The sequence below is a fragment of the Tachypleus tridentatus genome, chromosome 9 (assembly GCF_004210375.1).
Source record: "Tachypleus tridentatus isolate NWPU-2018 chromosome 9, ASM421037v1, whole genome shotgun sequence".
In the NCBI taxonomy this organism is placed as follows: Eukaryota; Metazoa; Arthropoda; class Merostomata; order Xiphosura; family Limulidae; genus Tachypleus; species Tachypleus tridentatus.
In genome coordinates, this window is record NC_134833.1 from 137,628,703 (window position 1) to 137,700,791 (window position 72,089).

Sequence of the window (72,089 nt, forward strand, 5' to 3'; positions counted from 1 at the left end):
ATTATAACGCCCCCACGGCTGAAAGGACGAGCATATTTGGCGCGACCGGGATGCGAACCCGCGACCCCCAGATTACGAGTCGCACGCCTTAACACGCTTGGCCATGCCGGGCCGCGCGATGTAGTTAAAATTATTAACTGAATAAATATTGATCTCGAGTTTCTAAAATTCAGGTGACTTTCTATAATATTTTTAAATGATGGTATTGTTATTGACGAATGTCTCTTGCAGAAATGGACCAGCATGGCCAGGCAGGTTAAGGCGTTTGACTCATAATCTGAAGGTCGCGGGTTCGAATGCTGGTCGCACCAACCATGCACGCCCTTTCAGCCGTGGGGGCGTTATAATGTGACGGTCAATCTCATTATTCGTTGGTAAAAGAGTAGCCCAAGAGTTGGCGGTGGGTGGTGATGACTAACTGCCTTCCCTCTAGTCTTACACTGCCAAATTAGGGACGGCTAGCGCAGATAGCCCTCGAGTAGCTTTGCGCGAAATTAAAAAAAACAACAACAACCCATTATTCGTTGGTAAAAGAGTAGCCCAAGAGTTGGCGGTGGGTGGTAATGACTAGTTGCTTTCCCTCTAGTTTTACACTGCAAAATTAGGGACGGCTAGCGCAGATAGCTCTCGAGTGGCTTTGCGCGAAATTCAAAACAAACAAACTCTTGCAGAAATACAAGTATAGAGGACAGCGTTTCGAAAGTCTTCGTTAGAATGTTTTTGTTTTCCGTGTACTATATATTTATTGAATGGATACTAAACTAGAGTCTTTTATCACAACGACACAATTAGCCAATGAATTTAAAATGCGATAAACACCAATTTTTTTTTTCTTGTGAAATTAGCAAAGATGTAGCAATATAATAAATGAATGGCTAGTTTTGTAAGATAAACAAGCTTTTACATTAAAATATAATAACGAAGTTTAGGAAGGTTTACGTAAAAGAAAGGGTTGATTTAAACTCGGTATTTATTCCAGTTACTTTTAGTAACTGTGTTATTGTTGTTTCTTCGTGCTCGGACTAATTGAAGTTTCTCCAACGTTGACCCAAAATACGTTACTGTTTTGAATAATAAACGTAGTTTAGAAAAAAACGGTCATTTTACGAGAATGTAGTAAAAAACACAGTTATGTATATGTGCAAATATATACACGTCAGTGCTTACATGAATTATAAATATTTTCTAGTCTTTCTCTTCGACACACACACAAAATAGGGAAAATGATGGCCTTGATGTAATAAGTAGGTTGAACTTTAGGAAGAAAACAAAATACAATTTTTCGATCCAGTTATCCTTGGCCTAGTTATGCTAGCTGCTATGAAACAGGAACGGTGGTAACGTGCATGTTTTATTCAGTTAAAGCTCCACAAAAATAAATACAAGTAGGTATTGTCAAGTGAGAGATGTAATATTCCGCCATGTACTAGAAGTTGAACATGAAAGTTACTGAGATGATTTAGTAGTCGTTGAACTTGAATCCACATTTCAGTTACTACGACGTTTCAGACTAGGATAGAAATCTAAAAAAAAAAAGTATTTGTTCGTAATGTTGACATATATGCCCATATATATATATGTAGTTACACAGATTTACAGCTCTATTTAAGATAACAAGATAATAATTCACGGTAAACTGCGGGTGAAAAATTAATGATGTGTGATTTGAGAGGTTTTTGTGATCACAAGCCTCATATTACTTTTCCAATGCGTGATGGCCCGGCATGGCCAGGTGGTTAAGGCACTCGACTCGTAATCTGAGGGTCGCGGATTCGAATCCATGTCGCACCCAACATGCTCGCCCTTTCAGCTGTGGGAGCATTATAAAGTTACAGTCAATCCCATTATCCATTCGTTTGTAAAAGAGTAGCCTGAGAGTTATCGGTGTGTGGTGATGACTAGCTGCCTTCCCTCTGGTCTTACACTGCTAAATTAGGACGGCTAGCGCAGATAGCCCTTGTGTAGCTTTGCGCGAAATTCAAAACAAAACCAATGCGTGATTTCCAACTAACCTTTTCAGTTCACAGTACTCATGTTCATCGCTTCAGTAACATTACCTATTAATTGAAGTTCAAACTAACAACACATGGCTCCTACCGTTCAGTCCGCAAGGTCCACATCTTGTTTCAGGCAACAAGTACTGGTAACAAATTTACGTCCCCGGAATGGCCAGGTGAGTTAAAGCGTTCGACTCGTTATCTGATGGTCGCAGATTCAAATCCCTGTCGCACCAAACATGCACGCCCTTTCAGCCTTTGTGGCATTATAATGTAACGGTCAATCCCACTATTAACTGGTAAAAGAGCAGCCCAAAAGTTGTCGGTTGGTGGTGATGACAAGCTGCCTTCCCTCTAGTTTTACACTGCTAAATTAGGGATGGCTAGCGTAGATAGCCCTTGTGTAGCTTTGCGTGAAATTCCAAAAACAAATTATCATTACGGATTGTGGATACACTGTTAGCTCAGTCTCCTTAAACGTAATTAACGTGTATCCTATGTGGCTAATATGGCTGTAATTATTTTATTGTTATTTTCTTAAATATTTAGTACCATAAACATTATATAACATCTTAAAAGACAATACAGATGATGAAATCGAACAAAACAAAAATACTTTATTTTACTACTTTTCCAGTTTATAGAAAATTGAATTATTACTTTAATTTTCAAATTAACTTGTTTTTCTACCGTTAATTACCGGTGGGGTTATATATTGCATCACATTGAGTAATTCTATGTTTTTGTCCCTTTACATCACAATTGACAAAAAATTGGCCAAACAAATTTGATTTAAATCTCTCATATTCTGTGCAGAAGACACTGATAACCCCAAGAGTAATTATTGGTGTTAATAGCAATGTGATGATATTTTGTTTACGTTTAAGTGACTCATCTGTAATCAGAAACCATGTTACCACCAATGTCATTCACTCGGGAGCAGTTTGATCTGCAAATAGTAAAGAAGAAAAAAATGTTTAACAAATATGGACTCTATTGATCAATCTAGGCTTAAAAGAGGTAATTTGTAACCTCAGGAATTCTATCACTGTTAGAACGTGCGAGTAGATATTTTAGTAATTTGACATACTTTCAACAGTACCGGTTCCTGTGGTTTGGAGTTCAAACAGCAGTTTGCAAATTCCAAATAAACAAACCAAGCCTTAGGGTAACTCTCGATTAAATGTATGAACACCTGCCTTTTACTATAAACAGTAATCATGCAAGACAAATTGTGTGGTACCTTGTATTTGTACAGACATTTAATCAACTATTTTCAAAGGCTACGCCCTCCCTCAAAGATAAATCACCCCTCCCAACTTTCTTTCAATCGTTTTGGAAACGCGTTATTGACAGTAATCTCTGTATTAGTTATGACGTAGCTAAAACGTGCTCCAGACATTCATTCAGATTGTTTAGAAAAGAAGCGACGAGTTTCGTTTAAGGTGTCTCGGTTTTCTCTTTCTTCCGTCTATGTGTGTTGACTGTTTTAGTGATATTACACAACTAAGCAAAAGAAAATTCAGAATAAGCACTGTAAAAAGGTTAGAGACATTTGTGGCAATGCGAGCAACAATTTTATTTCTCGTTATCACTTTATGTGGTATCTCTGGCGCCCAGAGACTACCTTTCCCGTTCGGTCCAAGAAGGCGCGTGTTACCAGGACAACGAGGAGGTGGTTGTGTGGATTGCGTGACTGAACTAAGGCAATGTGTTGAACAATGTCTCCAACAGCATGATTGTTCAGCTTCCAACAGCAAAGGTTTGTTGGTCATCCTAATATTCTGAAACTGTATCTCATTAAAACAGAGTTTAGTAAAATCTTTTATCAGTGATAAGTAACGACAGCCCTGCTTCCGAAAGTGAAATTTTTTGTTGTTTTTAAACTATGATTTAAGCCGTTTAGAGTAATTACCGAAGCAGGAAATCAGAGTAAGTCTTTTTTTAATACATATTTCTTAACAGTATTCTTTTACAGTTTAGAGAACTCTAGAGAGCAGTTAGCTAACAATATTTTAACTAGTCACAAACCTTTCCTCTACAAATTTAATAAAGAACATGAAATAAATAACCTAATATATTTACATACAAAATATATTAAAAAATCAATTGTCTTTTATAAATAGCACGAAAACAATTACTTTCAATTTGTGAATTTCGTTTTTTTCTTGAACTCAAAAGGTTCGGATAACTAAGTGTAAGCTGTTTTAAATTTAGAATACATATTAATTATTACATTATACTCAAACTGACACGAGAAGAACTCGAGTTTTTGGCACAACTCGAGAGTGAATATTGCCGTTTTTAAAATTAGAGTACTGTTTGTTTTAGTTAAGCACAAAGTTACATATCTGACCACGGGTATCTTTCGAAAATCGGTTTATAGCGTTGTTTGGTTTTGAATTTCGCGCAAAGCTACACGAGGGCTATCTGTGCTTAGCCGTTCCTAATTTAGCAGTGTAAGACTAGAGGGAAGGCAGCTAGTCATCACTACCCACCGCCAACTATTTGGCTACTTTTTCACCAATGAATAATGGGATTGACCATCACATATAATGCCCTCACGGCTTAAAGGGCAAGCATGTTTGCTGCAACGAGGATTCGAACATGCAACCCTCAGATTACGAGCAGAGTGCCTTAACCACCTGGCCATGCCGGGCCTAAACCTTGCAGTGATGAAGTTTAAAATAGTGGCAAATAAAAGTTTTTAAATATATATTTCGGTCTGATAACTTTCCATTTCTGTAATTGTTTATGGCTCACATATGTTTACATTCTTTTATTTTACCTAAATCAACATAAAGTGGTCATACTTCAAATGCTACTTTAAATGTACAGTTCAATTCTAGTTATATAACTGATCCGACGTATGTTTCAGGCTTTGTTACACAGGCCTGCGATGATTTTATTGTCTGGAAGTTTTTACCTGGTCGAATGTAATTTCTGTACACTGAATCCAAAAATGATGTATATTTTATCTATCGTGTACAGATTTTTCGCAAAATATCATAAGTGCTTTTACACAAATGAATCATTTTCATTGAAATCGGACCACATTTTGTTATGCTTAAAAGGCTGACAACCACTGGCTATAAATTTCTCAAGATAATTCGCGACGTAAGAGTCTTGTCGATCGTTCTACAACCCACGAGAAACATACCGCTAGTATATAAACTGTTATCAAACCGCATAACGTGTCGTTTCTAGATAGTAGTTGTTTGTACGTGCATTTTGACATCGTTTTTTCTTTTCGATATTATTTATTTGTCGCTATGGCAACAAGGGGTTGCGTAAATAAACCAAACATACTCTGTTATATTTTTGATAAATTTGTTGTAAATTTGATATAAGCAAGTTTCTTTTTCTTCCCAATTATGTGATAGAAAAATAAACAAACTAATATTATTTTCGAAATCTACGTAGCTGAATTATAGAAAATCCGTTATTAAAATCAAAGCAACTTTTAAGAAATTTAAATTCAAAGGCCTGAATTGTCAAACGGGACTTAACTACCTAACAGTTTGTTTATTTTTATCCTAGTCTATGTTTAATTTTATACCATATGCACACACGAAGTTGCTGGTTCAAATCCACATCCCAACAAATATGCTTGCCTTTCAGCCGTGATGGCGTTATAATTTCAGGGTCAATCCCACTATTCGTTAGAAAAAGAGCAGCCCATGAGTTAGCAGTAGGTGGTGATGTCTAGCTGTCTTCCTCTAGTATTTCACTGATAAAGTAGGGATGGCTAGTGCAGATAGCCCTCGTGCAGCTTTTCACGGAATTCAAACAAATATTTAAAGCCTAGAATTTTAGATAATTTGAAAGTTGTATGATTTTGTTGTCCAGAACTTACTTTGTCTCACTATATTACAATTGTTTCGCATTCGTTCTTGACCATGAAATTTTATTTTCCATTAGCGATTGAAATGAAAACAAATATATTGAACTATATAAACAATAACCGAACGTTGTTGGAGTTGATTCTGATTGTCGTCAGTATTTTTGAAGTTCGAACATGTGCTAACTATCTCGCAAGTTTTATATTAACTAAGAGGTGTATAAATGCTAAATGGATGCATAAATACATTTACGGACACACACACACACAATTCTGAGCTAAGTCTGAGGTAGGTTCGAACCGAGATATGCTGTAGAACATGTCTCATTCTTCAGAATAGTTTAGCTTTATAACTATGTTTCTGACCTAGCCATTTAGTTCATATGTTACATAATGTCTTAGAAAGTGTGACAAATGGAATGTCGAAACAGTCATCTACCAAGTGTGAACATGTAACAATGTGATTCGTAATAGCAATGTACTAAGTGTGAAAGTGCAGAATAGAAAGATTGACAATCGGCATGTCGTAACAGTCGTGTACCAAATGTGAAAATACATTATGGGAAGTGACATCTGGGATGTCGTAACAGACATAAACTGAGTGTGAAAATACATCGTGGAAAGTGTGACGATTGGAATTGCGTAACAAAAAGCATCGCATACAGTTCTCCAAATTTTTTACCCAATATTTTTCATTTTATTTCTTTCCAAGCTTTAATCTATTACTTTTATGTATAACTACATAAAACATGTCTAAAAGTTCAGTTTTAACCGTGATAAGATAAACAGCATTAAGCTCTAATACCCGTTAATGTGTGCTATTTACCTCAGTAACAACACTAGGGTGGTACATGACCTAAGTGCCACCACCTCCTCGGTTGTATATTTACAATTAGGTCAAACACGGTAAAATACGAGTTATCACATTTGTTATGAGCCATGTTCCATTTATGCTAAACGCACTCCTTTCACTTCTTTTTTTCAAGTCAAATACGTATCTACTTTTAAAAAGAAAAAATAGGAAAAAAAAACCTTTCAAATTCTTTCTTTTTGGAATTTTCTAACTCTATAATTTGTTTAAAGCGCAAAGCTACACAATGAACTATCTGTACTATACCCAACGCGAGTATAGAAACCCGTATGTTTACCGCTAAGCCACCCGAGGGCATTTCAATCTTGAAAGACAACATTGGACACATATGTAAGTGCAAAGCTACGCAATGGGATGTGTGCACTGTATCCATCACGGCTATCGAATTCTGAATTATAGGTGCTCAAGTTTACTGTTGAGTCACCGGAGGACGTCTCAAATTTGAAGGACAAGACTGGGTACATGTTTATACCAATTTCATAAGTCACTTCTTTCATTTTTGTAGAATGTTTAGGATAAAACTTCCAAGCATGATCGCTGTTGTCTGATCAACATCACTGCAAAAACATCAACACACAGGTTCTGTTACTTCTTTTATTCTCACATTAAAACCATGAAATGTTTGTTTTTTGTTTCGTAGCAATTGAAGCAATATCCATCGATTACCATTAACAGTCTCTTACTGTGTCAGCAGTAAGTTCAAGGATTTGTAACGGAAAAATCCTGGGTCCCATTTTCTGTGATGGACAGAAACCCTATTGTGTGGCATTGCGCTGAAACAAACAAATATTGAACCTCAAATGTTACTTTGTTTGTTTCGAAACTGTTTTAACAAAATACGAAACCAGTTCAAGGAACAAGCGTGCATTTACGTAAACACGTTTGTGTAAGACTTCTTTGAGAACTAAATAAAATTCCTTGAAAACTGGGTTAATTAAACTAAACTTATGACTGTACGTACATGAGAGCTAATTAATGTAGATGAAAAAAATTGTTTCACTTCAACCGCCTGCGGACAACATCAAAACTATTTTAATATACATTAACTAGTAATTTCATAAGGGCATTGCACCTCATATTATGTAGGTGGCTTCACAACAATAATTATCTGTCCCAATAGTTCTGAAGGTGTTTTGTTCCATCGTACACTTTATTCAAGGAGTACAGTCTGCATTTGGTTTGAATATGTCCATCGAGGATTCTGGTAGCGAATGGAATGTTCAACTAACTTCATCCCAGAGTTATTGGTCTGTCGGATTAAGATGGAAGTGTACTGCCTTCGTACCTGTGGGGATCCTGGCATGGCCAGGTGAAGCCACTTGACTCGTAATGTGAGGGTCGCGGGTTTGAATCCCCGTCGCATCAGTCATGCTCTCCCTTTCAGCTGTGGGAGTTATAAAATGACGGTCATTCCCACTATTCGTTGGTGAAAAAGTAGCCCAAGAGTTGACGGTGGGAGGTGATGACTAGCTGTCTTACCTCTAGTCTTACACTATTAAATTAGGGACAGCCATCACAGATAGCCCTCGTGTAGCTTTGCGCGAAATTTAAACTAAACCAAACAATCATACCTGTGTCTGGGATAAGCAGTTTCAGACTCAGTGGCATTTTTCGTGTGGCAGTTTTCATAATGTCCTTCTTATAGTTTCAATGAAGATAATCAATCCCTGACCATTATTGAAATTATTGGACATAGTTTGATGTTTTTTGCATTTTACAAGTCTCTCTGAATGTTTTATCCCTTGGTACGTTACCAACAGTTTGAAGTCACTCTTCTGCCTAGTAACATATGTACTTCCTTCTGACTACTATTACTGATATATTCTCACAACAAATGCTCTTTGAACAATTAGGAAAAAAAAACAATCTTTGTCAACAACACTGGAGGAGCGCCAAATTTTGCGTCTAGTTTCAAAGTCAGAGAGAGGGTTATCTTTTCCATTTCTTATAAGCTAATCATAATATGTTATGGTTTAAACTCTAGAAGCTGCAGAACATTATAAACTAAGAAACATAAAACTTTATATTTAAAAACTTGTGAAAAAAATACGTATGCAGTTAACTTGATTGTTATCACAAACTTTAGTTTGATTGGTAATCATGATATGATTAGCTATCTGTACTGACTCAATCATATGACCTATTACGTGATAGATCTATTTTTGTATAAACAAATACATGAAGCATTCTAGAAACACATTGAAAAAGATTAGCCTGTGATAAGTTGGCCAGTTTAATGTTTTTCAAAGATTTCACATAAAATATCTCAGTAAAATCGAAACTAAAAATCACATTAAGGCAAAGACGACCCTTAAACTTCTTATGTAAATTCTGGAAAGTTACAAAAATGAAATGGAATAAACATTAAATAAACACATTCTTAACGTGGTGAGTTTACAAATAAGCTGTGAATGTGTTATGCTAAACATATTTACTGACTTTTGAAAGGACTTATTAGATAGTGCTTAAATGTATGATCGTAGAAATGGTTTATTAGATATTGCCTATATGTACTACTATAGAAATGACTCATTAAGTAGACCCTAAATGTGCCGTTGTAGAAACGACTCGTCAGCAGTGATATTTATAGCATTCGTTATTAAGAGGGTGGACAAAAATTAGTTTGGGGTCATAGTGGGATATCATAAGAGAGGTCCAGCGTTATTCAATACAAAAAAGAATGAGTTATTTCTTCTTTTTATATACTAGAAAAAACGATATTATCTCTGAATCTTATTGCAACAGCTGTACGGTGGCTTGATGCTGTTTCAAAATACTATTAAACTCACCCTCTAAACCTCATATAATTAGAGATACGTTTTTGGTTCAAGTTAACTAGGACGATAATGCTGTCCATAAAAAAAAAGCACTCTGAATGTTAAGATCCTAACAAATTAAATTCTAGCACAATGGATAGGAGCAGAACTATCTAATGGAGGTATGCTGCCCTCACGCCACATAAATGCCGTACCTAAATGTACCACTGTAGAAAGTACTCGTCAGGTAGAGCCTAAATGTACCATCATGGGAAAAAACTCATCACGTAGTGCCTAACTGTACCAACCTTCGAAAGAGCTCATTCTACGAAGAATAAACCAAATCCAGCCATCACTGTTCATTCTCATGGCAAGTACGCATGCGCTTAAAACCTATACATAAGTATTATTTTACCAAAATAGCAAATCTGAGTGTCTAGAGCTACACACTCACAGGTCATGCATTCTGTTGTTGTTGTTAACAAACTGTGGTTCTTCTTGACGCCGATGACATTTATGAAGCTCACTGTGAATCGCCATCTTAATATGAAACTCCTTTTATAAGAGGCAGTAACTTAACTCAGTATTAAAATTTTATCACTGGTGAAACTACAGGGTGGCCCGTAAGTCCCTACCCATCCATATATCTTATGTATCCAGTGTATCTGTGTGCTGACCCTCATTCTCGCTGCATGATATTATGCGACGCCATGTTCTGTGAGACATTTTCCTCAACATAGCAGGGGTTATTGTTCCAAATGCCGCGGTAACAGCTGCCTTCAACTCATCATTAGTATTATAACGTTGTTTATAATAACATATGGATTGGTAGTGACTTACGGGCCATCCTGTATATGTTGTTTTATTGACACTCTGCGTGTCCCCTAGCTTTATTATTCTTGTTGAACAATTGCTTTCCTTTACCAAGATAGAATTTCAAAAAGGTTATTTTATACTCCCCTCAATGATTCAACGGTACCTTTGAACACTTATATTGCTAAAATGAGGAGTTCGATTCCTGCAGTGGGCATAGCGCAGTTAGCCTATAGAGCAAGTTTTCCACTTCTAATGGATATATTGTTATACATTTATTTCAATACCTATGTTTGTTTCAGTTAAATATACATTTAGAATACACGTAATGTATATTGTTAAATGTGCATTGCGCATGTTTCACCTGTTCTCTAAATTTGTAGAAGATTCTCGAGTGCAAGAATCAACAATATATGTTTTACGAAGCACTGACGTATTTTCGAATATTGTTGATATGTGAACTTTCGAGAATGTTGCCTTAAAGTTTATAAATCGACACGCTGAAAGACAGTTATATATAACATTATTGGCCTGCTACAGTCAGTATGTAAGGTTAGGGTATACTACAGGGTGGTAGTTGCACTTTCATTTTTAACGGACGATGCGCTAGCAGTGCATAACACATAAGTGTATTCTACACTGTTAAAAACTGCATATAAACTATAGAACTTACATTTTTATCAATTTTTTATTTTTCAAAAAAGTTTTTTGTTGTTAAGCGCAAAGCTACACACTGGTCTATTCGTACCGTTCCTGCGACAAGTATCGAAACCCAATTTGTAGCGTTAGAAGCCTTTTGACTTTCCGCTGAAGCACCGTTGAGGTGAAGGTGAGAAAATACTAGCATTCTGAAAATATCTGTTTGTTTCACGAGATACAAATTTTTCTCGAAGAATCTGTTCCTTCGTCGTAACCCGGCATGGCCAGGTGGGTTGAGGCGTTCGACTCGTATTCTGAGGGTCGCGCTTGTTTCAGCCGTGGAGGCGTTATATAGTGACAATCAACCCCACTGTTCGTTGGTAAAGAATAGCCCAAGAGTTGGCGGTGGGTAGTGATAACTAACTGCCTTCCCTCTAGTCTTACACGCCCGGCATGGCCAGCTGGATAAGGCACTCAACTCTAATTTGAGGGTCGCGGGTTTGAATCTTTGTTGCACCAAACGTACTCGCCCTTTCAGCTGGGGGGTCCTTATAAGGTGACGGTCAATCCCACTATTCGTTGGTAAAAGATATCCCAAGAGTTGGCGGTTGGTGGCGATGACTAGTTGCCTTCCCTCTAGTCTTACACTGCAAAATTAGGGACAGCTAGAATAGTCTTCGTGTAGCTTTGCGCGAAATTAAAAAAAAAAAATTCGTCGTAACACTTCGTAATAATTGGCTTTGATTATTAATTTGAACAACTTCGTTTAAATATGTTCGATATTTTAAATACTTAAACATGCACTCCATTAAAATGCAAAAGTCAACAGATTAACCAAATATGGTAGATGTTAATCCACAACGAAGATATACATCAAAGGTTCAAAAATGTAGAAAGACGAACCGTTTTAACACCTTTAGCTGAGAATCGCCTTAATCTAAACACATAATTGAAGTATTCATATTTATGTTTCAGAAAGGGTTTTATGTTTACAATAGTGCTTATGTTTTATTCATTATTTTCAATGAGACGATAACTTCTTCACTCATACGTCATTTAACTTTCAAATTACAGTAAATGAGACACAAAACAAAGAAGACACCTCTTAGTTGTTTTTAACAGTTATTAATCTGAATATTTGTTCACAAAGACACTCGTTCTCAAGACTTGGGGTGAAAACCATTACGCAAAAACAATATTCCATTTCCACCCAAAGTTTTAAAGTCAACCATCATTTAAGCACAATTTTCCACAAAGTTTATTCCATCAACCCTTATTCAAACACAATGTTCCTCAAAAATACAAAGCTTAAAAATCAATTGTTGTTCAAATATGATATTTATGAGTTTTGTTTGTTTGTTTTGGAATTTCGCACAAAGATACTCGAGGGCTATCTGTGCTAGCCGCCTCTAATTTAGCAGTATAAGACTAGAGGGAAGGCAGCTAGTCATCACCACCCACCACCAACTCTTGGGCTACTCTTTTACCAACGAAAAGTGGGATTGACCGTCACATTATAACGCACCCACGGCTGGGAGGGCGAGAATGTTTGGCGGGACTCGGGCGCGAACCCGCGACCTTTCAAATTACGAAGCGCACGCCTTAACGAGCTAGGCCATGCCAGGTCCGTATTTATAACTACATAAATCTTATGAAATGGATCACTGTTGATTGGTTTTTGAATTTTACACAACGCCACACCAGGACTATCTGCGAGGAAAGGCAGCTAGTCATCACCCCCATTGCCAACTCTTGGGCTGCTCTTTTACCAACGAATAGTAGGATTGATCGTCACATTATAACGCTCTCGCGGCTGAAAGAGCGAGGATGTTTGGTATAACAGGGATTTGAACCCGCGACCATCATATTATTAGTGGAGCGTCCTAACCACCTGACCATGCCTCCGTCGTTGTTGAAACCCAATCCACAACTACATAAACTTTAAAATCAACAATTACTCAAATACGGTGTTCTAGAAGTACTTAAGGCTTGAAAATCAATCTTTATACAAAATGGTGTTCCATATGTCAACAAAGTTTTAAAATGACTGATTTTTATGAATACAATGTTGTTCATATGTATCGAAAGCTGTGAACGTTGTTCAGTAACCATCCAAGCTTTGAGATACTATCATAATTCACGTAACCAATTTATAACTCACGAACTTTAAAAATACATATTATATAAGTTCAACAAATTTATTTTTAAAGGGAAAGTGCCAGAGTTTATAAGTTGTCCAAACTTTAAAAAAAAGTGCATATTGCTTAAAAACACGAGATTCTGGTAAAATAATTAATTGCTCGAAAAATAGGGGATTCCAAAAATAATATCGCTCTAATCTATACAACAAACTAGATAAGGTTTAAACAAATACAAAGACCTAAGCATAAAATAATTTTAATTGTAAAACTGAATTTCTAAGAAACCAAAATCGTGTTGTTTTTTGCGCATTCAGAGCCATAAACAAACATACACATACTCTAAATTACGCTGAAAGAAAATGCGGTCTTGAAATGTGGAGTTTTACAAGTTTTTCAGTTGAGTTAGTTTTATAGGTGCTCTAAAGTCTGCTAATATTTCAGTTTGGTTTATAAAGTACAAGTGGAAAAGAAAAGGCCCTCGGCCACCATAGTTTAACTCGTAGTGGTAAAAAGACATTGAACAAAAATGTAACAATCAATTGTACTGGTAGTAAGGTATCAGTATTAGGCTTACAACTTGGAACATTGAATTCTTTATTTAAACCTTACGGATTTCAAGAATTACTTTATATAATAATAGTATTACAACCACACAACGACTGCCATATCTAACAACGCAAAATGCATATTTTTTTCTTCATGTTCATTGGCCTTAAGATTTTGGCCAGCAGTGTACACTTCAATGCGTTAAATAATGTAATGTTCTAAGGAAGCATATTATTATTTAAATTATTACACATAAGAGCAGACCCGATTTTAAGTCAACTTTGGAGCTATTAACTAGAATTAATGAAACCTGCACTTAGCAATTAAATTAATAATGACGAGATAAGACTTTTTGAACTTTATAATAAAAGAATGAGAGAAGGAACTTAAAAACTAAAAATTTATTACTTTTTTAGAGGGATTTTGTCCTCTGAATGAGGTTCGTCAAGAAAAGTGTTCTTCATCTCCAGTCCTAGATATCTGTGAAGACGACAGTGACTGTCCTCGAAGCAAGAAATGCTGTAAAAGTGGTTGTTCTATGGTTTGTGTCAACGCACTTCCTCGTCCCCCGGTTCCAAGACGCAAGCATCACGGACAAGATAACCCGCCAAAACTTTTTTAAATGGCAACTTTGTGACATCTATTAGGAAGATTTTAGATTTGCAATTTCCCTATATATTTTATACATTAAAAAACACTTAGTTTAGATAACAGTAAAACAAACCAAAGAGAGCAATTTTGTAAAAAAAATATAATTATTTGCAGTATTTTTATACGAAAATTTCGGAAAAAGCAAATAACAGTAAAAAGTTATTGCTCGTTCTTTCTTTTTGAATACTTAATATTGTGAATAGTAAGTTATCTTTTGTGAATCTTTCTAATGTATTTTTTCATATCACGTAAATAATAAGAAAATCATACGTATACTGAAGCTTTCATTGAATATTTTGTTAATAACAACTTAGAAACCTTTAGTCATTTTGTATCATCATTAAATTTAATAAATTGGTTTGAGTTTCTTTGCTTCAAATTATGCTTGTGTCTCATACAAGAACATAAACTATACACGTTAGAACTATCATGTCGCACCAAACATGCTCGCCCTTTCAGCCGTGGGGGCTTTATAATGTGATGGTCAGTCCCACTATTTGTTGATAAAAGAGTAGCTCAAGAGTTGGCAGTGGGTGGTAATGACTAGCTGCCTTCACTATAGTCTTACATTGCTAAATTAGGGACGGCTAACGCAGATAGCCCTTGAGTATTTTTGTGCGAAATTCAAAAAACAACAAACCAAATAAGAACTAGCATTTATTTATTTACATTTATATAATTTTTTAAGTAATCACATATATTTGGAATTTTGCTTCTTAAGTTTTCAATATTATTTGATTAGCGCAATAAAGAAAAAACCGCTAATACTGAAAATACGCAAGTATTTTCATGATATTATTATGGATCGGGCGTAGTATAACTGCCAATAACTAATGTAATTTATATATAACCTTTACCTGAAGCGGTGATTAAAGTGTATTAAGTTTATAACTTCTTACATCCTGTTTGCAAAAATATTGACCGAATGTACAACACCTGCATGAACAATTAACTCTAGATTTACGACTGGATCCATTAAAGTATTATTTTTAAAAATACATTTTTCCAAACTATTTATGTACCAAAATGCTTGTGCATCCATACATGTTTTGGTCGCAGGGCCTCTAATAAACAAATAGTCGCAAAAGATTTAAACACAAATACTACCAGTATTGTATAATCCCATGTATTAATGCAAATCCACTATGTGTTTCTTTCAAAGCTAAGTCCAGGGTTCGATTCCTCGAAGTTTACAGCCTAGATAGCCCATTGTTTAGTTTTGCGCTAAAATATCAATAGCAGTAATAATATATACATATTTCACGCAGTAAACGATGGATTTCACAAAAAGGTTTGTCCAGTTTTTCACATTGAATATCATACAAGAATAAAAATAAAACTGCTCAGTGTCAAGGTAATATGTGAACACCTCTAATAGTGAACACTACAGAAACAAGGTAGTAAATTGAAAATTTTAAAATATTCCTGAATATATTTCAGTAGCGGTAGTTTGTTTTTTTTACTATAGTTGTGGAATGGTAAAATCTGATAGTTCTTAACTGCCACACCCATTTATTTATTTCGGAACATTCTTAGGCCCAGACTTTAAAACTTAACTTTAAATGCCCAAGTGTAACAGTATAGCTAATGTATCCTTGTTTTTCATATACTTCTTTTCAAGACATTTTCTCAAGAAATTTCATTAGAAATCCATTTTGCTTAGGGGATCCAAAAATATCATTCGATATAAAATAATTAGACTAATATGGTTGTTAAGAGTAAATCATTTTGTCCTGTCTATAGAGGAGATTGTTTGTTTTGTTTTTGAATTTCGCGCAAAGTTACTCGAGGGCTATCTGTGCTAGCCGTCCCTAATTTAGCAGTGTAAAACTAGAGGGAAGGCACCTAGTCATCACCACCCACCACCAACTCTTGGGCTACTCTTGTACCAACGAATAGTGGGATTGACAGTAACATTATAACGCCCCTACTGCTAAAAGGACGAGCATGTTTAGCGTGACGGGAATGCGAACCCACGACCCTCAGATTACGAGCCGCACGCCTTAACTCACCTGGCCATGCTGGGCCCTGTAGAGGAGATACCTGAGTAACAAAATAATTAAAAACTGGGCTTATGGACCAAAAACAAGAATTAGATAAGTTAATTAAATAAAATAAAAATTACGCAAAAAAAAACTTTATGGTATCACAATTCCTACGGTACTGATGTGTTTCTGTAAGAAGTTATTTCTGATGAAAAATAACAAACTGGAATTAATGTTATATGGTGCACCTAATGTTATTATTTGTAAATTTTGGAATGCAATTAGAAATAAGAATCATGACAATTGCAATCTTCTGCACAAATTATAACAGAAACACTATAACTGATCACATAAAAATATATAAAGAAAATATACACTTCTCTTGTCAGCAATCCAAGATAAAGTTTTGAATTCTGGAGGAAATGCAAACTAGATATGTGGTAATAAGAAAACAAAAGCGATAGGAGTAGGACCATAGAGGTGCAAGAAGCGAATATCTCTTAGCTCAATTGTCTAGTAATCTGACTGAAATCTGCTTCTTGAATCCCAAAAAATGTTAGAAATACTAGAGTATTGATTTCTTCTTATGAGGAGGCTTCAGGGTCTCATTGCAACCACGCTTTGAGGTTTTGCTGCAGCACTCGACAAGAGACTGAAAATGGTAATGGATTTGGCCACTACAGGCAAGCAATTTTATAGGTGAGGTCGTCCATTGGGTGTTGTTGCTAATGGATGTGTACACAATGTGTGTATGAATACTTACTACAAATATTACTTACAATTTTTGTGGCTGTAATTGTCATGGACCCCGTTATGTGTTTTGATGTCCGATGGTTGTATTATGCACAGGTACACAGTTACTAAGTATAATATTGCTCTGAAACTCGTCAGGAGACACACACACAAGTCATCATGGCATTTGCATGGAAAAAAGTAAGAAAATAAAAAACACACATAAAAACTTCAACAACTAACGTAATCATAAAACATCTGATTAATAACTAAACTATATACAAAATAACTAAATTGGTATAAACAGTAGTTCAAAACTAACTCAGTTAAACATAATAATGAACTCAACAAAATAAACAGATTGCACAGAAACATACATTATTTAAATTAGAAATTAAATTTAATTAATCTGAGTCAAATAATCATACAAAATGTTTTTATACAAAACGTTCATTAACTATGTACATGTCTAAGATGATTTTAGGCAAAAGCAACATTTGCATCGTCTGTGGCGAAAATAGCATGAGTGAGTCAGAGTGACCCTGCCCATGCACTGAAAACCAGTAAGGTTGTGTTATAGAATCAGGATGTGTTTGCTGTTAATTTACCATTAGTGAAGTTTGAACTCATAGTAAGGTATTGACTGGAGTAGGAAGGTCTGTCCGAGGTTTTTAGTTTGTTGTAATATGTTTGAACTCATAACTTTAAACCTTGTCTTCAAGGGAACTGCCTAATTTAGGATGAGTGGATCTCTCACACCCATATGATATCCCATCATATTATTGAGGAGCTCCTCCAAAAATTTATCGATAATAATTTCCTTATGAATCGCAGATTAAGTAGCACAGTGTGCTTTCCCATGTAGCCAGTGCAAATCATCCGTGTAAATGTATCAGTATTCTAAGGAATCCTCTTTACAGCTGTGAGCTCAGCTTGATAGACACCTCTGTCCTCCACACTTTCCAACAACTAGAACTCAGAGTTACTTGACAGCATCAGTGGCAGGTGTCACATTCCTTGTTCCAGAAACAGGAATTCCAGAAAATAATTTGCCTAAAACATTTTAGTAAGGGGTTTTTACCGTCTTTTTCCACACCTTTAAATGTTGTGGGTGATATTTATTAAGTTATTGAGTATCTATTACAGCTATATGTGGTTTTCGTATTAATCTCTAGCTTATACTGGGTTGAAACATACTAAACATTGGGGTGCAATTGAATGAGATTATACAAGGAATCTCATACTCAAATGAGTGTTAGATTAGTATCATGTGTTATAATTTATATCGGAAGAGCCTTCATTTTATTATGTTATGTATTACGCTTTTAAATTGTCTGAAACTAGGTTAAATTTTAATTTAAAAGTTAACTAAATGTTGACGTACCAAATTTATTACGTTTATGAACAGGATAGATACACGCAGTTTTTTTCTTAACACAAATATATTTTAATATACAAAAAATAATACAATTTATAATAACGGTTATTACAAATAATGACTTACACAAACAAGTTTTACAAACAAACAATATTGAGTATTCTACCTAATCTGGAACTGAATATTTTATCGACGGTTCACGACGAGCAAATTAATTTCAGGTTGATATCGGCACAATTCACTTAACAGGTAGATAGCTAGCATTTCACTGAGGTTAAACGGTTATTAATGTTCGTAACCTATAAGCGTTCGTGTTAAATATCTGTAGTTTCCTGATTAATAAGTGTTAATCACAATTATAGCTTCTGAGGTTCATAGTATACCAACTGTAACAAATAAGCAGTACATATTGTCTCTTGTCGTCGATTTGTAAAAGTTAGGTAAGGTTTTTGAAATTTCAGTTAGCAACAATACTGGCAATCACTTACAGTTTACACACATCGTACATATTTGATTCTTACACTCTAGAATCTTCTACAACTTTAGTGAATAGGCGGAAATTTCGCAGTACACATTTAACAGTATAAATTACCTACATTTCTAAAAATATTTTTAAATAAATCAAACATCGATATTGAAATAAATATGTAATTGTAACTCCATAACACATTATTTTACAGAATGGTCCAATAACTTATCGATTGACTTTGCATGATCCCAGACTGCTCTCTGACTTGTATCTCATGATTTGTTGTTTTTATGCCCTTAATGCCCTCTTATTCTTCAGACCCATAAGAAATATTCGAACCAATAACCCCTTAGGTCAAACTAGAGTGTTTGATTCTACTATGCCTCAGTCACTAGACCTAAAACTGTTCCTAATAATTCCTGATGTGAGTAGTTTACTTCATAGTGATATAATAGCTACTTTCTTTGATGTTACTGAAAGTTAAAGCTCTTGAATAATTTTAGTATTGAGCACAGAGATGTCTTAGTCAGGAACCAAGAGTATTTGTAGCAAATCTAACCTCACATCCAACTCTTTTTACACGAAGTCCATTCCTCATATGCACTCTTGCTTGACACCAATTACTCACACATCATGCTATTTAGAAAAATTCTCACAGTGTAGGTGAGATATATCTTCCCTCTTTCTTTATGACCACTTGACATCTGCACAAATCCACCTTCTTTCTTAATTACTGGAACCTATATCCCATCTTTCATTATTATATCATATCAAACAATCGAAGCTTAAGGACCAGTATCATTCAACATGCTGCAAGATTCCCATCAACAGATCAATCGGTTTCTTTAACAAACAAACTTCTTATCTCCGTTGCTCCCTCCAAAGGCACAAAAATAACTGTGTGTGGTTAAACCCAAAATGAGGTTTTGATTCCGGTGGTAGATACAGCGCAAATAGTTCATTGTTTAACTATGTGTTTAACAGCAACTTATTTCATCTGTGACAGATAAAGTATTCTCAGTTGAATTTCAAATTTAGCTAATTCTTGTTTTCTGATATCTTGCTAGGTCTATATTGTTCCTTTGAGCTTCTTATGTGACAGGACTCATTCTAAGGCCATGCTTCCCTACATTTTATATGTTGATACATTATAGTCGCGGCAATAATTCCAATGCTTCTGCATATCCTGGAAGTTTCATGTGCAGTTCCTGACAGTATTTTCTTTTAAATTGCACTTGAGGCACTTACTACTTCCATTCTTAGTAAACAGCTCTCTAGTTAATTAACTCAGTTCTTCTTGATTTCCATCAGAGTGAAGCTGATGTTCCCATACTACTCCATCTGACGAGTCCTCCATAATTTAATAATGGTGGTTTTAGTTTGTTTCTTATCTATAAGTTTAAGTTATTCAAGTTCTATCTTCAACTGGGCAACTTCTTTTAAAGATGCGTACCTACTTTGCTTTAATATGACAACGTAAAGTGTACCTTCCAAAAAAATTAGATTTTTTTTGTTGAAATACAGCAATGTAAATAATTATGAAAAGCACACAAATAATACACATGGTGTAGAAACAAACATCAAAATTGCGAAATTAGTAATGATACAAAACATTATTACTGAAAATACAAAAACAATTAGCTTGTAGTAATGCAGTGGCGTTTGTGTGTGTGTGTGTGAGCATTTTGCTTTACACACAGAATTACAATTGTTTTCTTACTACCACACAGCTTATCAATCTGTTATTGTGGAATATTATTTGTATTTCTTTTCATACTTGGCTCGGCATGGCCAGGTGGTTAAGGCACTCGACTCGTAATCCAAGGGTTGCAAGTTCGAATCCCATTCACACCAAATATGCTTGCCCTTTCAGCCGTGGGGGCGTTATAATGTGACGGTCAATCTCACTATTCGTTGGTAAAAGAGTAGCCTAAGAGTTAACGGTGGTTGGTGATGACTAACTACATTCTCTCTAGTTTTACACTGCTAATTTAGGGAGGGCTAGCTATCTGCGCTATCTGGTGTCAAACAAACTGTAATTGACTATGCATCCAAACAGTTTGATTTGAAGTTCATCTGTAAAGAACACACATCTCTACATTTACTCATTCTATTGCTTTTGGTACAATTTCCATTTCAGTATCTTAGTTTGGTTACTTCTCATCGGTAGCTTTCTAAGAGTTATATACATATACCGAGACCACTTCGTGTAAATCTCAGTTCACACACGTATTTACAACAAGGTTATTGAACGTTACCTGTACTCGACCATCGTCTGTCTCGTAGATACGATGTCATAAGAAACATAAATTCACCTTTTGGGGAGTTTTGTTTTTCTATTTCGGCGATTTCTGTTATTAACAGTACCAGTTCTATACTTCTTTGTTAGTCTCATGTACAATTCCTATTAAAACAGAGAGCTTGCCACAGGTTTTTTGTAATATGATTCTATTTTTTGACTAACTGAAATACAAACAATTACAGTGTAAAGTAAAAATGCATGACCATATTCTGGTACATTTAATATCCACAGTTATTTCCAATATTATTTATTCGACAAGGACACAGTAGAAGACACAATAGTAAGATATGTGAGAATTGGTCACAGCAAATAAAAAAATGGAAAAATATAAGTTTACAAAACTTTTTTTTTTCTTGGCAATAATTTCAAGTTGACATCAATGCATATCTTTAAAACATATGAAGGATATTTTATTCCCAGTAAAACGTAAAGCGATTATTTAGTCCTGGAGGTTTGGTGAATCTCAGACTACAGAGTATAACAATCTCTTTAATCTAGATGTGGGATCATTTAAGAAAAGGACTGGACAATGATAGATTCACAGTTACATAAAAATACACACAATTATAAAAATTCAATTCAGTCACAAAACCAAAATAGAACAAAGGCAAGTGCTCATTGGATTGTAGTACAGGTTGATGCCGTGTATTTGCTAACCCTTTAGTTATTATGAAAATTTTGCCAAATTTATATTTTATTTCAGTTCAGTTTGGCGACAGGAAATTACTCAATTTCCTAACTCAACTTTTCCTTACCGTAGCTGTATGTGGGCCTAAGATTCAATAATTGGTCATTAAGCATGTTTTTATGCCAGAAAGATGTTCATGATTTCACTTGTGATGTTCTGAAATAAATGGCTCTCTTTTTTGTTGGTGAATCGTATAAGTCTCCATCGTCTTTTTGTGCGTATGTACTTACAGATCGTGTACAAGGTGCATGCCATGATCAACCTGGCTTTGTTTACATTTTATTTCAGTATACATAGCTGGGTTCTACACTGTTAGGCAGGGAGTTTGATGTTTCTCTGAGGCATTATTGAAGTAATTTTTCTTAGAAATTTAGTCAGCTTTAATTTACGTATAACTTCTGTTTTGTATTTAAATTCTGATGACTATATAACAATGAGGGGTTGTTTTTGTTTTAGTTTAGCTTTAACTTTCTTTTATTTTTGCCACACGTAGAGAGGATGGGGGTCTCTAAATTAGTTAGAGAAAACTATAAAAGGTTTCTATTTATACTATTTCTCTTGCCTTTTTAACACAACCGCAACAAAACCTTCCCCTATTTTGTGCACTATGTCTGTACAATGGTTGCTAGATAAATATGTATATATTTTGTTTTCTGAATTCTATGTACTTTTCTTTCTTGTTTATTAAATATGTCTGAGTTTGTAGAATAACAATACCCATATGGTGGAATGATATTCGTCAGACCTTCCGGCGAACGCAACATATTACTTTGCGAGAAATCCGTGTAATGGAAAATACCACAAGAGTGGAGTAAACAGTATTGTTGAAATAAACTACCTTTCGTAACCAGAGTCCAGTGAAACTGGTCAAAGTTCATGTTATATTATTGATATCATTGATTATTTAAAATATCGGTGTCATAATATTTTGTTAAACTTTATTAGTTGAAAATGAACACGATAATATTTTTTAACATATTACTCTATTTTACCCATGTAAGACTATCCATTTTTATAATTCTTTGTTTGGATACTTCCCATAGATGTCGTTGTAAAACCAGTTACTTTCATTCGGCATGAGTGCGATGGAAGACACCGTGGCAAAATTTATGAGTATTGGACTCAGTGAAGTAAAAGCAAAAGAGACGTTAAAAAATGAAAGCCTATCGAAAACGTTATTCGAAACAATTGCTGAGGTGAAAATGATCTTGTATATAAGTAAAATTGCTTTTAATGATTCTCCGAGTAGTATATTATTAATCTTATTCATGGATTCGTAATACTGTTACTATTCTGTTCTTGAAATATTGTTAATAAATAATTATGTATGTATTGTAAATATTGGCATGTAAATCATTATATAATTGTACTTTTGTAGTCATATGCCATAATAAAGTTATATTTAGTAGTTTAACCTCAAATTCTTGATTTCTGTAATTGCTTCGTGTTAAATAATTGCTACAACTTAGAAATAAAGTAAACCGTATATTGGTTGTGTAAAATACGAAGTACCAAAGAAGTAATTAGTACAAAGTTGGAGTGTCCAAAAATTGGTTTATTAAAATGTTTACAATTTATCCTAAAACAAATAAATCGACAACATAGAATTTGTTGTACTTCTGGCTTGTATTTAACAGTAATTATCAGTTTCTGTTCTGACTTAGTTAACATATAAGTTAATGATTGCATACCTCTCTGATATGCAAACTAAGCATTCCAGTATCTTGTAGTCTGCAGAATTTGAGGTTATAGTATTTAGAACAAAATGAGGTCTAACCTTACAATGTTAAAAGAGAAAAAAACAACAACAAACTTTCTACAAATGGCAATGCTTATATGAAACTAAGAGGATTTTAATATTTGATAAAATATAAGATATATTTACAATTTTATGTGTAGGCAGAAAAGTATACTAAGAAAGATATACCTAAGCCAATGGGTAACTTGCTTTATCACACTGCCAGTAAAGTGAAAACCCAGATCAAACACCGAATACCATTGCTGATTGAGTACATCACCACTAGCAAACTAGATTCAGAGCTGAAACTCTCAGGTAATTTAAACAGTAAAAATATAAAACCATAGTACAAATAGTTTTTATTTTTGTAGAGGTACTATGTTGAAATTTTTTGTTGTTGCTAGTAAACATTAATAAAGTTTTGTTTAGAATTTATTAATTAAGCCTTACACATCTGTGATCAATTAAAATATATTAATTTTATAAATATTGAAGAAAACTGTGTTACTTAGCCCTTTTGTTAAATGAGCATTTATTAGAACCAATATGTTGTTGTTCATATGCATGTTGTTGTTTTTAGCTGCCTTGGATTACTTGTTGTCTCATCCAGCTGATCCTCTTGATGTAGCAAAATTTGAGGCATCTTCAGGTGTAGGAGTGGTAATAACACCAGAGGAGATAGAGAAGGTGGTGGAAGAAGTGATTGCTAAGAATAAAGAAGAATTGTTACAAAATCGTTATCAGTTTAATATGGGAAAAATGATTGGTTAGTCTTATGTATTTAACAGATCTTTAGCTGAAGATAAATTTCTAATTGTTTTCAGCAGGTATTATGACAGTAAAAACTTGTGCGTATTCTACCCGTTCTAGGCCTAGGAGGGGTGTCTAACATCTTTTGATTCTTTTTCTTCATATTATTATAGTGAAAGTACTAGACTAAATTCCACAAACCTTAGAGAGAAGGTAATCAGTTGTATTTATTTTGCTATAATTTTTGTTGTAAAACTGTCAGTATTTAGTTTGAAAAATACATTAAAAATACTTCCTTTATCTTAGAAGTTCACTGCTTTTTATTGTTTAATCAAGTTCTGATTTACATGTACAGTCATTATTAACTTGATTTATATCCTTATCACCTTTCTTTTGCTAATTGTATTATTCACTGCAAACCATAAAAATTGCAGCAAAAACTGATAGAGATCTATCAGTAATTTATAAATTGGCTTGTCACAATCAGGTCAAACTTGGTAACAGTATTCTTGGTCGAGATCTATTGATATGGAATAAATAGTTTTTATATTTATCTACATTTTTAAACACAATAAATATAATAATATTTAATGAATAAGGATTTGTGTCAGAATATTTTGCTGTCATATACTAAGCTCAGCTATCATGACTAATGTCTATGCTGTTGAATTTTTGATAATGAAACTTTTTAGTGATGGCACAACAAACACAATTTTTAAGATGTAATGAAGGATTATTTATTTTGTAAATGTTTTCTGTATATTTTGTTTAGGTATGTAAAATTAAATAATATACTTATGTCATCAATAATTCATAAGAGATCCCAAAAATGTACTTGAAGAGAATATCCAGCCTTTAAACAAAAGTGCCTAAACAGCACTTGAGCTGGTTTAAATTAGTGATGGTTATCATCTGAAATATTTTTAAAATGTAAATTATTGTGAAATTTTGTCTTCAGTTGTATGTATCATCTGAGTGTTCACTTGTGATGTCAATAAAAATGTTGTGTGACTTTTAAAATTAGTAGATATTTCTGGTTAGTGCTCACATTTTCTAATTATGTAAGTGTATATTGTGTTGTTTAATAACCCAAGAAACTAATGGAGAAAAAATATTCTGTTTTTTTTATCTACCATCTTACAGTATATGTTCTTACATTTGTGTGTGAAAAAAAAAATATATATATATATATATATACTCCAAGTCTGGTGTTCATATAAAAATTATCTTGTGTAACCCACTCTGGTAGTTCAGTAGTAAACTTCAATATTTAAAATGTTAAAGTAGTTTGAACTCCACAGATAGTCCCTTTATGCAGCTTTATATTTAATAGTCAAGCAAATTCTTGTGCAAAATTTTAATTCTATACTTTTTTCCCCCTCAAGTTGTACTGTGTGTCAAGTAAGTAAACTTGTACAATAATCTGTAGTAGTAAGTTTACTGATACAAATTTATAGGAGAAGCAAGGGAGAAACTAAAGTTTGCAGATGGAAAGTCAGTGAAGAATGAAGTAGATGTGCAGGTTTTGGATTTATTGGGACCAAAAACAGCAAAAGACAAGGAGAAACCAAAGGTATTTCCATTTAGGCCTCACCCTTATCACTTTTTAGTTTAACTTCATGTACATAAAAAATAGAGTATTGTAAATATTTTCTTGTGCTAACACACTAATTTGAAAAACTAATCTTCTTGATGATAAGAAACCCACTTGATATAAAAATGTATCTCGGAACAAAGAGTTTGCAACTCTTTGTTAACCTGAAGATGACCTAAGAAGGTCAAAATGTTGTTCTCTGCATATCAATAAGTGTTATTACTCATACCACTTGTTCTAAGATACAAATGAATCTTCTCTTTATTTGGTATTCCATATAATTATTCACATTATTTATATTTTGTGTTAACTTCTGATATTGAAAGCTTAACTTAAAATATTTCACGTAATTAAAAGTTTTCTTCCTCTTTGAAATAACAGTTAACCTAACCAATGATATCTATTATATGGAAAGTTTGTTTATTTTCAGATATATGATCAGGTATAACATACGCATAGCTGATTATAAAGTTTTTATTACAACATAGGAATGAAAGTGAAATGCACATAATGAAGAAAAGATTGAAAAAATCAATTATTTCAGTGGAACCCTAAACTCTTGGCTCTCGCTATGGATTAACCTCCTCACGTGCGATTTATTAAAATACAGAGATACCTATAAAGATGTGTATGTATGTGTCTAGATACACATGTATAAAATCTAATATAGTTGCACAGAAATAAATTCAAATAGCAACAAACAAAATAATGTATCCATCACAGAACAACTGCAAATGGTAATTTTAATTGCATCCCAACAGGCCTGATTTATGTCTGTCAGCAATGGATATGGTGAACATATTATGGTTAAAGTACTAGTAGATGGTTCTTGGCAGTCATAAGGAGCTGAATAAAAAATGTAATCTTTAAAAAGAAATACAATGAGCGTAATACTATTGTATTTTTACATGTATGATTGATCATAATTAAACTTCACCTTCAAAGATATCCACACCATAACAGTTGTTAATGTTAGTTTTGTTGGAGTTTGTATTTCACAACAAAAAAACATTAAAAGACTATGTTTGAAGTCAGTGGTCAAATACAATTTTGTCTTAGAAAGTAGGCTTTGAATGATAAGTAGATGTCAAAGGTCAGTGTTTAAATTTAGTTTAATCAAAAGACATTTAGAATATCTGTTTCTAACCCTAGAAATTTCGAAAGACAGTTAATTTTAGAATAAATTAGAACTTAAGTAAAGAATCGTGTCACTATAGGATAAGAAACCAAAACTGATAAAAACATGTATAAAGATAATAAATTAGAATTTAAGTAAAGAATCATGTCACTAAAGGATAAACCTAAACTGATATAAAAACATGTATAAAGATAATAAATTAGAACTTAAGTAAAGAATAATGTCACTAAAGGATAAGAAACCCAAACTGATACAAAAACATGTATAAAGATGATAAATTAGAACTTAAGTAAAGAATTATGTCACTAAAGGATAAGAAACCCAAACTGATATAAAAACATGTATAAAGATAAAAAATTAGAACTTAAGTAAAGAATCATGTCACTAAAGGATAAGAAACCCAAACTGATATAAAAACATGTATAAAGATAATAAATTAGAACTTAAGTAAAGAATTATGTCACTAGAGGATAAGAAATCCAAACTGATATAAAAACATGTATAAAGATAATAAATTAGAACTTAAGTAAAGAATTATGTCACTAGAGGATAAGAAATCCAAACTGATACAAAAACATGTATAAAGATAATAAATTAGAACTTAAGTAAAGAATTGTCACTAGAGGATAAGAAACCCAAACTGATATAAAAACATGTATAAAGATAATAAATTAGAACTTAAGTAAAGAATCATGTCACTAAAGGATAAGAAACCCAAACTGATACAAAAACATGTATAAAGATAATAAATTAGAACTTAAGTAAAGAATTGTCACTAGAGGATAAGAAACCCAAACTGATATAAAAACATGTATAAAGATAATAAATTAGAACTTAAGTAAAGAATCATGTCACTAAAGGATAAGAAACCCAAACTGATATAAAAACATGTATAAAGATAATTCTTTTAATATCACCCTCATCTTTTTTTTATCATTCAGTATGTCCTGTTTGAAGAACCTTCTAGTTAGTTTTACCTAGTTCTCTGCAATTGTTGTTCAAAAATTGATGTAATCCCATAACTGTAAAAAGTATATTCTTTTAGTATATAATGGTCTTTGCATGCATTTGTTGTAAATTAAGGTGATCTGTTTCTGTTAAGTAGGGAAGCCTTTCATTACTTTCTGTTCAACATAAATAGTTCCTTGTCTCTTGAGGATAAGAATTTAGACAATGGTATCTCAGATCACAGTAGCATTACAGGTTAGCAAATAAAATACATGTTACAATATACAAGTTACTTGCTTCAAGACCAAACACCAATAATTCTCCAGATAGTTTTAGCTGTACAGTTAAATATTCTAGGTTGAAAATGTATCACAGAGATTGAGTGAAGTGTAAAATTTAAAACTTTAATATGAACTTTTAGAACATAAAGTAAACAAATTAGCATGAACTGCAAGTGGATGAAGCACACATTTCTTAGTGTGATACCCAAGAAATAACATTGTCAAATGTTATGTTGTGTTTGCTGATTGTCATTTAAAGGCTTTTACTTGTATTTTTTAATAATATAAATATATACTGTGTTCTTGTTGGGTTTAAGACTACTGTACAGTAGGTGTCTGTGGCATTTTGTTGGTACGTTCAAAATAAACAGCACTTCACTTGTTTTCAAAATTATATATATATATATTTAGAACTAGTTAAACCTATGGATAACAGTTTTAATGATCACAGGCATATCATAAACACTATGTAGTTCTGATATATCTCAGGGCTTTTAACTTTTTGTTAACCTGAGGATAACATAAGAAGGTCGAAATGTTCTCTGCTTTATCAGTAAAAGTGTTAATACCCATACCAACCTTCCTGAGATATATTTTTACTTCAAGTGGGTTTATCGTCTTCATGGACTATGTAGTTCTCTTGTTATCTAAAGACCACTTACGACTATTCAAATGCTTTTGAATTTCATTTCAAAAGCCAAACTATTTTTCTGTTACTATCCCCAAATTATCTGAGCATAGTTCACTTAGACTTTGTCAAGTTTTCACATTATATCTTTTACTTCTAAAATCATCTGCTTGTATTTAGATCTACTTTCAATAAACATTTACATTTTATCAAAGGCAGGTTAAATTACTTTATAATTCTCATTGATGAAATAAACTATTATCTTTCAACACAATTAGTTTCATTCTAATATATATCAACCATTAGTTCTTCCTTTTCTGTCCAAACATCTATTTTACATGACTTTGTTTCTCCTCTAGTCTGTCTTTGTCTACTTTTCCCAATCATCTCAGTGTTTATATGTTTAGTACTTAATCATCTGCTTACTGTATCCTAGACACCAATGAGTTACAAACATAATGTATGACTATTACTGAGTTACACGACTAAACTTGTCATAATATTTGCTTGAAAATAATTGCTTCCAACTCTTGTTATAAACAAATCAAAACAATCATAAAATATTCACAAACAATAATTTATAATACCTCCACTAAAAAGTCTCACATCATGACAAACATCTATGAACCAATAGCAGTAATATTGCATAAAAAAAGTTTGAACATTTGTTTGAAACTTTGCAAATGGAGACTTTTCAGGTTTTGGGAACATGTTATTTGTTGAAATTTTCTTTAAATTCTCAATTATGACATGGTATTTGTACAAATCGAATTCATGAATATTTGATGCAAATATTGCACTTTGTTTATTTTTAAAAGCTTTTGCTCTAAAAAATAGTCTTATCTTGTAAATGATATCTGGCATCTTTAAGATAAATGTATACTAACTATAAACTTAAAAGAAGGATTAAAATTTCCAATTTATTGTTATAATCTCATTATGTTTTATTAGTGTTAAAAACTGAGCTAGAGATTTTTATCTTAGGCCAATAAAGGTAAAGAACAGGCAAAACCAAAACAAATCCCTATGATAAATGGAGAGAGTCACAGTAAAGATGGTAAGATCATAGGCTATCTGTTTCAAAAATGTATAAAAAATATGGCTGATTTATAAAAATTAGAAAACTTATCTTTATGAAGAAAAAGCAATCATTGTATAATTTGTGGAAGCTGTAATATATATCATACATTTTATAGAGCAAAGTTTAAAAGAGAATAATGTATTAATATTCTTATATTCACTGACATGAATTACTTGACTGAGTCAGTCACTAGTTGCTAAGTATTGGTTATTTTATTTTGTTGTATAAAGGATGCACAACTAATTAGTATATGGAAATTATTATTAATAATAAGCTATTGTTCTTTATAATAGAGTTGATACAGCCTTTTGGTGCTAAAACAATAGCAGAACTCATGAAAACCAAAGTGAACTTTCATAAGCCCGGAGAAAACTATAAAACGGACGGCTACGTTATCACTGAAAATACTATGAATCTTTTAAAGGAACACTTGCAGATAACAGGAGGCCAGGTTGGTGAGACGTAAGAGAAATTAAAATAATAAGTGATCTGTATTAAAGATAAATATTTTGATGATAATAATCACTGTAACATTATTTGTACAGGTCAGAACACGATTTCCTCCTGAACCTAATGGCATTCTTCACATAGGTCATGCTAAGGCCATTAACATTAATTTTGGGTATGCCCAAGCTCATGGTGGAATTTGTTTTCTTCGATATGATGATACAAATCCAGAGAAAGAAGAAGAACGTTTTTTCAAAGGAATACAAGATGCTGTAGAATGGCTGGGTATATTTCTTTCATTTACTTATTCTTTTCATTATAAGTTGGAATCAGTACATTATAAAGAATTTGATTATAATTCTAAAGTATCTGCAAAAGACCACATATGGCTGGAGTGGTTAATACTGTCTTTTGACATGTTTCACTGTTGTGACAATTGCATTCTAGACATTTTATGTATGTTTGTTTTATATCTATTTTAAAGTTGCAGTATAATGGTCATTTTCAACTATGTTAGGTTACAAACCTTACAAGATCACCCACTCTTCAGATTATTTTCAAGAACTTTACAAATTTGCTAAGGAACTAATAAGAAAAGACATGGCCTATGTATGCCATCAGAAACATGAGGACTTGAAGGGTTTTAATTCACCTCCTTCACCCTGGAGAAACAGACCAGTAGAAGAAAGCTTACAGCTGTTTGAGGTATATATGAATTTTGTGGTTAACAAAAGAACTATTTTTTATATTGTTGATTTTATATTGTATGTTCCACAGAGGGTTGAATGTTACATTAAAATTATTTAAATATGCACACATCATTGGGTCATGTGACAGTGACATCCCATTTAAAGTTCCAGTAGAATAGCATGTATTGAAACATTTTGACATTATTTGGAACTTCATAAATAATGTGCGGGTATCAAACATTTATCCTTTTTAAGAAGGGTGTGTAACAGCCTTATCCAGCACATAATATTCATACACTCAAATCATTTATGTGTGTTCAAATTGAGAACTGAAAGTTTCCAAGATGGAGATCTTCTTTATACTTGATGACAGCCTGGTTCCCTATCCTCACTGTACTGTCATCAGTAACTTCATTCATTCCACTTCAGCTGACATACAACTGCTAGTGCTTTTCTAACTCATTTTTCATTAATTTTAGTTATATCACTTAATTAACTCGTTAAACATCACTTCTACTTGTATTTTAAAGACTGACATTATTGTTTAGACTTCAGAATAATGTGGTCAGTTTTTAAGTTTATCATAATAAACACTTCCATCTATCCTTATTCTTTCTCTTACTTATATTTTATCTTTTGGAACAATTCCATTTACTCAAACAAATTTAATGGTCACTTTGCAGTATTAACTGTATTGTATGACTAAACCTTTATCACTTGCAAATCTGTCAGTCATGAAAATCATGAGAATTTGTGATTAACTGATACTGCTGACAGTATGAGTCATAGTAACAGGCTGCTTATGGCAATGGAAAACAAATGAATACAGATCAACTTGAGATACCAGTCCCACCTAGGAAGATGTGCAATGTGTAATATCCCATCCATAGTAAGCAAAGTGTGGTGTCTTTGTAACAGTTGAAGTTCACCTCAATACACAGGCCCATATGCTAAATGTTTGAAAGAGACAGTTCTAATTCATGAGATCAAAAGCCAACACATACTGTGATAAGCATGATCAGCAAGTAAAGTATGCTAATGCTACTGGGGTGTGGGGGCATTCCAACTGTCATAAAATCTTGTAAAAAGTGGTTTCTGTGAATTAAATCAGGAAGCAATTTTGTGTGGAATATGTTTAAACAATTTCATTGTTGTTCACTTAAATTCCACAAATATCCAAAGAAAAGTCAACAAATCATTGTTTTGTAACACTTAAATTAGTATATATATGTATGTTTTATTACAGTAAAGTATTGTATTATCTACATGTAAAGTAGTTATTAATTGTTAAATTATATTACTAATTTAAACAACTCTAAAACAATATGACACCAGCTATTTCAGTCATTGGCTATTGTACGTATATATGTACACACTACTGAAATTGCATGGTAGTGTGCTCCATTCTTCAGGGGTGTTTTTCCATAAATAACTTACACACAGTTTCCGTGTTAACAGCAGTGTCATAGTAATTATGTATTGAAGCAAAAGCACTTGGTCTTTCTTTGATTTATATACACCTCAGGTAATTATTTAACTGGTTGAAAGCAGTTGCTGTACATGAACTTAGTGGCAGAATTTTTTTACCTTGCAAAAATATAGGATTCAAACAAACTTTCTCAACCACTCCATGTTTATGTGTTTGGTACAACGTCTTAAAAAACAAAGTTATTGTCACATATAATGTGAATATTTTCTCTAACTAACCAGTGATAATTTTTCCTTAATATACAGGGTATTAATTCAGCAGAATGTTTAAAATCTTATACCTTAATTATATTTTTTATATGATATAAATGTTTTCTTTTATTGAGCTTTTTGTATTTTAGGACATGAGGAAAGGAAAGTTGGCTGAAGGAGAAGCCACCCTTCGAATGAAGGTGACTCTTGAAGAAGGAAAGCAGGATCCTGTAGCATATAGAATTAAATTTGTTGCCCATCATCGAACAGGGAAAACTTGGTGAGTAGTACTAAAATGAAGAAAAATGTGTGTTGCTTTTCAGTCTCGGTAAAATACGATATCTGTTTCACTTTTTTATTTTATTGTTGATTCTGAGAATATAGGCTCTGAATTTAATGTTATAACACAATTGTATCTTTAGTTGATCAAAAAATTTATTTCAAAACTGCTAGTTACTGACATTGTTTTTTGTAATAATTTTATTTTGTTTTAAGGACGTAGAAACAAACTAAGAACTCAAATTACCAATGTTAACAAACTAGAATATAAAATAAAAAACCTCATATCTTTTTATTTTGCTGAGATATGATTTATGTATTGAATCAAACACAGTGGCCCTGTTCACCTCTTTACATTTTTTGAAACAGTCCATTATATAAATATACTTTAATATATAATGTGAATAACCAATCAACAGCTTAGAATGTCACCCTAGTGTTTTTTCTCATCCATTTTAATTTGTTAAAAGGCTACCACGTTCTTTTGCACCAAGATTTCAAGGAGGTAGGTTGTGGCTTTATTTAGTCTGTTCAATGTTTCATATTTTTTAGACCTAACTACAATTTAGTCACTGAGCTTGATAAATTATAGTGGAATCCTATGATATAGATATACTAGTTTGTTTTTGTTATTCAACTGTATATATGAAACCTAAAAAAAATGTTCATATCCTCCAGATTTGAAATTTTAAAAAGCTTAACTGATTTCAAAGGTCATAGCTAGAAGAGAATTGTTTGCTTTGCTTCTTTATCTATTTTTCTATATTTTAAGAAAAAATAATTCAATAAATTATTTTACCTTCATTTCCTTTTATGTATTTTACTACAATTAATTTATTTTTACCTTTTTACCAGACATTTGGCGCAGTTAGCCTAGCTGCTTTGTGCCATAAAACACTAAATCAAACAACAACCAATCAATAAATTATTTCTAAATAGTAATAATCTATATGCATACATAAAATACAATAATTGAAATGTGACTATATATTACAAAATACTAGTTCACTGAAACACAGCCAAGATAGGGTCACTTTGTAAAGACTAAAGGTCAGTTTTATATTATTGGAGTTCACATGCTTCTCATCAATGTATGTTATGTAATGATAGCCAGGTCAGTATAATTAAAAATAAATATAAATATGTTATGAGACTTAAGCTACTTAGACTAAAATATTTGTATTTTTGTATTATAATTCGTAGTATTTCTGGCACGAAAAAAAGCATAATTTATATTTATTTCCTGATACTCTCATGATCATTACGAGTTTGTCTCACTGAAAATAAATGTTTGAAATGTATTTAAGATACTTTAAAAATTACACAAGTGATATTTTAAATTTTTGTGATGAAGAACAGTTTTTTTTAATCATAATGTGAAATAACTGTGCACTCAGAACAGACACTACTTTCACAAACAAATATTTAGTAAAAATGTTTCATTGAAAAATTGATTTTATATGTAAAAAAATGTGTAATCTTTACTACAAGTCTATCAAATTTTGTAAAGATACTCACAGTGCATCCAAAGTTATAGTATAAATGCTTAACACGTGAAAACATGTATACAAACTTGTGTATATTACATCAAGCCTGTTATAAAAGGGTTATAAGGAATATCTGTTGGTGAATACAAGTAAATGAAATATTGATATGTCATTATGCTAAAACCCCTTCTAAAATATTCAATTTCATTTTAAAACTTGTGCTTTATTTTATCTGTACATTAAGTTAATAAAATCTAAACGTATATCTGTGTTCACTCTTCAGGTGTATCTACCCAACATATGATTTTACTCACTGTCTATGTGATTCTTTAGAGCACATTACACACTCCCTGTGCACAAAGGAATTCCAATCCAGGTAATTCATTATGTTTAGAACATTTTTTGGAGTTTTTGTACTCTTGGGTAATAAAAATCTAAAAGCCTTATTTTTTCCTTGATGAATGTAAAAGTAGTAATTTTGTTTCAACATTTGATAACCTATGTATTTTATACCTAATACAAGCCTGGAATAATTATAAGTGACATTTTAGTTTTCAGTTAGGTCATTTTTTATTTATCAATTATCTAATGTTTAACCATCTTCTAGTAGAAAATAAAATGTTACATTAAACTACTTGTATTGATTCTTTGAACTTTGTATACACACAAAGATTGGGCAAGACTGTTTTACAATATTAACAGAAATTTATATGTATTTTTTATTGAATGTAAACAAAGGTTTGTGAAAAATTCACTTTTCATAAATATCTTCCACATTTCTTTTTGTTATGATAAACTTTACTTTTCGAATTAGGAGGTCTTCTTACTACTGGCTTTGCAATGCACTGGACATATATTGCCCTGTTCAGTGGGAGTATGGCCGACTAAACATGAATTATACTGTTGTCTCCAAACGAAAAATTGCTAAGTTAATATCAGAAGGGATTGTAAGGTGAGTTGTAAAAAAGTAATTGTTTAAGTGTCTTTACAGAAGTAACCTACATGCAGACCATTTTTCTTTTATGAGTAGTTATTTGTGACTCAAATAGAAACATTTTTAAATCTAATTTATAAACCAGATCTCTGGTTTCTTGTTTTTAGAGACTGGGATGACCCACGCCTTTTCACTCTAACAGCACTAAGAAGACGAGGATATCCTGCTGAAGCTATTAATAACTTTTGTGCTCAGGTAATTCAAGGACTTATTTTGAAATTATTATATTCTACAATTTAATGACTTAAATAATTGTATATAGCAATACAGCTACATAATACTTACAAAAACTGTGTAGTACTTGTGTGTCATTGCTTCTGCATGACAGATATGTAACACTTATGAAACATTGCATCCCTAGTAGCACAGCAGTATGTCTGCAGACTGGGTTTCAATACTCATGATGGGCACAGCACAGTTAGTCCATTGTGTCACTTTGTGCTGAATTACAAACAAACAAAAAACATTGCTTCTGCAGTACAACCACATAATACGTATAAAATGTTTTTACAGTGTACATCCATGTAGTGGTTATGAAGCTTCAAGTTGGAGGGTAGTGTGTATCGTGCTGACAAAGATTAACTAAACCACATAATGCCCAGTATGTTATTAACAGGAGTGAAAACTCTGGGTTTTTAAACCATCAGTATAATCATCTCCATTGATCAAAACTCTTCTATTTTTTGTGTGGTAGGTTTACTTACCTTCTGTACCAAATTCTCCAAAACAGTTTAACCTTGATCATTTTACAGCAGGCCAAACTTAACCTGATATTCTGTTTTCTCCTTTGCACCAATGCAAATAATAATAAAAAAAATTACTTCCCGTTAATAAATTTCTTTTAAATTCAGTACACAGCTGGTGTTTGTTTCCCTAGTTTACAGCAGATTTGTTTATAGTAGTAACTCAAGTATTTTAAATCATATGGGCAAAAGTAAGCAAATATGCTAAATTTCTCAAAAATTTGTGCACTTGTTTATAAAAAGAAACTGGCTAACTTGATCTTGCTGAAATTTCTACCACACATTAAGCTATTTTTAAAAATTGCCTGTTTTTAACATTATAAAAATCAGACATGAAAATCTGGAAGTTATGAGCCCAAAACCACCACTGTTTAAAAGTTCTCACTGGAATTTTGCTCACTACTTTTCATGAAACTTCAAACAACAAAATGCATCTCAGAGAGTGATTGCCTGTATTTCTGGTATGTAATTGCATATTTAATAATGTCACTTTATCTACACTATAAAATTGTACAAGGAACATATCTACTGGAAAATGACTTGGGTGAAATAGTTGTGGAGAAAATAAAGCAGTTGAAACATAAATCACTGAACTATTGAAGAAGTTTGCATGTAATTTTGATATCTCTAAATTGAATAGGTGTTTGATGCTAATTATTCCAAACTATATCCGAGTTTCAGATTTATGCCCATTGTGGCAATTTTTACCTAATGTGAAAAAAAGGCAACAAAGATATACAATCAAAGTTTGTAGCCAAAAAGAGAAAATAATGTTGATGAAAATTTTATATAAACTATTGTGACTTAGCATTTAATTTTTGTAAAGTTTGAAGAGTTTCATATCTGCTACAAGAAATATGGGTTGTTGTTTTTAGTTGTGCACCAACATAGTACAGCAGCCCATATTATTTGTTGTAGTAAATATGCAACTTCACAAATTTTGAATCGTTTTTTCTACAGTTCGCATAAAATTTTTGTCATTAATATTTTCTCATCTTGACCATAAACTCTGATCTTATATTTTCATATAATTTTGTGTTTATAGCTATGCTAGGTTTGAGTTAAATTCCATTTGCAGTACAGCTATGTATAAAACATTATTTTTAAAAAGATTGTGTATTTTCTAGATAAACTGAGACTTCTCACTGTTTTGTCATAACTTTAAATCTGTGTAGAGAATCTAATGAAAAGTGTAATATCACATAAAAATTATTGCTACTGCTGTCATTAGCAAAGAACCTAATCTTTTGGAGCACATCTTACATCCTAACATCTAGCATAGTTTAAGACTTTCCTTAATTGAATTGCAGAATGGTGTAACAAATGACAGATAGTTCTCAATTTTCTGAAAACTAGTGATTGTTTTTACCAGAGTTTAAACAAGAAATTTCCATAATTAAAGAAAGTCACACTCAAACTGTACAACATATCCAACACCTCCACAAACAAGTTTACTTCTAGGTTAATAATCAGTTTACCTGGAAATCACGTTTCATCAAAATCTTTCAAAAATGTACTGAAAAATTAACTCCCTTCTGTGTATAAGAAACTGCATTCAAAATTGTAAAACCTCTACTTACATACTTTGAAACTTTCGCTAGACCACTCATGGAATACAATTGTCTCGTAGTGTATTCATGGATTACAAACACTACAAACTGAATCATTAGAAATAGCATATTACCTCCCTACTTGTGTCTGCATGCTACACTGATAAATGTTTGACCTTCACAGCAGTTGAAAACAAGTTTATCAGATTAGCTTCCATGGTTTACAATATATTATAAAACATAAACCTTTCTCATGACAACAAATAACATTCCCATTAAACTTTGTACTTAACAAATAATATAAAAAACATTTGATATGCTAGCCTTATTATTATTTCTGATCAGAACTTAATTACAGTGATGGAAAAAATTATTTTATCACCCAATTTTTTCACACTTTTCTTGGTTCCTGTAATTTTATAATTGTGTATTGTGGAGGCATCAGAACTGGTATAAAATGGCAATGGACATTGTGTGGTATAAGCTGATTCATGACCAATATGTCAGATTATCAAGAAATATGACAATATTATTTGAATAAGAAGAAAACATAGATTTAATGATAATACCACTAATGTAATTGACAAAGTATTCATAGAGTTTTTGTTTTAATATATGGTTGTTCCCCCTCTGGCTTTGATAACTGCTTGACATTACCATAGCATAGAATGCAAAGGGGACTGAATGCAGACAGGGTTGAATTCTTGATGTCATGCACAAATCAGGGCTTCCTACAGTTTTAAGGTGCCTGTTAGTTTCTTTTACATTTTATTATCCATAACCTCCCAGCAGTTTTAGATTGGGTTGAGATCTGTTGCATGGTCAGTTTAGTGTCCCATGATGAAGATAAATCCCTGAAGCAATAAAATAAAACCTAAGACCTCTTTTCAATACATGAGAGTGAAATTTCCTCCTTATTTTACAGCTACTGCATACAGTGTATGAATATTACCAATTTGTTTTAGCCCTGTGGAACAGAGTCATTCTGGAATATGAACTGATCAGACCTTACCAAAGTGATTATAATTGTTGGCTTTAACCAGAATTTGAACTCATTGTACTTGTTGACATTGACAGTGCTTTTCATAAAATGCAGAGGTCCCACACCCTATCCATAGATGCACTCCCATGTTCCTGACCTTGTGGATGTATTATAGTTACACTCAAACATGCTGGATGAAACTTTTTGACATAGATGTCATGCAAAGTGCTTCTAATCATAGTTATGCAGTTTGAACCTTGATTCATCTGAGAAGATAACTTTTGTTCCACATTTCTTCAGTCCATTTATCATACTCTGGTCTAGTTGAGCCTCATTTTCATGTTCCTATTGATGGGGAAGATTTCTTGGTAATCTTGCTGAAAGACTGGATGGTGTGCACAGTAACAGTTATCACTGAAGTTTTCTGCCATACATTTTTAAGCTTTGTGGATGACAGTTGATGATAGATTTCTAAACTGATTCTCAGTAAGAACCTCTGTTTATGGTCAAATAACAGTTTGTGTAATAATTGAACAGTATTGCATCATCCATAAAACCCCATTTGCACCTACATGCATTAGGGTCTTAAAATATATGATGATTTTGAAGAAAAACATGAAAACACTGGATGATGCAATAACATTTTCCACTGCTGCACTTTCCTTTGTTGGGGTAACTTTTTTAGGAATTGTTCAGTATGATTGGCACTCATTTTCCTCCCATGTTTAATTCTTTTTCATTGGATTTATTGATACGTGCTGCCTATGATTGGACAACACAGTCATTGATAGCTTGTCTCCTGTTCTGTTCTGGGTGTTACATTTGTTTACATACATATAGTTACCTTCCTTCATATTACTGCAGAGTCACTTAAAGCAGTTTCATATAGTGTCAGAGCCAGCATAGTTTCATTAAGAAAGAGTGTTTAACAAATCATCTGACATTCTTTCAGGATGTTACTGCAAAAAGTGATGAAGGAAATACTGTGAATTTGGTTTACTTTATTTTCAGAAAACATTTAAGATGCATCACAGAAATTGAATCTGTGAGTGTGAAGAAAGTGTTATTAAATTGAATAGAGAACTGGCTGAAGAGTAAGAACAGGCTAGTAATAAATGGAGTTAGATCAGACTGGACCACAGTTGCAGTGTAGGAATCATCTGCAGTTTAGACATTATTACTTTCAAACAGTGTGATTGGCTTTAGGAATGAGCTATTTCAAGAGTGGTGGAGGCAGAGAATATGACTGAGTTCAAGAAAAAATTAGATGAATACCTGAACAGTAAGGGATAGTTATAGTTGGGAGGTGAAAGGGATATCCTTGATGGGCTAATATATAACTCATGATGGTTTATGAGTATTTGATCCAAAAGAAGGATGAAAGTTTGCTTAATCTCTGATAATCTTAGGTATTGAATTTCAAATCCCTACTACTAAAGATTAATGTTTGACTTAAGTTTATTTGGTTAATCATTATCACATACTAGATCATAGATAAACTTTGGTCTTTGGTGTTAAACTTCTTAGATCCATGAAAGAAAAACCTTTCATATTGATTTTATGCTCAATTTATAACTTATTTTAACTCTTATTTGGAGCTTGAATAAAACTTTCAACATGTCAACTTATCTGTATTAAATTAGCCATGAAGGTAGAACAAGCAAACTTAGTTGATTTCCAGTTGGTTTATAATATTTCTCAACTTTTATTAGGTGGAATAGCAAGGTAAGATAAAATAAGTACTTTCACTGTCAGTTACCGTGTTTTGCCTGGTGAAACTGATATCTTGATGCACTAAAGCAAATGAGTTTTTTCTTATACAAACTTAGTTTAGTAACATGCATGGTAGAATTATAAGAAAAAATTAAACAGAGGTTTGTCTGTAAGAATGCAAGAATATATGTTTGTATATTCTGTTTTCAAATCATATTGTTTCAGTATTTTGAATCCAAATGATATTTTCTCTTCTGATCACCATTACTTATGCAAACATTATTTTGCCTTTTTGTAAGTTGTTAGCAAGTGTCAGAAAAGCTTAAGGAAGTAGTGATTATAAAATGTGATTTTATACTAGTTAATGCCCTTGTTTTACATATAACATCTGTATGCCAAGTTTAAATAATAATTATTATGAATTTGTTAAAAACTGTAATTAAGTAACCTGCTTTTTTGCATATTTAAAGTTGGTTATTATTTTTATTGTATATTTTTTAGGCACTTTTACCACTTTTTTTTATTGTTATGTAATATATAATTTTCCCTAATCATTCTTCCACTAGATGGGGCTAACAGGAGCCCAGATATCTGTTGACCCACAGATGTTGGAAGCTTGTGTTCGTGATGTACTTAATACCACAGCACCACGGTATGAGTTAGTTTATAGCTCACCACTAATTTCTTATTTGGGAGAAACTGTAATATTGGTGAAATGAATAACAGGAATAACATATAACAATTATTGTAATAATAATTATAATTTATAATATTTTAGCCAAGACAAGACAAAACTACTATCATTCAATTTTGAAATGATTAAGAATTTCTGGAGAAAAGTAAGCAAATCAATTGACTTTCTGGTTCATTTTTATCCAAATTATAAATGATTGATTATTCAGCTTATTATAGCATTACTGTTTATTTAAAATAAATGTTGACTGAAGTTCTTCTCTAAGAAACCACTTCTTTTCTATCTGGTTTTTCACTGCCTTACCTCATTAGGAGGATGAGCATGCATACATGCATGTGGATAAGATAAATAATACCTAGGTGCACACCCTCAGGATTCCACTTAGTATAGATGCAAAATTTCAGGTTTCAAGGTTCTTTATTGGAGCTATGGTAGGATTGGTCACACTTTTTTTTTCTGTTTCTTTTGCTGCATTGCAGCATTATACGATGAGCACACAAGCATGCACGTGGAATAGTAATACCCAGATGCACACCCTTAGAATCCACTTAGTATGGGTGCAAAATTTCAGGTTTTTAGGTTCTTTCCTCTTGAAGCTGTGGTGGTGACACAAGTGAGCACGTGAGTATTGTTTGTCTGTCTTTATGTGATTTCTGTTTGTAATATGAAGAACCACATTTTTTCTTTGCATTTTTTCACTAGTTTGCCTCATTAAAAATTTGTGCATTGATAAACATTACCCAGGTGGGCACCCTCAGTATGATGCAAAATTTCAGGTGTCTACTTTTTTTCCCCCTTGGAGCTGTGGCAGTCACACTTCTTTTATGTGTGTTTTTTGTTAGCTTTAGCTAATTAAAAGATATGCATGCACATGTATAAGTAATATTACCCAGGTTCATACTCTCAGGGCTCATTTAATATGATGCAAAATTTCTTTCTTTGTGGCTACACACACATGCATATATAATCTTATACTTATTGCTCCAAGCTGTTGATACACAGAAGTAAATATTGAGTAATTTAGCATTGTAGGATAGGCATGGATAAAAATTGCAAATCAATATTAAAACTGAGACATACAAAATTTATTGAGTACAACCAGCTCTGAATAGCCTCTGATATTCCTGGTTCAGAGGAATAATATCACACAGGTAAACTACCCTGCATAAAGAAAAGTGCAAAGAATTGATTGAAGAATATGTATAGATAAGAAGAAGCAAACTTATTTCATGTTACATAGTTTTTAGTTGAAAATATAAAACTGAAATGAAATAAAACTAGAAATGGAAACTAACATTAAGATATAACAATGAACATACTTAACAAACATCAGTTTACAGCACATCTTGGACCTTTCAACACAGAAGTTAGTTTCTCTTAACCAAAACCATTTGGAATTCACATTTTTTCAATGACTGGTCTATATTAATTTGGTCACAAGACTTGTATCTGTTTCATCTGACAGCCTTCTATTGCATAAGGTAAGTTAGAATACAATACAACTGTTCCCTGAAACAGCAACTTCTGTGATTGGACTATGCTACAGAAAGTATTGCGAAGCTACATTTTGCACATCATCTCATCTAAATTTATTGTGTTACAGAACTGAAACTTAGAAAAATTTAAAAACCATTCTGGTACAAAATATATGGAATATGTAGTGTTTGCTTTCTGCAACCTGTACACTGCCTATTGCTTTTTTTTTTTTCAACCCTGGAATCTGCACTCAGTAAAATATGAGCATTCATGTAATGTACTTTTATATTGATTTTGTAGCAGCTATTCTTAGAATAGGTCTCAATTTCATATTGTTTTGTAACTTTAAGTTTCAAGCACCAATCAGTCAGTATGGTATTACTGCAAAAACAAGGTATTTATCTCACACATTTAACATAGCCATAATGCACAATATGTTTTTTATATTTATATTCATTAATTATTTAGGTACTTCTAATAATAGAGCTATTTACCTTTTTTTTCACTCATGTTTATCAGAATAAACATCTATTTAACTCTCTTAATGTGGGCTTGGTCAATGTGACTGACCCTGTGACCTTATTGTGCTCATTTAAAGTCTCTTTAGATTTAATACTTCTAACTTTCAATACAGTTTGTGTATCTTCACAAAATCTGGGAGTCTTTCAGTTAATATTACAATATCATATTTTTAGTAAAGTATGTTTAATAAAAATGGGATAAAGACTTGTCCATGAATATTATAGAGTATTTGTTTTGAATATTCCATGTGTAAAGTAATTTTTGTTAAAATTAAAACTACTAATCTCAAAAATCTCGTATTTCCTTTGTGGAATTCCTAAAACCCCAGAGCATTTCAAATATTTTCTTTGTAGTAAAACTTTATAGTAACTCTGGTTTTGTAACAGTGTGTGTATATATATGTGTGTTTATAATTAAATTTTATTTTTTTATTGCCCTCTGAACTATCTTAACTACTTTCCATGCCACTGTATGTTGTAAATCACAAGGGCTATATGCAGCTCACATTATGTTAACAAGTTATGTTACCCAAGATCTGCTATTAGCTTCTTCTGTGTGTGCCTCGTGAAACATTTTTATTATACTATCATTATAATTTATTTTATCTAACCTAAAAGCACAGATAGTTCTCGAGTAGCTTTGCATGAAATTCAAAACAAAACATTTAACCTGAAAGGATCCCTATTTTACATTTACGTCAATTTTATAATTATACATGTAGAATAAACAAGAATACTTAACCAATCTACTTTTCTTTGTCCTTGATTGTTGACAAGGGTTAACCCAATTTTTTAATCTAATTATAGTAATGCACTTAATTTTTTATTTAATTGAATAATGCAGCAAACAATAATATAAATTAAAAATGTGCAAAAGTAGACAAATTCCTTCACCTCTCAAAATTTTTCTGACTTTCTAACTGTACAAGTTATTAAAAATTCATCCAAACTAGTTGTTAACTTTCCATTGGGAAAAACATAGGTACTCCGAGTGAAATTGACATTTACCTGTTATGAACATAACATTATATAATACATCATTTAATAGATGAAATCCTAGACTTTCTGCTGATTATTAGGTAATATATAATTAAATGTAAGAGAAAACTATTAACAAATTATGAAAAAAGGATGTGACATGTAGGTGTGGCAAGGGGTGTCCAATTTTCTATGTGATAACTGTGTAACTGAATAAGATTAATGATTACAAAAATGTGGTTTATCTGAGCATGTGAGAGGTGGTAGCAAGAAGAGTCTGTTTTTCTATTCAATAGCTCTGTAACCACTTGAAATTAAAGATTACAAAAAAATGTGAATTATCTGGATTTTATAGATAATTTACATTTAATTTTATACATTTTTAGGGAGGTGGTAGATAAAATAGGGAAGATGACATATATGTTACATTAGGGGAAATTCAGTATTTTTTTTTTAAATTTTACCTTGTGTAATTAAAACCAAAAACATGCATATTATTAAAATATGGATTATTGGCTAAGAGTTTATGCTATTCTAATTGGTATAACATAAGCTGAAAGTAGTTCAATAAAATGTTGAATGTATAGCACTAAAATCTTGTTTCATGCAGTGATGAATACCTGTGATGATAGGGTTAAAAACAAATGTAAAGCATATCTTTATAGTTTACCTAGTTATTTACTTGTATATGGGTACTATAATTTAGTCTCAAGAAATATATATTTCAATATTCACTTCATCTAAAAATAAGTAAAAATATTGTGTTTTGTAACTCTAGTATAAGAATACTTGTTACAGATGGTTAAATAGTGACCTAATTGTAGAACAGTATATGCATGACAATAACTGATATATCACACTTGCTACTAGATAAACACTTTATGGAATTTCAGGCATTTCAGAAAAGATAATTGTCAAATTTCTTAGTTTATAGTGGAAAAAACAAAATATATATTCACAGTGAGAAGCACTGATGATCAAATATACTGACATTTAGTTCAAGGCAACAATTATTTTATTGTCTTTAAATTGTAAAAAATAACTGCTCGGACTGCTGGGTTAAATAATATTCAATCCTGTTTAACTGTTTCAGACTTACACTTTTAAACCTGAAAAGTACATGCTTCACATAGTTAGGACATGCATCAGTGTTAATCTCAAAAACAGCTCCTGTTGATATGTACTATCTAGACACCCAAACTTCTTTTTTTGTCTCGTGATTTGATATTTCAGCAGTATATAAAAGTTAAGAAAATTGTGTGTTGTCTGTTAGCAGTATGGTTCCAAATTAGACTTACTAAACTGATAGAGCACTGTTTATTTATGTAATTATATACTTCTGATAAATTTTATGCTAAAATGTCCGTGTAAATACTCAAACTGTGAAAAGGTGTTGAGAGCATATAGTCTATTTATGTAATTGTCAGAAATGGAAAAATCAAGTCATAGTAATACAATAGTACTAAAAGCTGAGTTGTGTATGTTTTTACATTATTTAAGACCTAGACATTATTAGCAAGATGTCTAGGTGTTCTAGTATCAACAGAATCTAAAAGTGATTCTAAAATGTTTTATTACTAGAACCATGGCTGTCTTAGAACCATTGAAGGTGACGATTGTAAACTTTCCTCATACCTCATGTATTCAGATTGAAGTTCCCAATTTTCCAGCTGACCCAAGTAAGGGATCACACATGGTGACTTTTGGAAAGGTTATATACATTGAAGAGTCAGATTATAGAGAGGTCAGAGAAAAATCTTTATGTAAATAATCTTCAGTTTTCTTGTGATATTGTTATCAAATGGTAGAAATAGAATAAAATTAATAACCTTTTAATAAAAAAATTGTACAAAAATATGGATCCAGTAAAAGATTTTAGAAGTTTTAGTGTTTTTCTTTACAATTTCACTTAGTTTTTATGACCAGTTTTACAGTTAGACGGTTTGTTTTGGTAATTTATTAAAAGTGAAAACCAGCCATCCTATTCTCCTTTAGTTTTGTATTTCGTAGTGATTTGGTTAGAAATGATCTCTTCTATTTCCATAATTGTCATTTGCAATTGAATATTATTCAAAATAGTATTATAGGGAAGAAAAACAAAAGCTAATTTTAGGTATAAAAAAGAATGCTGGTATTTTAACAGATCCCAGAGAAGGGTTATAGACGACTAACTTTAGAGCAGCCAGTAGGACTTCGCTATACTGGATATGTAATATTGTTTCAAAAGGCCATCAAAGTAAGTTTTTCTTTTCTACTTTTGGTACATTTGTGTGCATGCTTCTCATTCAAATCTACTAAAATGATTTAACTTCAATATTGTTTTTAACAATATGTTCATTTTGTCCTGTACAAAATTTTAGGTTTTATATAATAAAGTAGGGATCAATAGGTTTAGTTGATTTGACTGATAACTTGCTGGGTTTATGTGAAGAACTTTCCTCAGAGAAAAAGCAAGACAACAAATATGTTTAAAATAACTTACTGGCTTGAAATTGCCAGCCAAGAATTCATAGTTTTCATACAAGCATTGAAATATTCAGGACCAGTCTTGGTCATTTTTTTAAACCAATAGTGTTTTACAAATGATCAGTTTGAAATTATGAAATAATCTTTTGGTAACCTAGACATACTGATATGCTTTATTATGCCATGATTTCAGGAAAATCTGAAATGAGTTTTTAAATGGGAAAGGGTATTAAACAATTGATATGTTTTGTGTTTGCAGCCCTTATTTTTTTGTAGGTCATTATTAACAACAATTCATTGTTTTTACTTTGTTTGCCTGGAAACAAGGCAAAGTTTTATTTTATTATTATATTCATTCATACAGGATTCAACAGGAAGAGTGACTGAGATAGAAGTGACTTGTAAGAAAGTTTTGGATTTGGAGAAACCCAAGGCTTTCATACACTGGGTCAGTGAACCACTGGCATGTGAGGTTCGGCTCTATGAGCGTCTGTGAGTATTTTTCAGACATCAAATATAGTGGTGAAATTAATTCCAGGTATAATTTCTACTTAAAATTATCAAATGTTAGGTTGTGTTTGCCAATTGTCTGTTAAAGGCTTTTACTAGTACTTTGTCATGGTAGAAATATATACTGTGTTGTTTTTGTTGTGCATAGGAATCTTCTACAATAGGTGTCTGACAAGTTCATGATAAATGAACAGAACAGTATTTGCTTTCAAAATTTTATATATATATATACTTGAAACTAGTTTAATACATGTACAACAAATTATTTATGCTATAGTAATTGTATGGATACTACTAACACTGTATCATTCTCTTATCAAAAGTCCATAAACACACACCCATTAAATTACTTTAACATTTCAGTTGGCAATCTGAACTACCTCTCCCTATTTTTATTGCACTAGTATTTTTTGTGTAATTCACTTGCAATTGTAATGCTAATTATTGCAGTTGTATACTATTCCAGTAATCATTTGGTCTTCTTTCTTCAAAATATCCTCTGTTCCTTTTGTCAGAGTGCACTATAGCTGATACAGTTACTTTAGAACCAAGCTTTAATAGATCTGTTCCTTTTGTCAGAGTGCACTATAGCTGATACAGTTACTTTAGAACCAAGCTTTAATAGATCTGTTCCTTTTGTCAGAGTGCACTATGGCTGATAGTTACTTTAGAACCAAGCTTTGATAGAATAGGTTCTTCTTATCACCTTTTCTACTGTTAATCTTACTCTAACATATTATGTTATGCTAATCACTAATACTGAAGTTAACTTCACATTGAACTTTTTTCCATGGCTGTGACTTTACTGTCTTCTGCTGTTCCCAGCTCAGCTCATATTATTTGTGTATTACTAAATCATGTGCTTGCTATATTCTTGACATCAATGAGTTACAAATGCAGCTTCCAATAATTGTCTGCTTTTATATCTCTTATAATAAGAAAGAAAATTAAACAATCACAAAATATTTATTCAAAGAATAAACCAATAATATCTACACTAAACAGTCTTTTCTATTGTGACAAAAGTAAAGTTTTTGTATTAAATAGAAAAAGTTTAACTAAAATGTCCTTACTACCAAGACAGTGTAGTATATACTTTTTGTATACATATTAATTATAATAAAAGTTGTGTTTAATAGTTCAGAACTTGCAACATAGAATCCTCTTCTAAGTCTTTAAATGTCAGAACTGTGGTGTTACTCAAGTTTCCACTGGAATACTGGTAAATATCTTTGGTGGTTAAATGACATTGTATGTGTCATTTTATGAGGGTGTATAAGAATATAGATCTCTTGATATCCATAATTTCTTATTAGAACTTTAAAACCTTTGATTGAATTTTTCATAACTCAAATATGAAGTAGCTTTTAAATGAATTGACTTTTATTTCTAAATATCTTATTTATGCTTATAAAACATCATTTGTTTTGATTTTTAGAGAAGCGTAATGTTGTTCACAATGTTGTTCTTAATTATACAAATAATTAAGATTTCTGCACTATTAAAATGTTATAGTGAAATTTTTTAATAATCTGATTTCTCTAAACCATATTAAGCTGTAAGTAAAAACAGTTGTTTTAAATATGGTTTAATTCTTTTTCTGAATGGGTTTCTTCTTTTGGAGTAGCAAAAATGATTTTGGATTTAAAATACAAGTTGTGAAAAAAAAGTGAAGTAACTAGACCATCAAAGTCTGATTTTGCTCTCAACCTTTTACCTGTTTAAAATTATCAACACTTTTAATGCTTTCATCCTGTACTTAGACTGTTGTTTTATTAATCATAAAATATATTTCTGAGAAAAATCTTGTATCCTAAACATTTTCTTTCAGTTTCAACCACAAACTTCCAGAAGATCCTAATGAAGTTCCTGGTGGGTTTGTTTCAGACTGCAATAAGGTAATTGAGCTTTACTTTGCTCTTGTCAATACTGAGGAAAAAATTATGCTGCAAACACTTAATAAGAATTTCTCTTAATCTAAGATAAAAAGAGAGAATTGAGAGAATTTAACCTAGGATCTTCAACAAACAATTTAATGTTAAAAATGGTATCGTTCATGTTATTACAACCTAAGCAGCAGAATAAGAATTTGACAGGGTATTTTCTGTTGCTTGAGACCCCATATATTGATGTTATCCTTCCTTTATCCTCCTTAAAATGTACTGTCTATTAGCCATTTCCATGTGAAAATCTTTATTTTAAATATATATTTAAAGAGGGGGGGGACATCACAGAGTTTTGAGATTTAAACTTTAATGATGTTGAACTTTATCAAATTAGTTTAATGACCATCAGTGTATTGTTTTTGCACTGTAGACAAATATGTATTTTTGTAATGAGCATGGTGCTAATTATGCAGTGTCTAAATACATTCTTAAATAAATAAAAGAAAATTGCTATGGCAAACAATATGCAAAAAAAATTTAAGTGAAACTTACTTTTATCTCAGGATTCTCTTAAGGTGGTCCCAGATGCTCTAATAGATGCATCTGTAAAATCAGCAAAAATATATGACAAGTTCCAGTTTGAGAGGCTTGGATTCTTTAGTGTAGATACAGATTCAACTCCTCAAAAGGTAAATTATGATGTTTCTATATGAATTATTTAGGCCTCAGCCATAGTGTTAGGAGTTTATAATGCCACTTATGATTATAAAACATAATTATAAATTATGTTCCATTGCTAAATCATAGCTAAAATACAACAGCAAGATTAGCTTAGATCATTTTTGATATAACATTCATAGTGAGATTTAACTTTTTCATTTAATGTGAATGGTAAGAAACTGTATAATACATTAGTGAAATTCTTTACATGCAAATAAGGTTGTACAGAATTAATGTTATATCAGACTTATGTGAAATTCCCCAAAATAGTAGCTGACATGCATTCTAAGATTGTAGCTTATAACTTTGAAATCATAAAGATGTTAGTAATCAACATTTTGTGTTCTAGATTACACTTCAAGCATTTGATTTCATAACTATTTGGTAGATCAATAAACCATTGGTTACACCTTTGACATTTCAATTTACATATCTTAGGAGACCCAATAAATCTTCAGTTATGCCTTAGACATCAGAATTTGTATATCTTTTGTTATCTGTTAATGGTCCACGTAATCTACTTTGGCTATAACAAAGACATTTTGCTTCCTACACCTTTGAGGAGTAGATCCAATACATCTTTTATGCCTCAGGCATTAAAATTCATATATCATAAAGAATTATATCTATTAAAACCTTTGTTAAACCTTGGGCATTTGAATCCGTAGATCTTAATTCTACTGTTAAGACTAATTGCATAAGAGAACTCTATAAAGTTAAAAAATTTTAAACTCACCTGGCCTAAAAGTATTTGATATGCCAAGCTGCAGTCTGTTCCATATTATCTTGCATTTTTAGATAAATCTAGCAGTAACTTTATTTCTTGTAATTCACAATATGACAACATACATCAAATCAGGATATATTTCTGCTTTTAAGCTTTCATTTGTGGGTGAACTTGTGGTTAAGGTCTCTTTTACAAAAATGTTTTTGTATCCAACTGTTTAAAAATTGATGCATGAAATTTGATATATATATATATATATATATTTTGTTTTTACAGCTTATATTTAACCGAACAGTGACCCTGAAAGAGGATGCTGGAAAGAACTGATGATAGAATTCTTTAAATTATTAGTGTCTTATAATTTCTAAAAATATTGCATAGCTGTTAAATGAAATGAAAGTTTTCAACATGCAACACACAGTGATTTAGTAGCAATTTTTAAACACTGATAAAGTTAATGTTATTTCTTGTGCAACAATTACCAGCTTTGTGTCAAGAATGGAAATAATGTCCGGTGATGCAAATTTTGTACTAATACAGCATACAAATATTATATCTTAATATCATTTACAAGCACATAGTTTTCTATGATTCACTAAAGAAAGTTTTAACAAAGGCTCTCTCAGAATATCTGAAAAGGATAAAATAAAATTTCATATTATCATGAAGGTCTCTTATTATCAAACAATCAATGTGTCAGTGTTCTTAGTTTTGGAGATTTATTAAAAAATAAAGTTTTGAATATTAAAGTTAGTCTAAGTCAAAAACCACTGTTTAACTATCTATTGATATGACATTATCAGATTTTTATATTAAGTTAGTATTGTATAAAAATCACAACGTTTTTTGTTTCACACATGAAATTGGGTGTGGTTAAATTGCTGGGCAAGAGGTCAAGTTTCAAGCTGCAGTAAACATATATTGCACTTGCAGCTGTCGAGGCATTCTAACAGTGACAATACACCTCACTATTATATTTATTATATCTATAAACGATGAGAATTGTTGACTTCTTGCCTTTTCTCTGGCCAACAATTCTAAATTAAAGGTTGCCAATGTGTGCACTGCTGTGTTTTTCACTCTGCCGTTTATCACATCAGTTACACAAAGTTAAAGATTCTAAATGCATATCATTGTATTTAGCAAGTTGTATTCAACAATTTACAGTCATTTTTTCTAAATACTTTGGTGAATAACATTTTATTTTCAGAACATGACAAACTTTTAAATTTTTACAAAATTTGTAAATTGTGTAATACATTATTTTTTTATATTTTATTACAGGAATGATTGAAACAGATTACCTTTTTTTTTAAATAAAACTGATGTCGCTACACACGTTATGCTCTACTACTTACAGTTTTGGATCATTCCACTATTGTGTTAGCTTACAAGCACATATTCAAATATTATTTCCATGTTGCATAAATAATAGATTTATTTCTGTTCACTAGGTAGAAGCACGTCCATAATAATTTCAGTAAAAATTATAATATTTAAGTAGACCAAGTATTTATACAATTGAGTGATATATGTACGTGTTATTGGTATCTAAGTGGGTTTTTAAACACCAGTTTCTTTATCAAAACAGTACATTATATCGTTGTCTACTATACTTCATATTTTCAGTGAGACTGAGTCTAACTGATGTAAGAGTATAGGTGGTATCATGGTTTGAGATCTGTATGATGTTCTCTGTTTTAATTGACACGATCCTAACATGTTGTGAAGTCAATTACATGAACATGCAGTGAGTTAGTGTGAAGTTGGAAGGTTTAGGTTCTGTAAATGCCGTCTTAATGTTGGTCAAGTGCAACAGAGTACTTGCACTGCCCTGGAGGAATCATTCCAACTTCATTGACTTCAAAGTTAGAGAAACTGACAAAAACGAATATGTTATGATCAATATATATTACTATTAAATTATCAAAATAAAACAAGTGTTCACTTAGCAACCTATTTAAATAAAATTGTTTCAGGAGGGAGGGGTGACAAGTAAAAAAAAAAAAAAAGTATGATGTAGCTATGGCAATACTAAAAGGGTACAGGGGAAGGATACACAAAACCATACAAACATCCCTACGAAAGAAGTCACTGAATGAACGTTACAGTTTATTAGCTACTGCAGTACTGAATAGCGCTACTCAATTAAATGTTTTTATTTACAACTAAATGTTGAATTCCTGTCAATTTCATGAATTCAGGCTAGAAATAAAAGTATTTAATAATAAGGTTTTGTGTATCTTGTTTCTGTACTATTTTGGCGTTGCCATTCCCACATCATAGTTAAGTTTTTTAAAGTGCTTTTTACTTGTGTAATTATAAAGAAGTGAAAATAAGTCTTAAGAAGAAAGAGTTTGTAACACTAGTATATTAATAATCAGATATCCATCACTTAATTTGATCTGTAAAAACTTGATAGTGGTGCCCTATGTTTCTATCACAGAAATGCCATCTGAATCAGTGGTGCACAAAGTCCGGCCCGCGATGTCCAACGAGAAAGTCAAACAGAGTTCGCAACTGCGCGAAGATTAAGCGCTAGAGAAGAATATGCATTAGATTAGATACTGGATGGTTCCATATTTGTTTCGAGCAATAAAGAAAATTTAATAAGCAAATCTCGTTAATGCATAGGCATTTAATCATTGGCGCAATATTTCCGTAATTACGAAATCTCACGCGATCCAATGTTCGAGATTTACTTACGAGCCCTATTTTCATATTATTTCGTAATAAAAAATGGCAGCTAATCGTAAAAGGAAAGTTGACTACGAAAACCGGCAGTTTCATGATGATTGAACTGTGCAATAATGTTTTGTTCAACAACAGAAGAAAGTGATTTGTCTGCTGTGTGATTCGACAGTAGCAGTGGCGAAGGTATCCAATATAAAGCGTCGTTATGAGTCGAAGCATAAAGATTTACACAACGTTGTCGGTGATGAACGAACAGCTCGAATTGAATCTCTGCGGCGGTCGCTGAATCACCAGCAGAACGTTTTCTCAAAGCAGTCAGCAGATTCAGGTGCAGCATGTGAGGTCAGTTACGATATTTCGTTGATGATAGCGAAATCTGGCCGACCGTTCAATGATGGTGATTTTGTCAAGCAACGTATGATTACTGCATCGGAAAAGTTGTGTCCGGAAGCAGTTCGCAAGCTACAGACGGTGGCTTTGAATCGTATGACAGTTCAACGAAGAATCTCACACCTCTCAGCAGACGTGTCAAGGCAGCTTACAAATAAAGCATCAACTTTGTTTACTCCGTTTTGGCAGCAGACGAGTCGACTGACATCAGTTCAACAGCACAGCAATTAGTTTTTGTTCGTGGTGTGTCGTTTGATATCACAGAGGAACTAATCGGCATGGGTTCCATGAAGGGTCAGACAACTGGGTCTGCTCTATTCGAGGAGACAGTACGACTGTGTAGTAGTGTTTCATTGGATTTCACAAAACTGGTAAGTGTGACAACTGAAGGAGCACCAGCCATGACCAGAGAAAGTAGCGGGCTGGTAGCACTGTTGATGAAGCATCGAGGAAAGCAGAACAGATAGTTGAAGTTGCACTGTATTATTCGCCAGCAGAACCTGTGCAGTAAAGAACTTGGTTTCAGGCACTGATGGCATTAGTGACGAAAACCATTAATTTCATAAAATCATGAGGGTTCAATCACCGTCAGTTTCGAAGCCTTCTTGAAGAAATTGAATCAGACTGTAGTGACCTTGTGTATCACTGTGAAGTACGCTGGCTGAGTCGAGGGATGATGCTCAGAAGGTTCTGGGAGTTGATTGATGAGGTTATAGAATTCCTTAGAAGCAAGAACAAAGACACAGAAGTGATTTCCATGATTGATCCAGTATGGCAAGCTGATTTGACCTTTCTGGTCGACATGACACAACACTTGAATGATCTGAATTTGAAGTTGCAAGGCAAAAAATCAGCTTGCAAATCACGTCTCAGCTTTCAGGACAAAGTTGCAGTTGTTCCGGCAGCAAGCAGTATCAGGCAACTTCGTGCACTTTCCCACTTTACAGTCACAGCTACAGAAGAATCAGGACATTGACACACAAGTTTATGTTGGGAAGCTAGATACCTTGATTCAATCTTTCAACCCACGGTTTCATGACTTTGACCAATGCAGATTGTTGATGAAACTTTTTACTTATCCGTTCAGTGTGTCAGTGGATGACTCGTCAGCAGAATACCAGCTCGAACTTACTGATCTCCAGGCATCTGATGAACTGCGTGCTATTTACCGAGAAAACAGTTTGCTTGACAACACGTTGCCTGATACATTTGCTAATCTGAAAGAGAACGCACTTGTCCACACCAGCATGTTTGGCAGCACGTAGTGCTGCGAACAGGCTTTCTCGCATATGAAACTGAACAAAAACAACACTCGCAATCAGTTGACTGATGATCATCTGAAAGCAGCCTTGCGTCTTTCAACATCAAACCGGATATTTCTAAGCTTGTAGATGACATGCAGCACCATTTATCGTACTGACTTTGTGACAGCTGACTTATCATAACATTTCTTAGAATAATGTACAAACTCTTTGATGCAATCGTTAGTTGTGTGTTCTTAAATGTGATGTCCATCTTGTGTGAAACAACTGTGGGACGATTTTAATCTTCACTTTTTTGTGGCCCCCCAACGGTTACGAGAAGTCTGTTTGTGGCCCCTGACTCAAAAAGTTTATGCACCACTGATCTAAATGAAGTCTCAGAAAGACAAGATAAAACCAGGAATTAGTTAAAACATGATGAAAGTTAATAAGCTTACCGCGTAATTTAGAAATATTAGTCTCTTAGAATGGTTTTAAAAATTACCTCTATAAAAAACAATAATTTTACGGACTGTAAAACCAATATTGATCGACTTCAGTATTCGTAACACATTTTAGACTGTTACAGAAAAACGTCAACATGAAACATAACGGGAGAAAGAAAGATTGTATGATGACGCAAAACTTTAGTCAAATTAAAGACCTACTACAGTCTCTCATAGACTTGGATTACCTACCTCAAAGATCATTCCTATTATACAAACTCAAGGGAAATAAATCCCAGCTTGTATTGTACAAGTCTTTCAGCCGATGAAATGAAAATTGCGTTGGCAATAAATAGGGTCAACCAAGTACAAGTTGTGTTGAACAATGGTTCGTGGTGTGCTACATTTATCTAAGCCTTCCTAACTCCTAACTCGGGAATATGACTAACTGCACGGAGATGATTTGGAAAAATTTGTAGATAAATTACCAAAATAATGAATATATTTTAAAAGCGCTCGCTGAAAAGTGATATTAAAAAGCCTTTTTAATCGTGATTCACTGTGTTCAGTTTTGAAATAAATTTTCCTATGTTTATTCTTCAGATTTATATTTAATTTCAAAATTCGTTTGAACATTTTTGTTTTATTTTAAAGATATTCTTTCACTACATAACTCTTAGGTCATGCGGACTTCACGATGTGAATGAGGCTACATGCGATAAGTAGTTTTGTTTGTCAACACGTATGAAAAACATTTATACTTGCATAATGAATATTTCTTAAACTTTCCAATATTTTTCTTAGAGCACAACAAAAACCTCCATACTTACAATTACAAGATACTTTCTGTAAAGCTGACGACACAATCACAGAATTTAAATGATTGTTTAAATTGAGATCAACCATAAATGTTTATCTTCCTCAATAGTCATCTCCCCCTCCCAGTTCACGCCATGATATAAAAAAAGGAAGTTGGTAAGGACATGATATATTTTACTAATTTGTAACAAAATAATTTATACGTGTCAAAGGCAAACGTTCACTATTATTACTGTAGGATTTTAACAAATAAACTCTGGCAGTACAAGTCATTAACGTCTAGATTAAATTGTTAAAATTTATTATCTGAAATAGAAATAATAAATGATTGACTTACTGTGTTCGTTCATTTTATAAATAACCATTGACCACCTCCAAACGCACACACAACTTACAAAAGTATGGTGTGTGTGTGTGTGTTTTCTTATAGCAAAGCCACATTGCGCTATCTGCTGAGTCCACCGAGTAAACTTATTTAATACATTGCTAAACTGTTCACGTGGGTGTATTGGTGACGTTAACATCTCTAAGGTTCTGTAAAAGCAAGCTTTATCTTTGATCACGTATTGTCACAAATAACTGTCTGCATGGGTATTTTACTTGGGTATCAGATACGGGTTCGTTAGTTTTATAAACTTATAATAGAAACCACAAGTAGAAATTTGTATTCGTTATACACAGGCTAACAGTTGTGATATTGTAAATATTAGCGATCAGTACTTCGCGTTTTTTTTTATTATTATATTTAGCTTTCGGGTGATTAATGGTTTTGCATGATTTGTGAAACATTAAGTATTCTTTACAACATTGTCTGAAAAATCTATGAAGAGTTTATAAATGTATTCCAAACTTTCACCGATTGCATGTACATCGTGAGGTGATCAATGGTTATTAATAAAATGACGAATATAATAAATCAATCATTTATTACAGATAATAAATTTTAACATAATTCTAGTGTGTTTTTCTCATGGCAAAGCTACATCAGGCTATCCGCTGAGCCCACCGAATGGAATCGATCCCCTGACTTTAGCGTTGGAAATCCGTAGACTTATCGCTGGCCTAGCGGCAGTCAATTAAATCTACGTGTTAATGACTCGTACTGTCAGAGCATGTTTGTTAGAATCGTACAGTAATAACAATGAAAGTCTACCTTCGTAAAACATGTATTGTATGAATTGTAAAACGTATATAATTGTAATCATGTTATGTTAAATATTGTTTTCTGACAATTTATTATATCATTGATAGTCTTTAAACAATTGGTTGATAATTAAAAGAGTGAGTTTTAGTTAAGGTAACGTCTTTTTAGGACATAGATGGTTAAAAAAATTAATGTCCTTTTTTAGGACTCAACCTTTATAAAATATAAAATAATTTTTACATGTTACTTTATTTCGTCATAAACTAGATAAAGTATTAATTGTCTATTATACGTTTTATTGATGATGTAAATTGTTGTATAAAGTGTAAATTTTAATTATGATATAATAATACCCTTTTCAGAGCAATTTAAATACAGTCATGTATCGTATCATTTCATCGTTTTAACTGATGAATTAGCCTTAAGCGTCCTTTTTTTATGACGATTTAATTAATTAATTAATTGGTGCTAAGCATCCTGTTTAGAACGAATTAATTATAATTGATTGACTTAACCATATAATTAGTGATATCACTATTGAGACGTACATTCTACTATCATGGCCACCTGTCTAGTACCACACCATAATTTAAGACAGCCATAACTTAGTTGTGCCCCTGGCAACTCTTTCTGAACCGAAACGTTGTTCGCTCCTCTACCTAAAATTTTCTCTATTCATACCAGCCGTTTTTACATGTATATTTTACTCTACAAGTAAATTTTCGCGTCATCACAGATTATAATGTATTTCCGTTTCATAAATATGTACTTCTACTTAATACACATACTTTATATATGCGCACTATATGTACATGTTTTATACATACATACATATATATATATATATATATATGTATATGTACTACAAGTCCTACTTCATATACATGTACTATATCTACTTCTATTTCATACACGTGCACTACATGTTCTACTTTGTGTGTGTGTGTGTGTGTGTACAATATGTACTTATGTCGAAACGTTGTTCACTCCTCTCCGAGTGCCTTCTCTACCCATACCAGCAGTTTTTAAATATATTTTTCTCTACAAGTGGTTTTCTCGTCATCACGGATTATTGATTTTTCAGTTTTGCTTTAGAAATAAAACAATGTTTCACAAAAATTTGTTTCTAGAATGTGGCAGTATTTATAATTTGTTATAATGAAATATATTTATACAAAATAAAGTGAACAAAAGCTTTATATTAACTTTAAGAGCTTATGGTTTCAGCTGATAGCACCAGAATACAGATTAGATATATACATTAGTTTTAAAAATTCATTCAGAACTACTTTGGATCCTGAGATTCCAGTTTATAAATTGACATTTTCAATCGTCCCAACTGCAGTTAGGCGTTTTGCGTTTTTGAATTTCGTACAGAGCTACTCGAGGGTTATCTATGCTAGCAGTCATTAAGTTAGCAGTGTAAGACCAGAGGAAAGGCAGCTAGTCATCACCACCCACCGCCAACTCTTGGGCTACTCTTTTACCAACGAATAGTGGAATTGACCACCGTAACATTATAACGCCCCCACGGTGGAAAGGGCGAGCATCTTTGGCGCGACGGGGATACGAACCCGCGACCTTCAGATTACGAGTCGCACGCTTTCCCTGCAGTTAGAAATTATTATTAGTATGTTAAAAAATGTATTAAGAAAAATAAAATTGTGTCCGTCTTCGTAAACGATTCATCTCTATCTTTAATTAATCAATTTGAATTACAATTTAACTCTTAACCCATAACAGTAACTTTGAGACTTGTCCGAGATAAAAATACAACAGCCCGATAGGGATAGGCGTAGTTAGCAAATATTCTCTCTCTCTCTCAAAAAAAAAAAAAAAAACTACGTAATTAATTTATACGATCAGTTCAAGCGCTAGGTTCTTATTTCAGTATTGCTGTTTAACTCACTGACCTATTGCTGTAAATACACCAAAAACTATTGTTTTTAAAAGGTTTACATTGTTATACAACTCGCACGCGTTTAAAATACATCTAACAATATACACATTTATTACAGTCCTGACAGCTATTGTACGATACATCTTCCACAAACACAATGCAAACTTTACTTTTGGTGGACAAGAGACTTCATTTTAGTCTGCAATATACAGAGCTATAAGTGAAACTTATCTTCAGCACAATATCGTGGACGTGTTATAACAAGTTCGTTATAGTAGGTGGAAATTTGTAAGAACTTCCTATATTTCAGCTCATAAATCAGCTTATATATATATATATATATATATACAATTGAGTAGAACTTTCTATAGAATTTTTAATAGTAACGTTCGTGATATATTAACATTAGAGTAACTTTACAAATAGTTCCCGATACACTACCAACATTTTGGTTTAAATAACCAATTTGACATTTCCTAGATGTCCTTTGTTGTTGGGAGAGGTTTGTTACTATTTATACTATTTTTGTTATATAGTCATTTACAGAAGTACGATCTATATTTTGGTCTTTGAGCAATAAACGCCAAATTCAAATGTAACAAATAGAAATACTAACAACATAATTTTCTGTTTAAACATTTATTTTCATATTTCATGGAAAAAGCTGCGAGTAAATACAGTCGGTGTAGGAGCTTTATAAAATTAAACAGCTATTTAAACATAAAGCCACTGAAAAGCACATAAGACAATTTAATATAAAAGTATATTAATTAAGAAATAGCTTTAAACACAAAGTGTTAAAAATATAAATAAGAAGTTTCTTTATATATATTCATAAACTATACAAAGAAAAAAACAACTTTATTTACAAGTTAAATTAAAAACAAAAACTTATTAAAAAGTATTAATTCATAACTACAAGAATCAAAAGAAAATCTTCATTTAATATTGTATAGCATTTCTGGCTTTCGTTAAAGCTTCCAAGAATAAAGTCCTCACATTTTTCTTCAAAAATCTGATGCACAAAGACAATCTATTTTCAAAGTAGATTTTTAACCAATACCCATGAGTACGAAGTTGTGGAAATTTATCTTCATCATAACATATTGGAGGTTCGAGTTCAGCATCACTAGTCGGCAAATTAGCTGGGTCCTTGTCCATTTCAAAGGAAAAAATATTGGATTTAACATCAATTGTTTTTAGTACGATCAAAGGTGAGGGCAGACCTTCTGGACGAGGAAAGGAAGTAAACTCCATTTTTTCACATGTCAAAATTAAGTGAAAATTTGTTACTATGAGAAAATGAAAGTAATTCTGAAGATGAGTTTCCTTTTCTAGTGGGCCATTTGTTAGAACTCTTTCACAAAAGAAAACTTTAGCATTAGGAGTAAATACCTCTGAAGATAGGAAACTGTACTCTCCAGAAACAAGTAATGATGTAAAATCACTATATTTTAGCTTAATATCCAAGTTGTAAACCAAAATCAAGTGATCTATTAGTTTATTTGTGTCATCTGCACTGCATGGAGCTAAAACAAAGAGGTTAGTTTGACTTGAACTTTGAATATAGAATTCTAAGTAGCTGCTGACAGGTCCAACAAGAATATTAATCAGAGCAGAGGGTAGCCAACACTGATAGAAGGTTAGATGAGGTAGAAAAGAGTGACCATAAGACTGTAGCTTCCATAAAGTTATTACATTAGGAGTTAGAACCACACACAATGGGATTTCATGCCTTGTTATTGATCCAGGGAAGGCTACAGGAAGAGCAACTACCCACGTTGACCACAACACTTGATCTAACTGATCAACCATTATCAGTTCATTGAATTTCTTACTGGATTCATGCTGTCCTTCCTGTACACCCTGAAGTAATTCCAATAAATAGTTTTTAAAGTTCAAGTTTCTAGTGTCTAGACGGGTCACAAGTTCTGGGAGCATCATTTCACCAACACTGAAGTCTTTAGAATTCATTATAGGGCTGGGAGTGAATCTCACTGTGTTCAACATCTCTTGTGAATATGTAGAAGGTGGGTAATCTGTCGGTTTTTTATTATTGGTTGTAGTCAATGGACCAGGAGGTTTTAAATGAGATGAGTACAATATTTGCTATATTAAAAAAAGATAAAGTTAATACAGATTAAATTTTGCAATACTTACTACCCAATCCTTCTAAAATAATCCTTTTTGTTGTGAAAAACAGGAAATTAATGGTATTGTTTAGAATAAGACACGTGGAGAAATACAAGATATTCATAATCACACAAAATTGTTATTTAAAAAAAAGGTTCCCCATCCCTTAATTTGCCACATTTAATACAAAAAAAAAAAAAAAAAATACATTTTACACAGCATTAAATTTCATAAAAGTTATAAATTTATAAATCAAACTAATTTGAGACAGGTTTGAGGTTTTCAAATGTTGCATGTTCATAAGGTTATGGATACAGTGATATTTTATGGATTAAGTTTCTTGGGTCACTGTTACAAGTAGTACCTAGAAATGTGAAAGTCATTTGCACACATGCTAGTTGAGAACTAGCATTGTGATTTTTGTAAATGGGTCTACAGTTTTTACAGTTTCGAATTCAATGTTAACTTCCTAAACAAAAAGTTATACATCAGTGCCAAACCTACCAGAATGCTTTCCCTGCAAGATAGAAGAAATGAAGTGTAGCATTGTGGAATTTGACACGGTAAAGGTTAAAATGAATGCCACAATACTATAACATTCAAATCTCACCTGCTCCTTTATAAACTGGTTGTAGAGACGAAGCCAGTCACTACCCCCTAGCCTCCTTAATGTAGCCACTTGATAACGAAGCTCAGAAATGCTGCTATTATTCTTTGTCAGATAACTTGGGTAGGATGACCGAGTCACTGACACGATCCCTAAAACCAAGAGTAAATTACATCAACACTTTCTTTTTACACGGTGGATCAAAATACAGTGTAATTCAAACTTTTGTCATCACCTCTGTTAGAGGTTAGACATCAATATAAAGTATATAAATAACTTAAGTGCACTGACATAAGAAAAAGCTGAGATTTGAAAAAAAAAAAGAAAAAACTTTAAAAAGAAAGAAAAGAGCACAAATAATTTAAATCAAATCACGAGAATAAGCCTGTGGCAAACATGAAGTCAACAAACAATAGAAAGAACTGAAAATAATGACACTGAATAAAATAAGAATAGTTTGAAAAGATCTTGAAACTGGGGAAAGATTAAGAACTATAACAGAAGAAAAACAGCAGATAAATAGGTTATAATAGGTTAAAAGAAATTAGAGTAATAGAAGTGATAAGAGGTAGTTGAGAAGTCAGGCTGGAAAATCAAAAACATTCCAGTTGGCTCAATATAAACTAGACATAAGAAAAAGGTAATAACAAAACAACAACAAAGAAAAAAAAGAATCAAAGTAGTTTTATAAATATATATTGTAGTACTTGTAAAGGTGACCTAATGCTAGTGATACTTAAAGTTTACCAAATAAGACATCTTTCAAAATTAGAAACTCAGTCAAGAATGAATACTTTAAGATAAGCTATAGAAATAACAATTGTCCACAGCTTATAAAGTTTTAAATATTATGTTAAGTAATTATTTTACATCTTCCAAAATATAAATCTTTCATTTTAATATTCCAATTGAATAACTAGAGAATACAATTACATGTTCAGGTTTCCTTTTAAAACAAGTTAGAAATATTTTTAATAAGACAAGTTCAATCATTCATAGCTATTAAAGAACAAAGTAAAATAACAATTTGAAAGTCTAAATTTTAATGAAATATGGGACAGTGCAAAATTTAATATTTTTGTAATTTGAGAGTTAGTGTAACTGAAGTGCAAGGTTTAGCACACTTCTTAAATTAACTATATTCTGGGCTTTTACAAGAGACTAACTTTAGTAAATTTTGTGAAGTTTATGGCAAAAGATGTAGAGTAAAAGTTCCAACTAATTACAGCTTACTCCATGAAAGAGGTTCAGGGTTTCTTTTTTTCCTTTGTTGTTGTTGTTTTATTCTACAGAATACATTTTAAGCTCAACAAAAAGCAGAGACCCATCAGGTTTTGAAATCTATCATGTGATCAGACTATTGTAGTTACAAAACTATGGATATGCTGAACTAAAAACTAAGTTAAAGTTCAAAATATTATGCCCACCAGTGGCCTAACAGAGATTGAGGGCTTTAATTGCCATGCTAAAGTTTGACATAAGTTATGGAATAGATATAGTGCAGATAATTTAAACATTATGTATGATAAAAACCACACAACTAAAATTTAGTTCAACTTTGTTTGGTAAGTGTTACTACTTAGTTAAAATGTTAAAAATTATATTAAATTCAATTAGGTATTTAATATTTTTTATCTGAAGACTATTCTATGCACAATCAGATAAAACAAATACCCAGCTGTTATTAATTTGTGGACTACTGATCAGAGGAAGAGTAGTCTACAAAATACCTACATACAGGAGGATTCAGTAGTCCCTAGAACATAATGAAACTGACCACCACTTTTATAAAAATAAAGCTTAAAGCTGAAAATATGTATTGTGCCGAGTAGCAGAGCTCGAGTCTCACAGTCTACTTTTCAGTAGAATAACTATTATGCTCAGCCCTTATTTGCATAAGAAACATTCTTTATGCCCAGCTCGTATTTAAGCGAGATTGGTATATATAATTAGGTATGATTATAGTTATTTTTAGTCAGTTATTTATTGAACTTTGAAAAATACACCAGATGATAAAACAACAAAAAAAACAACTTACCAAATCTTGAAAAATACCTTTAGGTATGGTATTATGTATTACAGCTGCTACAATTGTATTTTAAAGCAAGAACTACAAAAACATGTCTTAATACTGTGCTACTGATATGTTTGTCCCATGGTTTTAAGCTTTCAAAGCTATTTTGAAATCTTTAACTCACCTTTTAGATCAGTGTGCTCTTTTCTTTTTGAAGGCATTTTAACACTAGCCTCAATATTTCATTCTACACTAATCACAATCAAGATTTTGAACCTTTGACAGGTATAGTGAAAATAACATTGTATACAATACCTACAGGAGAGGTACCAGTACTTGTTGATGCACTAGTCTTGGGATCCTAAATTTAAAAACAAAACAAACTCCAGTAACTAGTAGTGTTTGGAAACAACGAAAATACTGAGGTGAACAATCAACTTGTTAAAAATGTCCTTTTAGTTGTAATAAACATTTATTTGGATTAATTCTTGTACCAATACCATATACAATGTTTCACGTACATATATTCAATGATTAGATTACAACTGAAGACATTTCATTACCTTTTATACCACCAAAAGGTGAAATAAAGACTTCACACATAGAAAAACAAACACTACTTAGAAAAGAAAAGGAATTGATTTATAGTTACTCATGTAGTTAAGTTTGGTAGAATAAAATAACTATACAGTAAAATGTTCTTTACTACATTTTGTTTAAATATACAGTGTAAGAATAAAACTCACTGTACTTCTTGGTACAACAATACCAAGCTGTGCCCCCTTCTTTGGGAGTCTTCCTTCTTTTGCTGCCTTTAATGCTTGCAGAACAGCAATTGTATCTAGTTCTTTTTGTGTTGCTTTTTCACCATCAAGTGCAACCTTGAAGAAATATTCCTATTTGTAATATTGCAGTTAAAAAAACTGCTTGTGAAAAAACATTTTAAAAAGATGAAATCAGATTCATATTGTCAGTCTTCACTTACACAATTTTGTTTAATAAAAACACATTTAAATTAAAGTTTAATAAAAAGGTATGAAAAAAAATGCAAAAATGTTCAGAAACTTACAAATGCAAGGCATTATACAAGAAACGTTCCTTGATAAAAAGAACTAAAATTTAAAAAACCACTTTGCTACAAAAAATGGAACTACCACTAGTTTTGAAGCCATAGCACATTCAGAAAGAATTTAAAAAACAAATTTCATACAGTTTATCGAGTTCAATTTGCAATATGAAAAATTCAAATTTTTCATTGCAATTACAATGTTAGTTTTACACTTGATTTAAAACATTTACAAGAAATAAAACTGACGTGCATATTTAAAATACACAATTACCAAGGGTGTTTTTCTTTTTCAAAAAGATAAATTAAAGATAGTAAAAATATTACCTCATCTGCTCTAGTATCAAAAGTTGCTAATGCTTGAGGACGAAAATCAACAATACTTGTTACAGGATTATCAGCAAGATGTAGAATTTCCAAGCAGGGAAGAGTCCCAAGATACTCAACCTCAGCAATTGAATCAATTTCATTATGAGTCAGGTCTAACTCAACTACAGAGTAAAGTCTAGAAAGTCCTTCAGAAAAAAAGAAGTTTTACTTTAAAAAAGTAAAATAAGATTTACTTACTGCCAAAGATTGTTAAATGACATAGAATACTGAAAAGTCAAAAGTAATGGTGAGAAACTTATTATTTCAAAGAACTCTGAAAACTCTTAATAAAGTCCCTGAACATTAGAAACTAAATTTTAAGTTATAATTAGACTTATGGAAATAGAAGTACTGTACTTATTTTTGTAATTGATTCACTACTAACTTTTCTACAAGAAACAAGTTGAATTTTTAATCGGGTATTAAAGTGCTGCTTTAAAACTGAAAAGTTAGTTTATACTTTCAGCTTTTTCCATATTAATATTCTGGGTTCTTTGGAGAGTTACTTAAATGAAGAAAAATGTAGTAAAAGTAGTAGTAGTATAAAATTAGGTAGAAATACTAGTAATCAAGTTGTTCAACCGAGGATTTTGTTTTAAGCAGATTTTCTTTCAAATTAAATGACTGTTAGAAATAAGATTGACTTGAGGGCCTTTGAAAAATGTTTGAACTTAAAAACTTATAATAATGCATAGGAACCCTGTACTAAATGGACATTAACCATTTCAAAACAGTTGGTCAATACAAGTCAATTGTATTAATCATGTCTGCATAAAACATCCCTCAGTTTATTTAATGAGGATTTGCATGCGGATTAAACACAAATTGGTCACATTACAAATAATACCTACACTTACAACAGAAAGTGTTCATACCCCTGCATGCCAGAGTGTTTTTTTTTTACTCAACTTAAAAAGGTATCACAAGTAGGCTCATAGGAGTACAACATATAAATATTATACTAACACACATCTACATAAATGTTTTATATATAAACAGTTTTTGTCATTTAATTTAAACAAATAACCAAAAATAGAGAGGAGCAGAAAGTGTTTGTACAGTTCAGAACGTGTGAAAAACTGATATTCCCGTAAAAAAATTTTAGTTTGGCAAATAAACTACATTATACCATTCCAGAACTAGACACTGGGTTCATAATTATTGGAATTTAGCAAAAAAACTTACTTCCCACAATTTAGCACCATCTGTCATTATCTGCTTGGTCATCATGGCAAACAGGAAACAACAGTCCAGCAATTTAACAAAAAACAAAAACGAATTACTGTAACCATACAAGTCTTGTGCGTCTCTTTCCAGTATTGCTACACAACTTAAATGTGCTGAAATCTACTGTTCAAAGTATAATTGTCAAGTTTAAGTTTACAGGATAAACTGCCAACCTCCCTCATTCTGGACGCCCCCCCAAAATTCCAGAGAGAACGAAGAGGAACCCTCGTTTAACATGTAATGACATACAGAAACTGGAAAGGGCAACTGGGGTTGAAGTAAGCAGCTCTACAGTTACAAACATGTTATGCTCTTCTGGGTTAAAAGCATGCAGTCCTTGTAGAATCCATATTTAAAGCCTGTTCATTTAGAAGCACAATTGAGGTATGCAAGAAAGCATGTAGAGAAATCCTTTACCTATTGGAAGAGTATTCTTTGGACAGACGAGACTAAAGTGAAGTTCGCAATATTTTCCGTAAGAAGGGGAATGAAATCTTCCAAAGAACACCATCTCTACAGTTAAGCACAGAGGTGGCTCGATCATGCTATGGGGTTCCTTCAGCTCTTCTGGTGTAGGCAGCCTTCACTACATCAATGGAATTATGAAAAAAGAAGAGTACGTTGATATATTAGGCACTTATATCAAGAATGATGCTCGGAACTTGCGGTTTGGACATCGAATCTTCCAGCACGATAATGACCCCAAGCACACATCGAAATATGTGCAATCCTGGTTCTGGGGTGGCCATTGCAGTCACCCGATCTCAACCCAATTGGAAACATTTGGCATGAGTTGAAGAGCAGGGTTCATCAGTGCCATCCAAACAACTTGGAAGAGTTGAAGGCCTTCTGTAAAGAATAATGGAAGAAAATACCAGTCGAGTACTGTCAAACGATCATGGAGGGCTATGAGGAGAGATTGCGTTAAGTAATTCACCTGAAAGGCTACACAACTGGCCATTAAAGTAGATGCACAAACACTTTCTGTCCTTCCTATGTTTGGTTATTTGTTTATAAACAGTTTATTTGTTGCTAAATTTACATACAAGTTTATTTTGATGCGAGTTAGTATAATAATATACTTTCATTATCCTAATCATGGTACTTAAGTTATGAGGAAAACATTACTTACGATGCAGGGGTATGAACACTTTGTCGTAACTGCAAGTGTTGCTTCTAGTGTTAAAAAGTTAGTTTCGTACAAAATGAGAAATAACTACAGCAATAAGCCATCTAAAAAGACTATGTACCTTACCTTGTATGGATTTTATGGAATTGTGATGAAGCTTCAGTGTGCGAATATTACCCAATTTTGTGTGCAAGTTTACAACATGGCTTATCCGATTGTAGGACAAATCGAGGAGAGAGAGGCGATGCAGATAATCTAAATTTTCAACGTCCGATATGTAGTTGCGACTTAGGTTCAGAATTTCTAGAGAAACTAGAAGTCTCTGGCATAAAATAAATTAAAATATCTTAAAGTGAACTCAAGCTGTTTAGAGATTTATATTCACAATAAGCTTTTTAAAATAAAAGCTGTATTTAAGGACAATGTCTATATAAAAAAAAAAAAAAAAAAAAAGATGCAATACAAGTAACATTGATCAACACCTGAAGTAACAAGTTGAAATAACTTGAAAAAAATGTAAATCTTTAGTAAACTAAAGAACACAAGATTCTAATGAAAAAAGTATAAAAATTGTTTGTTATATCAGTTTCCATGTATTCAATAACAAACTGCTGCCCATAATTTCACACTGCCAACCATATAAAAAAAGGCAACTGGCAAGTAACACACTGCAAGTTCTTAGATCATTAAGAAACAAAGAGCAGGACTGATTATCACTTCATAAAGTCTAGCATTAGGTTTTGCTTTACAACCCACTGACTATGGAGCACATACCCTGACAACCAGGCTACAACAGGTCTACATTATATAATGAAAGACAATATTCAGCAGTCTAAACAAGCCATTTCTTTTGTCAAAGATGTCCTTACAAAAGAGATAGAAGATCTGCTTGCAATTACTATTAAGTTTCTCACAGGGATAGTAGATAAGAAGCAACTAGTAAATAACCATAACCATCATTTTTGGCTACTCAGTGGCATTTAACCATGATTGACATACAAAACAGCCTGCAATGTCTAATCTAGGGTTTAATTTTTAAGCTGTAGATTTCTGTACTAAAAAACATTTAGCCCTCCCCCCCAAAAAAAACAAAACAAAAAAAAACAACAACAACACCAAAACAAAACAAAATAAAAATGTCAATAAATCACACTTACAACAGATGAATCAATAGAAGAAATACAGTTATGGCTAAAGTTTACTTCTTCAACACAGTGCCATGTAGGCCAATACATTAGATCGTCAGTTTCTCTCCAGTGAACATATTCACAGAGGAGAAATGATGCCAGTGAATCCCAATGACCGATGTATCTTTATAGTGATCAAGGATGTCCTTAATGAATCTCCCAACTTGAAACGTTCTAAAACTCCACATCCATCCATCTGAAAGAAAAATTTAAAAGTTTGAACTTTTTCAAATTTTACTCATTTCTTTGGATTTATTTTACCTAAATTACAAAATGTGAAAAATTAAAATAGTTTGTCCAATTTAACATGCAACCATACAAGTTTAAAATCTAACACCATTTCAACACATTAGTTTTTAAAGTTACATCTTTAGAGAACAAAATTTTAAGAAAGTTTTTACTGAAAACAATCAAGTCCACTTCAAAGCCTTTCTTTCAACATTTTAAATTTATGTTTAAAAATGTAATATGAAGTTATGCTGTGCTACATTAATTAACTAAATAGAATAGATACTGAAAGATCACAGGTCAATAACAAAGCAGGAGACGAGGTTAGTTTTTCATATTAATCTAAATAAATGGAATTTCTTGATGTTGCAATAGCAGATGAATCTCACCCTAATAATTAATCACCAAGTAACAAGTTATTACAAAACTTGTTTATTCTTCAGTATTAGATTAAAAACAGATCTTACTATAAAATCAGCAATTTAAATACATTGTTATGTGCCTTAATATTAAGCATAACAGAAAAGATGGACTAACTTCAAGGATTTTAAGAGACTTAAAAGGGGAAATATCAAAAGACAGTCTGTTAGGTATAATGTTGCTTTGGCCAACAGGATCATTACTGCCCACAATCTTTAAATGATGCAATTGAGAGATAAATTCCAGTAAGTGACTGATGTCTCGTTTGTTGTCACCAGAAGCTGAAAAAAATAAATAAATCAAACAACCATTTTATTATGTACAATTCAATATAAACACCATTATAAACCATGCAATATGCAACTGGTAGCCTTGTACTCCTCTCCCACTAACATATTCTAGCCATAATTAACTTCAAAACATCTAATTTTACTACATATTACACACAGTTAAATCTTTGCACTGACGTCCTATGCATTCCTTGCATTTTAAATGAAGATTTAGCAAACTGATGTACTATAACATTTCTATTACTAATAAAACATTTATATCACATAGGGATTATTTTAATTAAGATTCACATAAGCCTAGAACAGTTTCTGATAATGTTACAGTTTGCTTAATACAAATGTGTTATTCTGCATGCGACTTCAAAAGACACTTACAACATGGAGGTTCAGCTAATTTTAGTCTCTCTGTCAAAGCGTGGAGCTGTAGCGAAAAAAACGTATATTTTCTTCCACTTCTTAGTAGCTCATCACCTGGAAAATTAGGAGTTATATATGCTCAACAACTTAACTGACATGTAGTAACTGTTTTTCATAACTTGAAGTTGTAAAAAAGTATTACAAAGATATCAAGTTACATTAGTAAAATATAGGTTATAAATACGTTTGAAAGCCAACTACATTATTTCTTTAATAATTAAAATGAGCATTATTTTAACAAAAAAAAAAACAAAGGTGGTACAGCTCCAATTTCATAAAATTTTAAGATAGTCAAATAAAAGCTAGCATGATTTTATTACAACTTGTGCTCTAGTAGACAGCTTTGTTTTCAATCACAAGCAACCATGTACATCTTTTTCCACAAGTTTGGACTAGCTATTTCATTTAAATTCAATTTTTCTTTGAAGTTAATTTTTGCTTGACTGTTCAAGTAGCAAATTTTCTCTACATAAACATATATAGAATTCCTAAAGCTTGTTTGTCCAGAATAAGTTTCAAGTATCGTTAGAAAGTTTTATTCAAAGAGTCCAAACTACATACCGATTCTTGAAAGTTACCAGTTTTTAAGCTTAGTAAAACTTAAATACAAGGAGTACAGTACATAACATTAAAATGCAGTGGTCATCAATGAATGACTGTTGGCTCCAATTAACTTTAATTTGTCATACTTTGTTCATTCAAAGCTATACAATTGATCCCCATTGTAAATACATTGATATTTCTGAACAGTCAGCTATGTTTACCTTCATAATAATTTAACATTTATACCAACTTTCAACAGTTTACATTTAGTCCATTTCATACACTGCTCTAAACACCTTTTACCTCCTCCCTTCTTTACTACAGGTTTTATTGTTTATATTTGCAAGTTCTTGTTTCAACAGGTAAAACCATGTTGTACTGAAGGCTCATAACCAATTCATAACTTTGTAAAGTAATGGTATACAAAGTATGAATTAGTTGTAAGCCTTCGATATGACATGGTAAAGCTAAGCCTATGCAAGGTTGTTTGTCTGACAATGCAAACAAACATTTTTAAATAGACCAGGATTTAACACAATGACTGAAGAAAAAAAAAAAAAGAAGTATAGATTAAATGCTATACATGAAAATGATAAAAGTAAAATCAAAGCAAAGGGCATAAAAATGACAAGTGTTTGTGAGTCACAGCTATGATATCGCATGCATACACATTATGGAATATTATGTAATTCCAAGTAATTGCAAACTTAAATTTTAGTATTTACTATTTTGCGAATTCATTTAAATTTAGCTTGCTTGCAAATCTTAATTTAGGAAATGCTGCATACAGCACATAAAAAAAAAAAAAAAGAGAAGAAAAGAGAGAGACATTAATTTGAAACTAAGATTTTTTTTTAATGGTAGCCAAATTAGTAGGTTCAGTTATTTTGGCCACATTTACAAAACATGTAAATTTATAATACTCTGATAATCAGAAGAAACTACAAAAGTTACAATATTTATTTACAAAAATTCATCTAGATTTTGAGAGAGTCTTAAAGAACAAGAGATGACAATAAAGGCTTGTTTGAAAGACACAACTCACCAAAAGTAAAAAATGTTTCTGCTAAGTCTTCAACAATAGTCCTAACTTCCTACACGAAACCACACAGAATTAATAAGGTTTGAGAACTAAGCAAAAATAAGAAATGTTTCAATTAAAATAACCATGTAAACAAAATGGAAAATGTGAGCATAACTACAGAAGAGGATACATTTTCCTTATTTTTATATTAACTCGTTAGATGCAGCTAATTGATTACTAAATTTTGGTTGGTTGACACTTATTTTTGCACTTTCCATATTTTACAGCAATA

The 72,089-nt window shown here is 32.2% G+C and overlaps 3 protein-coding genes across 3 annotated transcripts in view; 2 read left to right on the forward strand and 1 right to left on the reverse strand.

Moving 5' to 3' along the window:
* The first annotated feature begins 3,234 nt into the window (after window positions 1-3,234).
* On the forward strand, window positions 3,235-14,600 carry LOC143226469 (uncharacterized). The gene is made up of 2 exons (XM_076457486.1): window positions 3,235-3,759; window positions 14,021-14,600. Exons 1-2 carry the CDS (start codon window positions 3,471-3,473, stop codon window positions 14,224-14,226), a joined length of 495 nt encoding a protein of 164 aa, XP_076313601.1. The 5' UTR covers window positions 3,235-3,470; the 3' UTR covers window positions 14,227-14,600.
* An 8,245-nt stretch (window positions 14,601-22,845) lies between these two features.
* On the forward strand, window positions 22,846-51,173 carry GlnRS (Glutaminyl-tRNA synthetase). Its single transcript, XM_076457488.1, has 19 exons — window positions 22,846-23,005; window positions 23,709-23,862; window positions 24,128-24,313; window positions 25,755-25,870; window positions 29,871-29,943; window positions 30,261-30,418; window positions 30,513-30,699; window positions 30,932-31,119; window positions 32,933-33,063; window positions 34,833-34,925; window positions 35,364-35,501; window positions 35,651-35,738; window positions 41,098-41,183; window positions 45,782-45,944; window positions 46,344-46,436; window positions 47,031-47,158; window positions 49,008-49,074; window positions 49,626-49,751; window positions 50,786-51,173. The coding sequence occupies exons 1-19, from the start codon at window positions 22,886-22,888 to the stop codon at window positions 50,834-50,836; spliced, it is 2,346 nt and encodes a 781-aa protein (XP_076313603.1). The 5' UTR covers window positions 22,846-22,885; the 3' UTR covers window positions 50,837-51,173.
* Window positions 51,174-59,766: 8,593 nt separating this feature from the next.
* Window positions 59,767-72,089, reverse strand: part of LOC143227494 (uncharacterized) — a 17,160-nt gene continuing 4,837 nt past the window's right edge. Inside the window, exons 4-12 of the mRNA XM_076458935.1 lie at window positions 71,819-71,867; window positions 70,189-70,284; window positions 69,641-69,804; window positions 67,815-68,010; window positions 65,291-65,478; window positions 64,644-64,778; window positions 64,213-64,258; window positions 61,887-62,035; window positions 59,767-61,252 (exon numbers count right to left, since the gene is read on the reverse strand). Coding sequence (XP_076315050.1) covers window positions 60,086-61,252; window positions 61,887-62,035; window positions 64,213-64,258; window positions 64,644-64,778; window positions 65,291-65,478; window positions 67,815-68,010; window positions 69,641-69,804; window positions 70,189-70,284; window positions 71,819-71,867 — 2,190 coding nt within the window. The 3' untranslated portion in view covers window positions 59,767-60,085. The remainder of the gene's footprint in view (window positions 61,253-61,886; window positions 62,036-64,212; window positions 64,259-64,643; window positions 64,779-65,290; window positions 65,479-67,814; window positions 68,011-69,640; window positions 69,805-70,188; window positions 70,285-71,818; window positions 71,868-72,089) is intronic.

Bases quoted from the DNA above. Each gene is read 5' to 3' on its own strand.
- LOC143226469 (XM_076457486.1), top strand. From the start codon at position 3,471: ATGTGTGTTGACTGTTTTAGTGATATTACACAACTAAGCAAAAGAAAA. The intron at 3,760-14,020 runs GTTTGTTGGTCA...TTACTTTTTTAG, and splicing joins TTCAGCTTCCAACAGCAAAG to AGGGATTTTGTCCTCTGAAT.
- GlnRS (XM_076457488.1), top strand. From the start codon at position 22,886: ATGAGTGCGATGGAAGACACCGTGGCAAAATTTATGAGTATTGGACTC. The intron at 35,502-35,650 runs GTGAGTTGTAAA...TCTTGTTTTTAG, and splicing joins ATATCAGAAGGGATTGTAAG to AGACTGGGATGACCCACGCC. The intron at 47,159-49,007 runs GTGAGTATTTTT...ATTTTCTTTCAG, and splicing joins GTTCGGCTCTATGAGCGTCT to TTTCAACCACAAACTTCCAG.